Here is a 66,896-nt window from a genome sequence, read left to right as displayed (position 1 = left end):
TGATTCGTGCGCGCGTCGGATTTTGGCGTTTATTAATGTTTTCACTATGTTGCCAAAGCTTAGTTAAAATCTTGTAGAAAAGCATAAAAAGCTAATATGTTCGATGTGTTGAATTATCACGCCGCCCCTCCGGTCTGTTTTTTCTCACCCCCCCCCCCCCCCTTCCCTATCCTCCAATCTCTGTTTTCCACCAACTTCTCCATTTCTTTGCTTCTCATATCTCTTTGTTTCTTCCACTCCAGTTCTCTTTCCATTCTTATCTCCTATCAACTATGGTACAAAACTACATATAACACTTTTTAATCTACGGAATAGAGCACTTTTATCTGATTATTTCGTATCATCTCCATCTAACTTTTATCTTATCGACGTTCTTGATTTTCATTTTGCACATCTCAATTAAATCACGAAAACGAATTTGTTATTCGATCTTAAGCAGAGTGAAACAAATATACACTGCGAGAAAACGTTTCTCCCCATCGGCTGTTTTGTAGTATTTTGTCATTCTCGATTGGATTTCGTTAAAACGTTTTTAGAGGGTACACATTTTTATCCCCCGCCTTCGCATGAGGTGGATGACAGACTACACCCAGCAGGATGGTGGACACCGATCGTAGCAATCGGGATGGTTTAAGGTAAAGCCACACACACAAATCCAGTAAGTTCAACTTGGGATAGTCTCAGACACGGAATACACGATCTTACACAAGTTGCTAGCCCGTCTGTCGCCCGGTCTTTACGAAAGAGAGTGAAGTCGGTTAGAGAGCCTTGAGATTCCGGGATTTCTTCAGTAACCAATGTTTTCTTGGGCCAAGACACACTCAAGTTCATCAATCATGGGCTACAAGGAACGAATATTACAAAACATGAAAAAAGGAATGTGTGGAGATCTCCTCTGTTGTGGTAGTCTACCAGTTGTTTGGCTTGTAGGCGCTCAATGACGTCCGCGACAGATCCAGATGGAGATGCTGTGCATTCCACCACAGGTGGACCGGTTGCTGTGATCCAAGATCTTGTCATATTTCCCTGGAAAGAACCTGTTTCTGCTGCGTCTTGCCTATTGATTTCATGTAGGAGCTGCCGTTAACAAGTCTCTTTGCAGATTGCAGCGTTTGCAGATTCAAAATTGCCGCCGACACGTTTGCCATCGATAGAAATTGGCTGTTGAGTGCCACACCATCAGATGTAACCGATCATCAGCGCTGGGGCACAGTACATGTTTGAGTGCCACATGTTTAGCTTCGGGCCGCAACAAACAATCGGTATACACTTTTAACACGGACGGGAGCACAAAAATACCGTGGCAGCTATTCTTGTCCTATTTATTTACTTGACAATAGTGGACAAGTTGATATGGTATATATGGGCATGTCTAAAACATTTTTAAAAAGTGTGTTATCAACGGCTACTGCAAAAGCGTTGCGCAACGTTGGATTCGAGCCTAATTCAGTGGTTGAATTCTTATTCGACAGGTAGCCAGCAGCGCGTTGCTGTTTCAGGCGCAACATTCGAGTCTCTGCCCATTTGCTCTGGCGTCCCACATGTTGAATCCTACTAAGTCGTGTAACTCTAGTACATAGTACGAGTCCGGATACAACCAGAGCCCAAAGCCATTGAATCCACCCGAATTGTCTCACACAAACGACTAAGCACACTTCACTTGGTGGCCGCCGTATTGGTTTTCTCAGACCTCTGGGAGATCATTCACCACAGCATACCCATAACCTTATTTTTTTCTTCTCGCACAGAGTATGACTTCTGCAGAATCCACAGATTTTTTTACTTTCACATTAACTAACTTCTTAGACTTTGATAATATATCCTTACACTCCCCTTCATATATAACATATTTCTTCCTATCTCTTTCCAAAGCTTTGCTCGCGCCAGTATAGACAAACTCACTCTTTTTCCGCGGGATTGCCTTGTTTGCAATTATTCTCAAAGGGCCCGCAGTAAAAGGCTATGCTGTTGTGGTAACCCTGCCACTTGAGGCAAAGTCAATAAAATAAAATATATTTTAAAAATAAAATATATTTGCCGAGATTTTGTAAGCCCCGGTATTCACTACTCGTCACTGTTAAAATCAGTTCATTTATCAAAAGAGAAAAAAAGAGAAAAAAGATATGACAAGATGGCTGCTGAGGATTGCGGGTTCCATGCATTGGTGACTCTTTTTCCGTACTGTTAGAAAGAAAAAAAGAAGATAATGGACTATTGAGACCAAGTGTCAAGGGGTACGCTTAATTCGTTGGATTGCAGTCCTCGAGACCTATTTTGGTAAGCTATACGTGATTGTCGACAAACTGCAATTTACTATTAACGGTAGTCCGGAGGAGTAGGTGTTTATCATGACAAACTGAAAATAAACGAAAAACGATGCTCATCGCAGTTGGTTGTGGTACCATTCAAAGAAAACCCGGTTTAAATTGGTCAATTTTTATACGATTGGGTCACGTGTCTGCAAACCAAGAATGGTAACCTCTTTCATGATTGGCTTGCGTGTACTTACGCTCCTTCTCCAGCAAACTTGATCTCCGCGAAACCATCCTTCTTAATACCAATTGATAGTGCTTCCTTGTTCGAGGCCGTTGCGTACGAGAGTATCATAGCGGGGTCAATATCGTCATCTACATCCATTTTCAGCCACACTGATACTGAAAAGGTAGCAAACCAACCAAACGGCTGGTCGAGTTGGATATAGTTGGATGTACTTTTGGTTGTGAAGTGTAATACGCATCCAACACCAGACACCACTGGAAAACAAAAGCAATATAGAGATTAGTGCAGTAAAAAGCTGCGTGATCCAAAAATTATTTTCAGGGAACACGAGGCTGACAATGGATTTTGTGGAACAAAATACTTTCAACGTATTGCTCTGTTTTGCGTGACTTTCCTATTCATCAATGGGAAACAAAGGGGTGAATTGTGTAATAGACTTGGGATCAGAAATTGATTTTTTCGAACCTGAGTAGTATGAGGCGCAAAAGAAACTCTCAACTGAGATAGTGCATAAGACACTGAACAAGGCATAGAAACCCCCCCCCCCTCCCCCCTGCCAAAGCTAAAAGAGGGGGCAAATGATCAAATTACAAAATTGGAAATCTTTCAGGAATGCAAAAATTATAGAATTGGCAAATTGTTAAAAGCACGTACAATTATTTGACAAGAAATAGGACATATTTCTGCAGTCTCGCAAGAGTCGCCGGTGTTTTCTTTAAAACAAAAGCATTTGACTTCGCCACTTCTCTCGTCATACCTGCCCCCCTCGCCACAAGGGTTAGAGCTACAAAGCGATTGCGGAGTTGTTGTAGTGGTACTCACCTGTCGGTGTCGTAACTCCCGTCAGTGTCGTATCCTTAGTCGGTGTCGTTTCACCCGTCGGTGTCGTTTCTCCCGTCGGTGTCGTTTCTCCCGTCGGTGTCGTTTCTCCAGTCGGTGTCGTTTCTCCAGTCGGTGTCGTATCTTCAGTCGGTGTCGTTTCACCCGTCGGTGTCGTTTCTCCCGTCGGTGTCGTTTCTCCCGTCGGTGTCGTTTCTCCAGTCGGTGTCGTTTCTCCAGTCGGTGTCGTTTCTCCAGTCGGTGTCGTTTCTCCTGTCGGTGTCGTTTCTCCAGTCGATGTCGTTTCTCCCGTCGGTGTCGTTTCTCCCGTCGGTGTCGTTTCCCCAGTCGGTGTCGTTTCTCCCGTCGGTGTCGTTTCTCCAGTCGGTGTCGTTTCTCCAGTCGGTGTCGTTTCTCCCGTCGGTGTCGTTTCTCCAGTCGGTGTCGTTTCTCCAGTGGGTGTCATATCTGTCGTAGGCGTAGTTTCTGCTGTAGTTTCGGCAGTCGTTGGTGTTATTTCTGTCGTTGGTGCTGGAGTGGTTCGCGTCGCTTCTGATAAAAAAAAACAATTAAAAGATCACTATCATCACATCAGGATCGAATCGAATTCCCAGTCTCAGGGGATAATAAAATGAAAGACATCTGTGACTTTAAAGACGTAAGTACTATGTTGGGTGGTGATGATCACTCCCGTACCCAGGGCTTATTCTTTGGGGGGGGGGGGGGGGGGGTGGAGGGATACGAAAAAGTGGACCTAATTGTTCCGATAGGGGGAGGGGGGTGAACGGGGAAATTTTCTGATAAAAATCTGACCACCCCCGAGAGAACAAAAAGGATTTTTTATGACATTGCATTATCGGATTTGGCTAGAAAAAAGTTTGACTTTAAGATTTTCGCTGATGCTTTATAGTTCTGCATCCCCCTTGGGTACAGGCCGGATAATGATGATGTAAATACTAAGGTGTATGATAATTAAGATTTTTTACTCAAGTTATGTGATGATAATATAGATAGATTTATAGCATTGTGTAGTGATAATGATGTATCGTAAAATCATCCGAATCTTGCTGCTAATTTAATGGTGATTAGCAATGGATGATTAGCAATGTTTAAAATCAATCGACGATAATGGTCATGACGATATCGTAATGATCATGATGAAAGTAATGATAAAGATGACGATGATAAAAAGGTTAAGCTGCATCGCCTTCATAGAGTTGTTTAAGACATGTCTTAGCTCGCTCTGCAGAGGCCCTCTTTGGTCTTAGGATTTAGGTGTCTTCGTTCAGTTCTCCATCATTGACTTCTTCAGGGTCACTGTCTTCTGCTATTTCAAGTAAATATAGTTTTTCAAAAGGTCTTCTTAATCGGTGCCCATTGCCAGCTCGTACTAGGACTGATCTTATTAGTCCGTCCTTTCCAGGGAATAGAATTTCAATAACTGCCGTCTTCCACTGATTTTTCGCACAGTTTCGCACAGCACCAGCAGCACGTCTTTCCCTGTGGGACCCTTTGGCTCTTTTGATCTTTTGTGGTAAAAGTATTCGCGCAAGCTGGTGAGGTATTCGTGAGTTGAATCTCCTGAGATTTTAAGAGTTTGTCAACTTTGTCAACATTACCTTTTTCACAGTTCATGGCGGTGTACCCTGTAGGACACATGCATGAGTAGGACCCATCACCGGTCTCTAAACAGGCTCCACCGTTCTGACAGGGATTTGACTGGCAACCTACCGAAAGATAACAAAGTGAATCATCAATACAGGGTATTATATGAAATAGTAGAGTTCAGTCATCTGAACCAAGTGCCAAATCACCGGGAATGTACAGCGGAATTGCAAACGAACAGCTCCGACGAAGGGCTAACGCTCGAAACGTCAGCGCAACCACTCTGTTTCACAGAGGCATTTTTAACATACCTTCTCAACATTGTGTTGATTCATACCTTGTCTATATTCTACTTATACCATTCGTCTGTATGTTTGGAATGGGGGGCGAGGTCGTTTGTGAGGAGGAGGGGAGGGGTAACCTCGGTGTTACATAAATAAAATGTTTCCTTTTATTCCTTTTGGGTAGTTTATTAGTAAAACCGGTAAAACCATATCCCTGGATCTAGCCAGGGTCACCTGCTCATAGTGTAGCGTACCTTCCATTTCGCAGTTGACACCGGCAAAACCTGGTGCACACGCGCACGTGTATCTTGACGAGTCACCAGGTACAGCGCTACAAGTGCCCTGGTTCTTGCATGGGCCATGAAAACAGACAGCTAACAAGATAACAAAATTAATCTCAAATAAACAAACAGAAAGTGAATCAGAAGTACACAGATAACAATAAATATATCTACAAATAAATTGATAAATTACAACTAACAAATGAACAGATAACATGGCGGTAGCAGGCCTCGAAAAATTGGGGGTTGGGGGGGGGCACAAAACAGAAACATTAAGACGGCCACGCCCCTACTGGTAATTTCCTTATACTTTTTCAAAATATTGGGGTGGGGAGGAGGTGGGGAGGGGGTGGGGGGGACACGTGTCCAAACCCCCTGCTACGGCACTGGATACATTAATAAACAAGTTGATAAATTAAAAAAAGGCATCACATACAGATAATATCGGCTATTTTTTTCCCTTTTTAGTCGAATAACTTATTCTCCGTTCTAAACAGAATCAGAGAAAATGAATAATGCTTGTAAACACCCTCACAGTTTAGAGGTCTCTTTAAAAAAGGTCGTAAGCGGAAAAGTCGTAGTGTGTAATTCAGGACTACGACACGTCGACGTTGACGTCTTAGGCAAAAAATCGTGCTGTCCAAAGGCTGATTTAGAAGAGCAAGTTTTAGTTGTATGCGGCAATTCTACAAACTCGAGTCGTAGAGTGTAAATCAGCCTACGACTTCGCTACTGTGCTCAACTACAAAAGTCGTAGTGTGTAATTCATGGCTATGACATGTAAGGCAGATCGCATAAGACTAAATCTTGCTGTCTGAATCGGCCTTTAAGTCAGCCTGTACACAGATGCGTGATGTAGGACGGCAACACTTTTGATTGTAGGAAGACTATTCAACTTCGAGACTTGAGGTGCTGGCTGCGTGGTAACATAAAATACAAACAGTTACAGATAGCCCCCTCCGCACGCAACTCATAATGAAAAGGACAGAAAGAATGGGTTTCCTGTGGCGAAATTGCGGATGAGGGAGTCTAAGGAGTTTCCGGTTTGTCACTTGCGTTTTTTTTGCCACAGGGAACCCAATCCTTTTTTTCTTTTTCTGCTCTTTGAGATGCCTGCAGAGAGTCTAATTTACAGAAATGATTGGAGTATTTTTCATTCTTACCATCGATACACGTGAAGTTTTCAGCCTCGAAATTAGCTTTGCATTTTTTGCCAGGAGGACACCTTATATCATCACATTGATTCTGAAAGAATAAGTAAACGCGAAAACTAGGGAAATTTTGTGATAAAAACACCCTGTTATGGTCTAAGGAAACATCCTAGATTTTGCAAATATTCACCTGATCAAAATGGACATCCATAAATTAGGACAAGTTTATCATACAGTTTCCTCAGAAGTGAGACAATGAGTTGGCTCAGCATTGAATTTAATAATTCCTTTATTTTTTTATTAAGCTGTGCCGCTCATCCATAGGCAGAAGGAGGCAGTCGGTCGTAGAACTGCAATTTGTCATTCGCTAATAGCCGCTTTGTCTAACAACCTTTTTTTTAAAATAGTTGTATATTGTATGCCTTAAAAACACCCTGTTATGGTCTAAGGAAACATCCTAGATTTTGCAAATATTCACCTGCTCAAAATGGACATCCATAAATTAGGATTAATTAATTAATTAATTTTTTTTTGGCAGAGTCGATTTCCAGTTTTTGGAGTATTATTATTGTATGCCTTAAAGGTATTCAGTGGAAAGGGGCTTATTGAAAACGACCATCTAAAAAACATTAAATGAATCCACCTCGAATCCCACGTATATGCTGTTCGTCTTATTGATGACATCATCCGGGTTCTGAACACGAGTTGACGTACTGGTCTGACAGGTCTGTGATGAGTTGTCGTAGTTGTATGATTGACAGGTGTCACTTATAAAACATTTGATGCGACACAGTACTTCCGTGACCCCTGTAAAGTTTGCCTCCACGTGATTCGTCAACTCTTTGCCTGGCTGTTCGTCCGTTATTAGCACCTTCTTGCATCCACTCGCTGGGAATAAAATGGTAATCGCCACCATTTTTTTTACGCTCAAATACACAGTCGCACAAATAAAAATAAAAATAGTTATTTTTATGTTTCTTGTAAATAGGCTCTGAATCACCCCGCCGTATTTGCTGTGCTCTGCGTTTTTTCCTGTGCTCGGAGTTAAACCGCGAGGCAGCCTGGGGCCTTGGAATGCACCCTGTGACGGACAGTGCTGAATAACGTATGCGCATGCGCGTGTTCTGGCAAAAACAAACAAAATCTCAGTGTTGAATCGTTTGAGTAAAGGTACGAAAGGCTGACTTCGGTCGCTGTTTTGACTTACTGTACAGCATTAAAACCATACTGCACAAAAGATGACAGATTTGTTTGATAATGAGGGAGTCATAAAGGAAATTATAGCCTTAGGTTTGGTCTAGTTTTCTTAGCATTCGTTGAAATGTGACAGTTCGCAGTTAAAACTCCGCCATTTCAAAACAAAAAGGCTAGTTTAACCGCGCGGTACTGGAACTAGTCTTGCGTTTTTTAGCACTGTCCCTGTGACGTCACTCAAAACCGACCACAGGAAGTTCGATAAAAAAACCCGCGTGTTAGGACACCAATAAAAACGCTGATGAAAACCTTTATTTTTTTAGCGGTCACGGTAACGAATCCTGCATCCTAATAGAGGCTAAAAGAGCGGTCCAGAGATTCCTATATCTGCCCTAGGTCCGAGAATCGGTATTTTGCGTGCCGTGCCCTGCAGCTGGCGCTGAAAAAAAAAATAATAAGTAAGAGGCCTTATTATATAAGAGGCCTCGGTCAGTATTTCAAGACCTCGGTCACGGTATTTCACGATACGGACCTACCTCAACCCGGTAAATAACCCCTATACATTCTTCATAATTTTTGTAAATTTGCTAGAAAAATCTCCTGCATAGAAAAGTGAATTGAAGCACTTTGCTAGACCACACGGCTCCTCCAAACAATGAGAAAAATTTAAACAGGTGCACGATCGGCCACGAAAAGCGAAAAACAGACTTCTTATCCAGTACCGGAAAGCAATGTCATCAACGATATCAATTCCATTCTCGGCCTTCGGCCTTGGTCAGTATTTTCAAGACCTCGGTCACGGTATTTTACGATACGGACCTACCTTAACCCGGTAAATAACCCATATATATTCTTCATAATTTTTGTAAAAGTTCTAGAAAAATCTTCGGCATAGAAAAGTGAATTAAACCACTTTGCTAGACCACACGGCTCCTCCAAACAATGAGAAAAATTTAAACAGGTGCACGATCGGCCACGAAAAGCGAAAAACAGACTTTTTATCCAGTACCGGAAAGCAACGCATCAACGATATCAATTCCATTCTCTATGATTTTTAGACAACTCATCTTTTTAAAGAGACTGATAACTAGGTCGATTATTTATGTTGAATTATTCGCCCTAACGTTGGCGACTGCCTAATTATGTGATTGCCAAATGAAATTTGTCAATTCTGACACCCTCTGAAATATTTTACTAGCCCATGAAATTCTAATTGATAATTTGATATGAAGAAAGCAGGAAGCTTTAGGATTTGAGGAAACAATAACAGGGGTGGCTAGGAAATTCGATGGTCTCACCAAACGTCCACGAATTCTTAGATTAAAGAGATTCGGCTTCTCGTTCTCGGATCGTTTGAAAAGCAAGATCCCGTTATTTTCCGAATTTTCAAAACGGCCTCCACGCCATCTCGGATTGACCATTCTCCAGCCCTTTAAACAAGCACAAACTTTAACAAAAAGTCGTTTACAAATCGTTCAAAAAAGTATTGGAAGTGCTGAATGTGATCAAAACTAAATGCAAATGTACTTTGTTTGCGAAGTTTTTCTAAAGGATCATTTTTCAAGTTAATCTACGCTCAAATAAAATAATAAAATAATGCCTTGTCTGCTAAGAAAGTTTGTAGAAAAGCATTCTAGTTTGTTTTTTGACTTAAAAAAATAAACGCACCTCTTATATAATTTGAAATAATTTAAAACTTTTTTTCGCTTACCTCCAGCTAGTAGAACTGTGTTCATGACAAGTAGAAAAAGAAGAATCCAAAATGTCGTCCATTTGTGTCTTTCCAGCTCCATTCTGAAGCTGAACTGATAAAAATTCTGATAAGAAGTGATATGATATGAAAATAAACCGTCAAGTTCATTAATTATTAACCTAAAACGTAGCATCATCCAACCAGAGAACGGGACTCCCTAGTAGGAACAGCGCTCGAAAAAGAAAAACACAGCTACTCGGAATTCCTCAATTTTTCTAAAAGAAAACAAAACTTGAATTTAAAAAATTATATTGAGATATTCAGAGATGTAGTTCCCAAAACTAGACTTTTACTGGGCGGCGGAAGGGGAGGGGCAGGGAGGGGGGGGGGGGGGGGGGGCGCCAATCCCCCACTTTTGAAAGGGGGGGGGGGTGGCGGCGCCCACTCTCTTTTCTGAGCGGATGTTTCTTTGTACATGAACGTTTTTTTAATCAAGGGGTTTCAAGCGGTACATATGCAACTAACAACAAATTCGTTGAACAGTTTAAAATCCCGTGAATAAAACCAAGGTTTTCCCCCGAGTTCTTATAAATAGCGCTTCAGAAACCAACACCCCAGCTCCTCCCCCCTGAAACCACCAACCACCATTCCCTCCAACTCCCCCCCCCCCCCTCCCCAACACACACACACACTTATGGCACTACTCCGCCGCCCCGGTTTTAGAACAAAGGAAAGCTTTGAACTTTATGGAAAAGTTCTTGGAGCGTACAATATACTTTTTTTATAAGAACGTCCAGCCTGAGATTTCACCAAATGCCGTTGATCGTTAGTGTAATTCTCTTCCTAATAATTCATTGGATATTATATTCTAATATACACTCTAATTTAAGAACTTATTCAGCCTTAAGGAGATACGGTTTTCCGAATTTGCAACCATCCTGTCAATCACAACTTGTATCTTCTGCTACAGGAATCGATCATCAAACTATTTAGACATGCCATGCCATATAAAAATTCATTTTTCGCGAAGTTCGCTACATGGAAATTAAAAAAAAAAGCTATAGGATATTGTACATCATACCTTGGTTAGCCTACGTGCAGCCGGAAAACCTTGGTCAACACTAGAGAGGAAGTTTTATTTAAATCTATAGGAGGAATTCTGAGATAGTGCCGCATTATTATTTTCAGTCACTATGTTATTTACCTACTTTGAAGTTCGCCCCTGATATTCTTATACCTCGTATTTCTAATAACATACCAAAAATGAAAGCAACAGTACAACAACATACCAAAAACTGAAAGCGACAGTATAGGCAGTAAAGAGCAGCAAAACAAGAGAAGAGCTACAATCGAACCACAGCCTAGAGAGGTACTGGAGTAACAGGAGCTGAGGGAGCGGCCACAAGCCTAATTATTTCAAGGACTGTGTTACCTGTAAGAAATCAAGAGACTCCCTGCTGGAATTCATTGCTCTTTAGGATAAAACCTATAGCTTTCAGGCCGATCAAGTGATGATTCATCAAGCAAACAGCCAATATCTTAACAATAATTTGCATTGATACCGTCCTTGCAAACTGGATTCGGGTGACGTTTACAGGGGAAATCATAGGGGGAAAACTCAAGACAAAACCTGACAAGGAATCTTTAGAAGCCAATGATATATGTCCTCCAATGATGTTACTTTGCAATGGTATCATTCACGTCGCGATGATCTGTTTGTTATTTAGGGGTCGTCCACACGGATTCAAAAGCACCCGGATTCGTCGTTTCGCCGAAAACGCATCATTTGATTCGCGTCCACACTATCGTTTTCGCAGCGTGTTCGCCTGGATCCAGCCGTCTACACTAACACGGATTCAAACGTTTGAAAACCCTCAAAGGTACGGGGTAACGTCATTTTTATGATATGCGCATGCTCAAAGCAGCAGACACGCCTGCGATATGACGCCATCGTTTTCATTTTGTCCACACTACGGACCAAAGTATACGGGTTCATTTTGATTCACTTTCGACGGCGTTATCAAAAGTATTCGGATTCGCTGGATCCAGCGCGCGTGTTAGACCCCGTCCCCACGTATCCGTTTAAGTTTGAAAACGCAACCATTTTGTTACGGATACGGGTATCGTCCACACGGAAACGCGAAAACGATGACCGAAAACGGAACGATTTGAAAACGGTATCAAGAGTGGAACAATTTGAAAACGATACCCTTTTGGTGCCGTGTTGGACGGACGAAAACGGAACCTTTCGAAAACGATGGCGTGATAACTCAGGTGCAGTCCATTGGCGCGCGAGTACGCATACGCTGTAGAACTTGTTATCGTTTTCGTATCGTTTCTCCGTTTTCGTGGGGACGGGTCGTATCAAAATGAAAACGCTTCGTGTGGACGCGGACATTTTTGAAAACGGAACAAAAATGTTGCGTCTTTTAAAAAACCAAAACGGATACGTGGGGACAGGGCCTTAGTGTGGACGGAAGGTCTAAACGTTTAAAAAATTTTGAGGTTCCAAACGAACCAAAACGAATATGAATGAAGTAACAAAGCTTTCCAAACTGGTGAGAGTTTCCCAATCAGCTTATCAACTCATAGAGTATGATATTGGCGGGGTCTTGCCAATTGAGCATGTTGGCAGTACACATATGGTGGGGCTGACGGAATGTAAGATTTCTAAGCTTCTTGACACTTAAGGTTGTGTTTTCTTAACACATTTTTCTATTTCCAAAGACACGTATAGTTGTGTTTTGAGCATGTGTTTTATTCCAATAAGTGCGAGCTATCGTGTTCGTGTACATCGAACTCTATGATACTAGCGACAACATGGCTGCTCACGAACGACCGCTCGGGGCCTGGTGCCGAGTGAATAGTGTTACTGGTCACGAATAGCAGAAATACAACAACATTGACCCCTAAACCGGCCTGTACCAGCTTTGAGAAGGACCCACAACCCCAAAAATTTATAAATGCAAAATAAACACAACAATATGAAGATACTCAGGCATCAGTCTAAGGGATAAATGGTCCTAAAGATATGCATAAAACCAAGGTGATCAGTGAACACCCCTCTCCCCAAAGTCAGATGTTTTTTTTATAAGTCTTTTAACCCCAAAGCCAAACAAATCAATTACAGGTCATACAGACCCAGAATAACAGTGTAAACAATTTTGGAATCAATTTTGTTTTACAAAAGACAGCATTTAGGAGAGCTGTGGGGATGCAATGGAAAATTATTGGCAAATCCAAACAAGAAAAAATCACCATAAATCCAACTTTGCTTGCGAATATCCATAAGCACAACACTCAATTATGCCCCAATAGACTTCATGATGTCCCAAGGCACTCTCCCAATATGCTCATAGCTGTATTTAATTATGAAAAATACAAGCAACCATCAATTTGTGCTCGCATTAGCACAGCGACGAGGAAAGCTAGGATACCACTGACTAGGTGCAGCGGTGTTTAACTCTGGATAAACAGGCCCATAGTCAGAATTTTGAGCGAGGGGCTTTTCCTAAACACTCTAGCTACGGGCAGGAATAAAAGGACAGTGTTTGACTATCAATTGATAAGAATTTTTATTTTTTTTCGGGGTCCGGTATCCATCGCGCGCTCTGATTGGCTCTCGTGAGGTCCGGTATACTACGATCCGGACCCCGCGATACCGGACCGCTCACCTCCAAAGCTCGAAATAGTGAGTTGATTTGTAAAATGACCATCGAAAACTGGATTTTTACTCCCGAAACTTTACTTTCGAAACTTTTATAAACGGGAGAAATAAGAAAAAGTTTGTCGAAGCCCGTAGGGGCGAGAAAATTGACAGATTTCTATGGTGTGGCGAAGGCGCTTCTAACTCAAACGCAACGGCGCATTTCTACAAATCAATACAAGAAATGCAATTTCTGATTGTTAATTTATTCCTGGGTTTTGGATATTTTGACTGATTACATTTTTCAATTTTGCATGGAGCCGACAAAAAAAATGGATTTTTTAAGGAACGCTATAGCGCAGTTTTTCACCAAGATATTTTCCTATGCGGTATAGTTTCAATTCTTTCCAAAATTTAATGCTGATAAGTAGAAACGATATATTTGCTTACTGGCGAAAAAAATTCTGGGCAAATGTTTTTTTACCTGTTTCCGAGCGCTTACATTTGGGCGAATTGCGACTAGAAATAGAAACGCACTGAAAATAACGCAATGCTGATTATGCATAGTTGAGTAAACAACAACTCGCGATAAACTGTAAATCTGAATAAAGAAAAACAATAAGAAAATCTTTTTAGTGATAAGCTTCGATTTTGTTGAGATTATCCGTACAAAATAAAAGGAAAACTCATTCGATATAATGTGCCGATATGTTGTCTAAAGTTTATATCGACACTTCTCTTTGTGTAATAAGGAATACAACTAATAGTAGTTTATGTGTATAGAATACCAGCCTTCCTGTGTCTGTGTCCTTTCTTTGCTACTCTGAATAGGAGTTTTCTAATATTTATCATGTGAAAACTTCGCGACCTTTCTTGAGTGCACTGTCACGCAATATACAGATCTACATAGGGGTGTGCGTACGGGGAGGGGGCTCACAGCCACTGTTTGAATGTTCAATTTTTATTTTGAACCTGGAATTGTAAAACAAATTGTGCAAAGTATATTTTCGAGCATATTGCGTATACTATTGCGTGAGTCGTCATTCTTCGTTACCCTTTTCCAATTTTCCTAAAATAAACCACAACTCACACAACATCATATTTTTTTAATTAGCTGAAGTCTGCTCTAAACTATTTTATCCAATGCCCTAGTGTATACGAATAATGAATCATGTTCTCAAAATGTATTTTAAAAGATCCACAATACTATTTGTACTCATAAAAGTCTCAGACCCTTAAAATACAATGAATAATGACTTCACAAAAGGGTTTACAAAGCATTACCCTCCTGCGCAGAGGTTTCTGTATTGCTCGTTTACTTTGCTCCACACAGCAAAGTAAATGAACGACACAGAAAGCTCTGTGTAAAAGGGTAACAAAGCAACCACTCAAAAACTAATTGGTTCTGAAATGAATAAAAAAAGTCCGTTTTTTTAAATGTTACCAAATGTTGGCCCCCAAAGAGAAGGAAGGGAAAAACTGGTACACATAAGCACTTCATTTACCAGATGCAACTGGGACAAATCTTCCTTCATGCTTTTGCTTACACCTCGATCTCCAGTGGCGTCTCTCGCGGGTCATGTTATGCACAGCGATAGGGGCAGGTAAACGGCATTTATATGAGCCTCGTCGCCACCCAATCCCGAGAGTTGACCGGTGATACAGGCATATATCCATCTCCTTGAAAATTTTTTGGTGTCGCAAAAATTGCAGCTCCAAAGGCGTAAGCGCGCAAATGCTCGTTAACACTGCGTGAACATGATGTCAGGGGTGTTGTTGCAACAGTTGTTGCAACGTTTTTTGTATAAAATCTGACCTCCACAAAAACGGAATGGATTTTTTTTTTCTATCTCCACTGGAAGTCTATTATAGCATTTGTCTACAAAAAAGTTTTACTTATTCGCTTATGCTTTATAGTTTTGCAATTTTTTGGCTAACCGAAAGTGGACTTTCGGAACGTGCATTTAAACATTTTCCCAAGCTCTCAGGATATAATGCTTTTTTTCTGGCACTGCTAACGGTCTAAGTAGTCTATGGTAGGCCCTTGCGAGCTTTTTATTAGGGTAATGTAGGGAAAAAGGGGCTGGGATACTTTTAAAACATTGGTATTCTAATCCTAATTTGATTATACTTTATCCACACACTTTCATTTGAGTTGTTTTTGACACGAATCTCATCAAAAGACAATTTGCTGCTATGTCGCTATATCACGTGCGTGACTCGAATAGTTAGTTGTTGTTTCAGAGCGTTGCGTGACTCCGACACGAGCCGCTGCAAGGAGAGTGGCATTGAACTGGCCTCCTTTACCACTTTTCGTCTTTTACGTAATCTCTCATGGTATTCTATGGATTCGACTTTCAAAATTCAGCGCTCAACAAAAATATATGATAAAAAAATGGATGTGGCACGAATGTAATGATGATTCTGGCGTCGCAATAGAACTCACAATATGTTAAACCCCAAATCGAACTGACATGCAGAAAGCGAACAACGAACTTTGCAGTCTTAAATCTTGGACAAAAGCCGATGTACAATTTCATCACTTTGAAGGGTAACGATTGTCCGCGGTCTGAATCTACAAGGCTAAAGAATGCTGTAAACAAATGTCGAAACGCGATTCCCACGCTACAGATTCCCAAAGGATATAATATAGATTTAGGCACTGCCTAAAAGCGGAGCCAGCATTGAACACCTGTGTTGACTGATTGAGGTATTTTTGGGGGATCTAGGATCCTGCTCTTTACTGAGATTTATTTATTGTACCAACCAAATGGATCCAGGCCTTATTCAATAATTTAAATTATGCAGTACATCAAAGTTAACAAACACAATTCCTGGTGTGAATATTGCTGTCAAAGTTGTCAAGAGTCTAATGGTAAATTCTTATGTCCCATCATAGAAGTTTATAAATATATTTTTTTTAATCAAAACAATACTCCGACAAGCTTTGCCCTTGTGCAGAATAGGTCATGGATGTAACAGCATTCCACAGATTTGAAATAATATATTTAGACTGTTTAGATGCCATACTGTAATTTTTATGTATTGATTTAGTGGCGATTCTCTCATTCATTGGACCGAATATTCAGAAAAATGTCTGGAAATTAAAATCCAAAAATATATCTCCTTTCATGCATTACATATTGGTGCACCCACCCTTTACCATATAGTGGCCTTGTTGTTGGTGCCTACTCCAAAATGAATGCAATGAAGAAAAAACAAATTGATTTTGGAAGCAAATCCTAAAAAAACATCTAAGGCATCACTGACAGTGCTAAAATGCTAACTTCTAATTTCAAACCAAACCCTTTCATTGATCTATGTTTGGGGTAGAGAGGAAGGAAAGAATATCAATTGACTAAAAAATAGTTGACGGGGGAGGAGGTATAAAGGGAATTGACTCAACTTGAAAGGTTTGTTGAAAAAAATATAACAGTAATGAAAATAATTTGATTGAGCATTTCTTGACATTTCCCCTTTCCCATTATCTTAACCCTTTCATCACCACAGGCCTCTAAAGAGGCCATGTCTATGCTATCCAAGCTATGTGAACAGAATTCTATTATTGAAAAGGAACAAGGTTGTTGCTAGTGTTATAAAGTTTAAGTATCCTGCCCTAAAAAACCCTTCCCTTAATAAAAGTTTCATTAATGTACATTTGTAAAGCTACATTCTGACAAGCTTTGTCCTTGCAAAGAACAAGTAATGGATGAAACAGGATTTCAAAGATAGAATATAGTGTCAGACACAATTTTAGATAAGATGCAATGCTGAAGATTTAATGTACCATTTGAAGTGATGATTTTCCATCCCCACGGGAATTAATATCTACAAATACACATCCAGTAATGCATTATATTTTGGTGTTTTTAGAAACCCTGGATCCAACCATTCCAATGAAATAAATATAAACCTTTAAAATAAATGTAATGGAAAAGGAAAGGAAATCCTAAAAAGAAGATATAAGTGAAAGTACTAAATAAAAATTTCTAATTTAAAAATCAAATCTGTTTATTAATTTATTTTTGGTGTAGAGAGGAAGTAGCAAAGAGCATCAATTGCATAAAAATAGTCAACATGGAGAAGGAAAGAAAGAAATATGACTCTTCTTTAAATGTTTGAAAAGAAAATATAATAACAATAATGTGATAATTATATTCAGTACTTTCCTAAAATATCCCCTTTCCCATTATCTTTAGGTTAATAGAAAACTGTTTTCGTTACAGATTTATTATTTAAAAAGCAAAATTATGTTTTTAGTGTTATATAATATAAGTATCTTGTTCTAAAAAAAAACCTATTGAGTGTGTACTGCTGAATCACATAGTAATGCCCTAGTCATTTGAGCCCCCTCCCTTATGGTCCTGGGGAAGTCAGGGGTTAATGTGGGGTTTTAGATTACTTTTTAACCAGAATATATCAAGAGGGGTGGTGGTATTGACTGTTTTTGACTCGTAACTTGGAAACAGGCTTTTATTAAAATCTAATCCCCCACCCTTTCCTGGGACCATGTGTGTGGGGGTATCAAATGACTAGTGAATAAGAACTCCCTACTGTCTTTCAGACATGTCTTTCAAGACATGGTTTTCAATTCTCATGTCTTCCAGTCTTTAGCATTCATCTTGGCCCTCAGGTAGTCCCTGGTTCATAAAAGAGTAACATTTCTTTCAAAACAATCTTATCATCAAGACATTTATAATCTGACTAATTTCACAAATATTTGAAAACATAATAATAAACACATGAGATGTAAGATGCAGACAATAACAATACATATTGGCAACAGGGGTTAAATTTTTGTTTTGTTTTTATCCTCGGTAAGGAAAATTTTTCTTGTAAGTTGAAAAAGCTGCTGTATCTTCTAAGGATATGTATCTTCTTAGGACTAAGAGCACAGGATATAAAGACAAGAACGGTCTTCTTTAGCAGTATTTGACAAATGCAACACGATATTGGTTAGCCTTTATGAAATATCTCAACACAATCAATCTGCCCTGAAGAAGTCTTATTAAAGACGAATTCAAGTATTTGTTGTATTGTATTTTATTCAACACAATCAAGAATATAGATAAAACGAAGAATGTCAAAACAAAACCTGTTATGCTCAAATAATTTGATTACTAAGTTAAGTACTCGCATTCTCAAAGCATACAAAAAGGACAACAAAAAGCCTAATAACTGTCATATCCTCAATAGACAATACAAATTGTCGTCCGAAACTCACCTTGCATTGTTTTTTTGATCGTTTTCTTGTGGTTCTTTTCGCTTTTTAATGTGAACTGTTACTTGCTTAAATTTACTAGCTAAAACCAGATAAATCTTGGCGTGAATGAATGTTAGTAGATCTCCTCTAGTTGACTTTATCCTTAAGTCACAAAATTTGAGGCAAAATAAATAATCATCGCATAATCGACAAGAACTTTTTCTCTTGCTCCGTGCTTGTATTTAGTCGCCATTTCGGGGCCGAGTGGGGCCTGGGAGTCGGGCGGCTGACTGACTGGCTGGCTAGCTGGCTGGCTAGTGACACCACAGGGTACCCGCGCGATGACCACAAAAACCAAGTCGCATACCTATACCATATTTCTATGCCTATGGGGCTACGCGCGCGGCCTGCGGCCGCGCTTAGCTCCGTTATCACCATCAATCGCTATGAAAGCCAGATCTCTCTTTAAGGTATGCTTCATTTGTAATTTAGGTATAAGGTATATCGAGGAAAAGAATAACTTTATTTATTTGAGTTAATATTCGATCTTCTACGCAATTAGCAAAGAGTAGTTTTCTGAGTAGTAGTGCTATTTTTAGTCGCAAATACCCCGGGAAATACTTAAAATATAAGCGCTTGGAAACAAGTTAAAAAAATATTGCCTCAGAAAATATTATGCCAAGAATCAAATATAGTATTTCTTCTTAACGTATGAGGATTTTGGAACGAATTAAATTTATACAACATAGAATAATAAAACCTGTAGCTTTCAGACCGATCAAGTAATGATTCATCAAGCAAAATGGTTGCCTGGAGTTAAAGTCGTTGACGTTGAATCACATCATAGTGCTTCTCAAAACAACGACGATGAACGATGAATAAAGCCAAGGAAAAATTTGGGTTTTCGATTTGTCTTTCTTTAGGCCGATTTAAATTTAATTCTTTTACGTCTTAAAAGCCACTCAGTTCAGCATTTGTTCACTCTATCTTGCACGGTCTTGCTTATTATATATTTTTTTTCGGTTATCAAGTTCTCACATTACCAGTTGGCAGTTTCTTGTTTTCCCGCCTTTATGAAATCGGTAGACAAGTTGAGGTAATTCCCTTGAAATAAAACTTTGCATAAATAATATTGAAGTTAAGGGCTTTCAAAATATTTAATAAAAAAATAGGGGTAAGCGACCTCGTTTCACAACAGAGGGGCGTAGAGATGACGTGTTTTACTGATCGAACGAGGGAAAATCACTCTTAGTTTTCAAAAATAGTGCCTATAGTGTTTAGAAAATTAAGTTCTGTTTGTCGAGCTGCCAAAATCCAATCTCCCAAACAATAACCCGTAGTAGCTAGCGTTCAAAACAAATCACATTTAAGAGATCAAACTAAAAGACACTGTTTTCGCCACTAATTCTACAGTAAAAAGCGCCATTTTGAAGTATTTTTACGGCTTTTAAGAGAAAATAAAAAACTTCTAAAAGCCAACTTTTTTCTTCTTTCAGTATATCATTTTTCCGTATATATTTAACTATTTGAGCAAATAAAAAATGGGGGTAACCGACTTCCTTTTTCTGTCAAAGCGATTTTAAGTAAAAAAACGCGAGTCTTTTGCTTTGTTTTCTTATACAACTGTGGCGCACGCGCACTAAATACCGGAAAATTCGAACAAACAGCGCGCGCCACTATGCGCAGAAGGGGTGCGCAGTGCAATTCGCGCAAAAACGGAAGTAGTTGATTTGTTTTTCTCGTCGCAAATAATAAATAAAAATAATAATAAATAAAAACCAAAGCCCTCGATCTGATATTTCTCCGTACAGACCTCGCACTCGGTTAATAATACTTTAATCCTGCAGTTAAAATATGGTTCAATGCCAAAAATCATTACACAACTTTTGATAGCGTTCCGAATGTTGGACCGGAATCAAACTAAGCGTAGAAAAAGCAAAAGCCAACATTATCTGTACCTTCAGTGACAATTCAACACATATTTTATTTACGACTATTTTAAAAGGAATCTTCGGGATTTATAGTGGCGTGTTATAGAGTAACCAAGAATAAATTTATTTGCATAATTATGTACATCATATAAATCGAGAAATTAAAGCAAAGTATAGAGCTCCAGTTGTTATATCATGTTGTTTGTGTGTGAATAAAAGACAAAAAACAAAAATAATAATAAAATGTAAATGAGATGCTTTTGGGAAAAAAAATGAAAATAGGGCCAACTCATTGTGCAGCTAAGAAAATTCGGCAAATTTGTTTGCCGCGCTTTTGGCCGACTCTCCATAGCAGTGTTCGCAGGAAAAAGAATTTTGACATCATGTGGTTTTTTTTTACCACAAAGTATTTTTCACAAATTTAACTGCAGTTCCAAACATAAAATTTTAGAAGGACACACTTAAGATACATTTTTCTTTCTTCAAGTGTCTAAGTGCTTAGAGATTATAAAACAAAATTGGAACAAATTATGTAAGAAAGTTCACTTAATTTGTACGGATAGATTTGTATATGCATGCATAACGGTATGTTCATAACTTCTTATGCTAATTTTGGTACTTACCAGAAAAGAACTTCGAGAATCGACATTCACTTGAAAACCATGCTACCAATAGAAATTGATAAAAAATTAGCAAACTTACTTTATCACAATTTAAAAAAAAAGCATCAGTTTCGCAAATAGCGGTAGCCTATCAATTCGAAATCGGTTTGCAGATACATTTCTGTATAACTATTACTTACCTTATATTTGAACGATCTTTTCTGCTCCTTTTCGCCTCAGACTGCTAAATCTAACGTTCACTGCGAATGAGCAAATAGACGAAGATTTCACTTCATGAATACCGAAGACCAATAACGTTTTCCTAATAGAAGCAATTAATACCACCTTGACGAGTAAACGCAAACACACCACATTTTGCACTGCTACACATTAATATATATTTTTAAAACGGTACCGAAACGCTCCTAGAAAATTACCATAATATTTGTCGTCCCCATGCAAACTTTAAAAGCACGACTAACCAGAATTACTACCACGAGATAGATAAACAATCAGAAATTGCATTTCTGGTGTTAATTTGTAGAAATCCGCCGTTGCGCTCGGGTTAGAAGCGCTTTTCCCGCACCATCGAAATTAGCCTATTTTCTTGCCTCCGCAGACCTCTTACAAACTTTTCTTAATTTACCTCTTCAAAAAACAAACTTTATCACGATTACTAACTCACATTAGGGTATCAATCGGCAGGGGTCTTGTTTCGAATTCTTTTCCTTCATGTACCAGTTCATAAAATTGGAGACATTTCATTAGCAAGCATGTTAGTTTCACTTGGAGTATAATTTTTATTCACTGTATGACATCATTTAAAATACTTAAGATTTAGTGAGAGTAAATATTTCTTTTATTTAAATAGATACGGGCATGGAAGACCATTGGATATTATTATTCTAAATAAAAGATGCCAAGTCTGCAATGCTGTCTCTGCTTTTATATCTCGAGTTTGAAAGCTTCCAAGTAAATACAGTGTATTTCTGGTTTACTTTCTAATTACTATAATTCTCTAATCGTATTGCGGGTGAGTTGGACTCGTCTAGTAACTACGTTGCCATAGTGATGTACGTGAGCTACCTTTGCAACGCTTTTATTTGGCTTTTCCATTTTCCGTTGAGTATCAGACGTGTACCCAGGATTGGCTGTGGGGGGGAGGGGGGGGATCAAATGCATATCAAAATTTGTGTGACCTTCAAACCTGCTCGGTCAATCTCTTAGAGGCCTGGGGCCGATTAGCGATTAGCGCTAACCTAGGGTTAAATTTGCTCTAACCCACGATTACATTTTTACCCCCGGATTAGTTCTGTTCTCGAAACGCTGGTTAGTGCTAAATCTGGGTCAGTTTGGAGGTAAAATCTAACCCTGCTCGCGAGGTGGGTTAACTCGCTAACCTACAGTTTAGTGGTGTAACACAGGCATCCCAAACATTTTAGTAGAACTAAAGTTTCATGAAATAAATTTGCCGACAAAAAAGACAAAAACAATGAAGACAAAAACAATCAAATGTCCTAACATTTCGCTTTGTTATGCGACCTTCGTCGAAAATAGTGCTGGGACAGACAGAAAGTTACATGAAATGCTAATACACATCATTATATCACTGACTAAATCTACTTGATTGCAGTAAATGCAAATAGTTCAAGTTGGCCAAAGAAGGGTAGCTGTACTAACTTTCACACTTGTCTCCAGAAAAGCCTTCCGGACAAAGACATCTTGGGACGAGAGTTTTGCAGTCAATCTCACATGTGCCTCCATTTGAACAAGTAAACGAACCATCTTTACAGGCTTGTAAGCTTAGTGTGAACTGTAATATAAACAGGCAATGATTAGGCATGATGTAGCCAAACTAGACAAAATACTGATCGTCTTTTTATACTGGCACGTATATTCTCAGCAGCAGCTAAATATGATATATTCTTGTATCGTTGTTAGCGCACGCCGCACGACAAGCCTCTTGCTATATAAATCAATAAATCGTGTTGGATTTTTATGGCCACCTTTAATGACGTTTAATTACTTTGTCAATTTAAGGCCTAACAAACTAATTTGCTAATTGTACTGATTCATAACGACTAGGTGGGGGCAAATTTAGCCAAGAGCCAAAACCTGAGGCCAACCCCACCGAGGCCGTGCGCGCGCTTCAACGGCAACAACAACACCAGCAAACTATAATGGTCAATGTCGATAAAAGATTTAATATACTAATGAAATACTAAAGACAACAAACCAGGCCAGTCTCCTAGTCTGACGAGAGTAAATCTATTGACCAATTAGGTGTAATGGTTACCAGCCCCTGAATGACATGCCTTTTTCGGCTGCCAAACTGGCCGCCCCGATGCGAAAAAAGTGCGATTTATAGCTTGAACTATCTAGCCCGCAAAATGTGAGAGCTGTTTGAAAAATTCGGTTTTTACTGGTGAGTGGTTGGTGGAAGAAAAAAGCGGGCCACTATCCGTCCCCCGTAGCTCGCACCAACGAAGGAAAAAAGCGACGGGGCAATATTGTTGTGCGGGCTCGCGTTGAATAATGATCGAAACAGGCCGCCTTTTTATGTTGCGTTTGTAATCAGTGATAACAATTTTCCCTGCCCGCACCTGGTCATTCGATTTAGGAAAGACAGTGTTTGTTGGTGACAACGGAATATCGCAGATCGGGGGTCTTGGCGGTCAATTATCCGACTCAAAAGAAACCATAAAATGTTACCATAAACATTGTTTGGCACAGTAGGCGTTAGTAAGCTGAAGTGATTGTCTCATTTAGTCAAGAGCACACCACGAGCCCCCCTTCCCTAAACACGTTAAAATGGCATATTTCGTCGTTTGAATATGTTCTGATGCCAAAAATATCAATTTTAAAAATTTCTTGGAAGAAATGATCTATTCCTTTTTCCCAGGAGGGATTCTATCGCTCTATCCAGAATGGTTGTTTTGAACATTGTCACGTTTATATGCTATTTACTAGGACTATCACGGTAATAACCCGTGGAAATATTGGGTAATTAACTTAGTCAGCTTAAATAGAACCTTTTTTCATTGGCAAATTTAAGTCCATAGGGACTTTATATTAAAGTACGAAAAATCCAGAATGGTCCTTTTAAGTGCTGGCTCCAGTCGCGATAGGGCGATACAGGGACCAATTCTTTTTTTCCGGCCAGCAGTGGTTAGGCATTTTAGCAAATGAATAATTTTCCGTATAAATGATCGGGACGATCTTTTTTCCAACGCTCCAGCGCCCCTTAAAATATTCCCAGTACAACTAGTTTGACCCAGCAACCGATGGGTCTAACATCTTCCCAGCCAGCAGAAAAAGGGCTGCGGAACAGATATTTTGCGGAACAGATCCGTTTTGTGCCCTTGTTTAGTGCCGCGATCAAAACAAACCTCATTTTAAACTTTTCATTTTAAACTCATCTTAAACGAGTAATCAATGCTTATCTACAAATCGCATAAAACGTACCTGAGCGGATCTTAACTGTGAGTATATCCATCCTTTTTTCCTTTTAAACTCTGGGTTTTTGGGATTTGCGTCGGCCAACATCTCGACTCCGTATGTGTTCAATTCGCAGGCCCCTCCTTCCGGTCGAGACACTTCGTAGTTCACCGATATACACCAGTCTTGCTGCAGACACCGCTGACTACATGACATCTGACTTTGGCCCTGAAGACGCTTTTTCACATGCTTGCTCTGTAGGGCAAGGTCAACTTGAGTTATGCGCGCGCCTGCTGAATGGATGGATGCTGGACAGTAGGATTCGTGGCTTGATGCTGCTACGGCAACAAGACAGTTGAAGTAAAACACGAGGCTTCTGACCTTCATTTTGCTGTAAAAGAATCGTATAGTCTTTTAGAAGAATGGCATAAGACAATGATTTGATGATATTAACCACCAGACATAGCATAGATTTTAACTTACTATTTTTGTGGTCAAGACGGATAATCCTACAATAAACTGCTCATGTTGATAAGAATTGTGTGCAGAACGCAGTCACGCAGTCGCGAAGGCACAAACATTTTGCTCGGAAGAATAAATCCAGTACACGCTTTTATTTAATGAGAACCTTTTTATAAGAACATCCAGCTATTTAAAGAGCATTGTATATAGGTGGTCCGAGGACATGCTCCTCTGTAAAACCAATTTCAAACATCTAAAATGCTAGAAATTGTTCAACCTAAATACATTAATCCATGGCAACCCGGTCAATGCTGTATGAGTACGATAACCAACAGCTAGCAACAATGACCAAGCTGAAACTAAATGGATGGAATAACCCTAATCTAACATTGGAGACAAAGACGTAGGTCTGTCTATGAGAGATATTCTGCGAGTGTCGTTAACCCAACTCTCTATCATGAAGACAGTACAAGGGAGACTTGCCTGGATACCGGTTAACGCCTGATGATTCTCAATTTAGAAGCGTAGTGGGGGAGCTGTGTGACGGATGAGGGGTTCGTATTCGCGCAATTACTTAGAGAGCCATGCAATAGAATCGACGTAGTCACCAGAAACAGATGCGTTTATAGAAGGGTTGAGAAGGTTTATAGCGGAGCCAGCGGCCGCGCGCGGAGCCCCATAGGCATAGAAAAATGGTCTATAACTAGGCGACTGAGTTTTTGTGGTCAATGACGTCATTGTCGCAAGCTGCCAGCCAGCCAGCCGCGATCTGCCCCGGCCCAGGTCTCTGAGGCGCGCAAAACAATATGGCGGCCGCTAGAGTATTTCTAACCTAAAAAACACAAAAACTGACTGCAAATAAGTCAAGAGTTGTTTTGTTTTCAAACTTTTCACACCTTTTTTATTGTTTCAAATTTATATATTAAGTACTTACCTCAGGGACTAAAACTTAAATTCTAGGCTGTATTAATCAAATTCGATCTCTAAAATCTGCCATTCACCATCTATCATAGGAAAATAATAACTATTCACGAGATTGTGGACCTCATCACTAGCCTGATTGTTTTTAATATTCATACATTCTCTGTATTCACCCGCATTGGCTCTCTTGTTTTGTTTGTTTTTTCTTCACATATTTACTCAATTTCACCCGTTTTTACAAGACGTCTGTCCAAGTTGGGTTGACAGCTATGAAATACTAGAAATAAAACCAAAAGTGATTTTTAATTCATTTCCATGAATGATTGGTCAAATTCTCACAAAGATGAACAATGCTAAAATAAATTGAGAGCTTTTTTCCTAAAACCCTATTTATTAATAATTTGTGAAAAACAACATATATTTGAAAAACACTTGAAATTTAAATCGACTATTCTGGAATTCTGGTTTGATTCTAAAAAAGCTAAACATGCAGTTACTAGGACCTTGTGGATCCGTTATTACCTAAAAAATATGCCTTGTTTTTATACCACCTGACAATATTTTGAATAGCCCTGGGTACCTCAATGTTTCTTACAAAACCTAAAAACTTTTTGTTTTCTCATTTCTCACATATCTTTATAATTGTACCCCAAAGTGGTCCCAAAGCAAAATTTAGGTTTCAAAGGAAGCCAAGACAGCTTTTCTGTAGAGGAGCAATTTGCTTGAAAGCTATAGTTTTTTCCCTCTACAGTTCTCCTATTAAAGCTCTTTCAGCCTCATAAAATCATATATATATCTCATTTTAGTTGAGACTATTGAGACAGTTTTAGGTATTATGAATTAGGTTTTTGTAGTATAATATTTGTATTGTTTGTAAGAAAATTTTAAGTTTTCTCTTAAATGCTTTTCTCCAAATTTTTTAAGTTGAATTTAAGCCAGAGATTCTTAAAACAAGCTGAGACACTGAAAACATGCTGCTGGCTCAGAGGCATGACTCATGGCAGGATGTACATATTAGGCATTGGTATTTAATATAGGTCACCAAAAATAAACACATTTAACGGACTTAAAAGTAAGATACTTTTTACAAATAGAAATATTGTTCTAAATAATGAATCAACGTTAAAAAGTAAAACCTAGTTTTTTTTCGCAAGTTAGTCTGACAGGTTCTTGTATAATGTGCGTTTAATGAAATTTAGGCTATTTAGGTTCATAAATAGTCTCTCGCCTTTTTTATAAATATATGATTACAAAGAGTTATGGTCAAGCAATTGATGTAGATAAGTTAATAATAAAAAACAGGTCTTCTATGTGATCCCTTAAGATCATGTTTAAAACTATTTAGAAATCAATTTTCATATGTTAAGCCAGTAAATTCATATTTTATAAAGCAAATTAATACAATTAACAATTGTAGGCTAAATAGATGCTCTAATTTGACAATTTTAGGCTAACAGGATCATTCTAGGTTCTTATATGTGGTTCTTAACTTTATAATAAAATAAGGTACCGGTTGTCAGAATTGTTTTGATAAATTAGAGTGGTTTTGATCCACACTTAGCAAAGTTACATTCTAAAGCAAGAAAGAGAAGGTTAATAAAGATATTTTTCCAATATTTGCATTTTTTAAACCTTACAAAAGAAAAAGAAAATTATAAATCCCTATTCTGGAAAATTAATTAAGGTAATTTAAAAAAATAAAAGGAATTGGGACAGTACAGGCAGGGACTTTTACGTCAAATCCACTACGATAGTGTGATTTGCTGATATACTTATTAATGTATAGGAATGTGATATGTATTTGTTTATTGTTTTTAATATTGAAGATAACAAAATAGCACCCATTCTTCTAGGAGGAATTTTAATTGATCCTCATTTTTATAATAAATATTACCTACTTACCTGATAATCAAAGTATCAATTAATTTTAATAATTTTGCTGTATCAGTTGTCTATCAAGTATTATTATTATACTAAGAGCTCAACCCCTTCGGTTTTCCTTTATAGTTCTTTGTAATTTCAATAAAATCTTAAATAACATTTTTGTTCTAGGTATTCCCTAGGAGGATTGGGAGGACACAACTTTAAATAATAATTGCAGTTTTGGAAAACATGCAATCTTTATATGTTTCACATAGGTTGCTTTTTTGTGGGTGATGGAACATGATGCATAATGAAAGTGGAGTGGAGGGGGTTCTAATTTAAGTGTATGCTAAAAAATCATACTGGCTCCGCTTTTAGGCAGTGCCTAAATCTAAATATTAAGAAAAAGAGGAATCACTACTGTGAGCGGATGAAATGAAAGTAGTGTGCGAGCCGAGCCATTCAGCATCACGACGAATTAGCTGGGTATCTGAAGAGCCAGGAAGAAATAGTTAGAAGGTTTTAAAGAAGTTGAGTACTTTGAGATAAGAAAGATCAAAGAAAAGTGAGAGCAATGAAGATTTTTGTAAGATAAGAAAGAAACAGAAATAGAGAGACTATAACGAGAAACCTAACAGAATCGACACCATTCAAGGATGATTGAAGAAAAAAAAACTAAACAATCATTTCCTACCGAAGAAAAATAAACATATGCTTTTAACAAACAAAGATAGAGAAGAATGATAGTATTGTCGCATATACAGCCAGAATGCGATACCAAGCACCTAATTCAGACGATTATTACAGATGGAGATAAAAAGAGCTGATAAAAAGAGCCATAGAGAAGAGATGGAGCATAACGGAATTCGTGGGGAACGCCGGGCAAAAGGAGGAAATGAATAAGCAGGTGAGAGATATGAAAGTGGAGCTCAAAGTGAACAAGATTCAACCACAAAAGAAATAGCCTCGTTGCAGGCGGTACTCGGTGTTATTATCGCGGAAAACCCTCTCCGTTCGGTGATCGGGCGCCATCTTGTATTAACGCGGCTTATAATACACGATGGCGCCATGATTGAAGAAAAAAAAACTGAACAATCATTTCCTACCGAAGAAAAATAAACATATGCTTTTAACAAACAAAGATAGAGAAGAATGATAGTATTGTCGCATATACAGCCAGAATGCGATACCAAGCACCTAATTCAGACGATTATTACAGATGGAGATAAAAAGAGCTGATAAAAAGAGCCATAGAGAAGAGATGGAGCATAACGGAATTCGTGGGGAACGCCGGGCAAAAGGAGGAAATGAATAAGCAGGTGAGAGATATGAAAGTGGAGCTCAAAGTGAACAAGATTCAACCACAAAAGAAATAGCCTCGTTGCAGGCGGTACTCGGTGTTATTATCGCGGAAAACCCTCTCCGTTCGGTGATCGGGCGCCATCTTGTATTAACGCGGCTTATAATACACGATGGCGCCAGATCACCGAACGGAGAGGGTTTTCCGCGATAATAACACCCGCCTGCAAGCAGGCTACAAAAGAAACCCTTACCATAATAGAAAGGTGCAGAGGTGAGGAAAAACTAGAGAAACAAGTGTGACTACTTTTGGAAAACTGTTGCGCACAAGCTTGGAAAGTACTATAGCCTATGGCAAACGATGCCCAAATTGTGGCTAAAACAACCATTTTGCAGCCTTAACTGCAAGTCAGAAAGCGGGACAGAAGACAAACGTACAAGAACATTTAAGCTTATCCATCAAGTCAGCCTTGAACCAAAGCATGGTGATTCTAGCATTGGATCGGATAGTGAATCTGGTGTTATCTTCCAAGCACCTTTCCACCTGTTCCATGTAAAGAAAGTAATATCAGGCGAGCCCAAGGGTACTGTATCAGTGAGACCCGGGGACGTGAATGCACATGTTCAACCCGATAGTGGAGTGTCAACCTAATGGACGAGTACAAAACAAGGCGCTTTTCCACCGCTTTGAAGAGATTTAAGATTTGAGAGAATGCAAAAAGACCTTGAAGACCATCCAGACCAACTTTCAAGTGTGAGTGGAAATTCAAGTCACCATTTGGAACAAGAACCGTGGGGTGAAGACTCGCTCCGTGGTGATAAGAGAAAAAAATGGATTCGCCACTACTCATAGGAAAAAAACTGAACGAGCTTGGAATGTAGAAGATTGATCCAGATGGGGGCATCAGAGAAACCAATAATCTAATGATTAATACGGTGAAGCAAGCAACATAGAGTGAAGAAATTGCTGGACAGCTCAAGCTGAAAATGGATTCAAAAGCAAACCCGGAAGCACAGCGGCCAAGGAACTTTGACTACTACTTTATTTGCAACAACTCCTCAAGAAATGTCTCAACCAGGGAATACAACAGGGCATTTTTGAACCGGTTCCAACTGGCGAACCTTATTACCAACATCGGACAAGGATGCGGGGATGCCCCCGCGAATAGAGAAATGTGTAATAGAAAAGCAAGATGATGACACCGAGCTGATTATCGAGTCAGGGAAAGACGATGAAGACCCAGTAGATTACATTTCCGACAGTCCCGGAGACTTGGGGTGCCAGCACAGAGAAGATCATTAAATGGACCGTAGATGGAGAGCACGCTGTAGTGCTAGCAAGAATTAGAGACACTAGAAGATAAAAACAGAAACTGGCAGAGAGAATAGCAAGAGGTAACTGGGAGAAGTTCAGAAGGACATACAACCATACTGCTATGTGAGCCATGAACACTTCAGAAGGACATACAGCCATACTGCTATGTGAGCCATGAACACTAAGTCGCAGAAGGATTGGTATTCCGTAAAGAAAGAATCGTACTTCCAGAAGTACTACAGGGAACGATTGTCAAAGTCGGGCACAAAATGGCAAGACGAATACCATGCAAATGCTGAGAGAGAAGTATTGGTTCACAAACATGAACAGCATGATAGATACAGCAGCCGACCAGTGCCAAGTAGCAACCAAAAGCTACAAGAAAGAACCTATTAAGCCAACACAAATCCATACTAAACGTTGGAGACCGTCAACAGATTTCTTCGAACCAGACGGACAATACAACCTTGTGGTTATAGACAAAAGGAGCAGATACCCAGTAGTGGAGAAAGTGTCGAGCGAAAGCCTGGACGAGTCCGAAAAGGAAAGAACATCTTTGCAGCATTCGTGACACCCAAGAAGAGGGTAGAAAGCGATAATTGACCACCATTTAATTAAAGGACTACGAGGATTTTGGAAAGGAGGAAGGGTTCGATCCCCATAGGATAACACCAGGGCATCCAAGAAGAAATGGAGAAAGCGAGAAGTTCGTGCAAACACTAAACAAATACGAACGGATAGCAAGCCTTGAAGGCAAGGACAAGTACGGGAGGCAAGGCCATCCTCAACATGCTAGTAGCATACAGAACAACACCCCACCCTGCTACGGGAGTACACCTTATGAACCATGCGAGTTGTAAGTGTTTGAACCAAGCCAGATTACACACCAACAAGGAGAACGACGGAGGAGGAAGCGATAGACGCCAAAGACGAAAAATACAAGCAGAATATGAAGGCAAACAGAAAGAACAGAAAATACGAAGGGTCACAGTTCATTGGCCTCAAAGCTAATTATCTCAAGGATTGTATTACCTAAATCAAGAGACTTTCTGTTGGTATTCATTGCACCTTTAGGATAAAACCTGTAGCTTTCAGACCGATCAAGTAATGATTCATCAAGCAAAATGGTTGCCTGGACTTAAAGTCGTTGAAGTTGAATCACATCATTGTGCTTCTCAAAACAACGACGATGAACGATGAATAAAGCCAAGGAAAAATTTAGGTTTTCGATTTGTCTTTCTTTAGGCCTATTTAAATTTAATTCTCTTTCGTCTTAAAAGCAACTCAGTTCAGCATTTGTTCACTCTATCTTGCACGGTCTTGCTTATTATATTTTTTTTTTCGGTAAGAAAGCAGTTTCTTGTTTTCCCGCCTTTATGAAATCGGTAGACAAGTTGAGGTAATTCCCTTGAAATAAAACTTTGCATAAACAATATTGAAGTTAAGGGCTTTCAAAATATTCAATAAAAAAATAGGGGTAACCGACCTCGTTTCACATCCGAGGGGCGTAGAGATGACGCGTTTTTACTGATCGAGCGAGGGAAAATCACTCTTAGTTTTCAAAAATAGTGCCTATAGTGTTTAGAAAATTAAGTTCTGTTTGTCGAGCTGCCACAATCCAATCTCCCAAACAATAACCCGTAGTAGCTAGCGTTCAAAACAAATCACGTTTAAGAGATCAAACTAAAAGACACTGTTTTCGCCACTAATTATACAGTAAAAAGCGCCATTTTGAAGTATTTTTACGGCTTTTAAAAGAAAATAAACAAACTTCTACAAGCCAACTTTTTTCTTCTTTCAGTATATCATTTTTCCGTATATATTTAACTATTTGAGCAAATAAAAAATGGGGGTAACCGACTTCCTTTTTCTGTCAAAGCGATTTTAAGTAAAAAAACGCGAGTCTTTTGCTTTGTTTTCTTATTCAACTGTGGCGCACGCGCACTAAATACCGGAAAATTCGAACAAACGGCGCGCGCCACTATGCGCAGAAGGGGTGCGCAGTGCAATTCGCGCAAAAACGGAAGTAGTTGATTTCTTTTTCTCGTCGCAAATAATAAATAAAAATAATAATAAATAAAAACCAAAGCCCTCGATCTGATATTTCTCCGTACAGACCTCGCACTCGGTTAATAATACTTTAATCCTGCAGTTAAAATATGGTTCAATGCCAAAAATCATTACACAACTTTTGATAGCGTTCCGAATGTTGGACCGGAATCAAACTAAGCGTAGAAAAAGCAAAAGCCAACATTATCTGTACCTTCAGTGACAATTCAACACATATTTTATTTACGACTATTTTAAAAGGAATCTTCGGGATTTATAGTGGCGTGTTATAGAGTAACCAAGAATAAATTTATTTGCATAATTATGTACATCATATAAATCGAGAAATTAAAGCAAAGTATAGAGCTCCAGTTGTTATATCATGTTGTTTGTGTGTGAATGAAAGACAAAAAACAAAAATAATAATAAAATGTAAATGAGATGCTTTTGGGAAAAAAAATGAAAATAGGGCCAACTCATTGTGCAGCTAAGAAAATTCGGCAAATTTGTTTGCCGCGCTTTTGGCCGACTCTCCATAGCAGTGTTCGCAGGAAAAAGAATTTTGACATCATGTGGTTTTTTTTTACCATAAAGTATTTTTCACAAATTTAACTGCAGTTCCAAACATAAAATTTTAGAAGGACACACTTAAGATACATTTTTCTTTCTTCAAGTGTCTAAGTGCTTAGAGATTATAAAACAAAATTGGAACAAATTATGTAAGAAAGTTCACTTAATTTGTACGGATAGATTTGTATATGCATGCATAACGGTATGTTCATAACTTCTTATGCTAATTTTGTACTTACCAGAAAAGAACTTCGAGAATCGACATTCACTTGAAAACCATGCTACCAATAGAAATTGATAAAAAATTAGCAAACTTACTTTATCACAATTTAAAAAAAAGCATCAGTTTCGCAAATAGCGGTAGCCTATCAATTCGAAATCGGTTTGCAGATACATTTCTGTATAACTATTACTTACCTTATATTTGAACGATCTTTTCTGCTCCTTTTCGCCTCAGACTGCTAAATCTAACGTTCACTGCGAATGAGCAAATAGACGAAGATTTCACTTCATGAATACCGAAGACCAATAACGTTTTCCTAATAGAAGCAATTAATACCACCTTGACGAGTAAACGCAAACACACCACATTTTGCACTGCTACACATTTACACATTTGATTTATCGGATTGTTTCGTATAGACAACTATGCCTTATTTTAAACTAAGCACCGTGAATAATTTGTATTTCAAAGTGTACACCGTTTTCAAAATTCCTTATTTTTACCAATATGGCATAAATTGATGAGTTGCTCATATCGGAGGGGATTCGCACCATCTGAAAATGGGATACAATGAATTTTAATAATTGCTCCGTTGGATCATCGACTGATGAGGCTGGAAACGCAACACAAACAAAATCAAGATTCGCACTTAATTCGGATGGATTGTGCAACTCAAGTAACTCATCCACATATAAAATCGTTTAGGTACCCCCTACTTCACCTTCGGTTGGAACTAAACGGCTAGCTTTGTTTATTGGAATTGCAGAATTTGTTAACTACCAGCTATTTCGCTTTTCCGATGTAGCATTTAAATCGCGCCCATCTTTCTTAGGAGCCCGTCAACCACGCAATTCCAGATTTAAAAATAAAGCTTTTATTGATCAAAATGTTATTGTCCAAATAGGATTTACCATACTGTCAAGGCACATTTACTGCTACGAATACATTAATGTTGTTTTCTTTTCGTTTTCGCTTTTTTGTAGAAGTTGATGTCTTTTTAAGACAATCGAGAATTGACATGAAATTTTACTCAATCACTAACTTTTTTTTCCTTTTTCGCGAAAGGGATGGATTATAGATGACTTACAAATGAAATTTTTTGTCACATCCGTGAGCAATTGACCATATTCTGATCACATTGCAATAAATATAATTAGTAAAATGCCTCAAACTCTTCTGCAATAAAACTGAGGTTTCTGTATGGATACTTCAAAAAGCACTTGTTCAACTGTGCTAGGAGAATCTGAAATGCTTGAATGATAACACATTTTTGTTTGCTTGTTTGTTCAAAAAGCTTTTTTTGCCTGCAAAGGCCACCTATTCACTTTTTTCAAAACTAAATTTACTCAAAATCAAGTCGTGTTTATCTAGCAGCCCGAAAGTTGTTATTCGGGGGTGTGTTCATAACTTCTTAGTAAATTTACGCTAATTTTATACTTACGCAAAAAGAACTTTGAGAATTGAGATTTCCTTATAAAGCAATAGAATCTGATGAAAAATTAGCAAACTTACTTTAAAAACATGTTTCGCGAATAGAGGTAGCCTATCGATCCGAAATCGCGGTGCAATCCATTTCTGTAAGACAGTTACTTACCTAATGTACCAACGATCTTTCCTGTTCAATTTTCGCCTCTGACTGTTGAATCTAACGTTCACTGCAAATGAGCAAATAGACAAGGATTTCATTTCATTAATACCGAAGACCAATAAAGTTTTCCTAATAGAAGCAATTAATACCACCTTGCAGAGTAACGCAAACACACCAAATTTTGCACTCTGCTACAACTTTTTTACATTTGATTTATCGGATTGTTTCGTGTAGACAACTGTACCTTATTTTATACTAAGCACTGTGAATTATTTTTTATTCCGAAGTGTGCACTGTTTTTCAACATCCCTTATTTCGACCAATATAGCATAAAATGAGTTCCCATATCGGGAGGAGAGGTGATCTTCACCATCTGGGAATGGGATACAATGAATTTCAATCATTGCTCAGTTGGATTTGGACATCGCCTCGTGAGGTTGGAAACGCAATTACAAACAAAATCAAGGTTCGCACAATAATTCGGATGGATTGTGCAATTCAAGTAACTCATCCACAGATGAAATCGTATAGGTACCCCTTACTTCACCTTCAGTTGGAACTAAACCGCTAGATTTGTTTATTGGAATTGCAGAATTTGTTAACTACCCGCTATTTCGCTTTTCCGATGAAGCACTAATCGCGCCAATCTTTCTTAGGAGCTCGTCAACAACGCAATTCCAGATTTAAAAATAAAGCTTTTATTGATCAAAATGATATTGGCCGAATATGATTTACCATACTGTCAAGGCACATTTACTGCTACGAATACATTAATGTTGTTATGTTTTCGTTTTCGCTTTTTTTGGTAGTTGATGTCTTTTTAAGTCAATCGAGAATTGACCTGAAGTTTTACTCAATCACTAACTTTTTTTTTTCTTTTTTTCGCGAAAGGGATGGATTATAGATTACTTACAAATGGAATTTTTTGTCACATCCGTGAGCAATTGACAATACTCTTATCACATTGCAATAAATGATATAATTAGTAAAATGCCTCAAACTCTTCTGCAATAAAAATGAGGTTTCTGTATGGATACTTCAAAAAGCACTTGCTTAGTTGTGCTAGGATAATCTGAAATGCTTGAATTATCACACATTTGTGTTTGCTTGTTTGTTCAAAAAGCTTTTTTGCCTGCAAAGGCCACCTATTCACTTTTTTCAAAACTAAATTTACTCAAAAGCAACTCGTGTTTATCTAGCAGCCCGAAAGTTATTATTGGGGGTGTGTTCATAACGTCTTAGGAAATTTACGCTAATTTTGTACTTACGCAAAAAGAACTTCGAGAATTGAGATTCCCTTGTAAAGCAATAGAATCTGATGAAAAATTAGCAAACTTACTTTAAAACATGTTTCGCGGATAGTGGTAGCCTATTGATTCAAAATCGGTTGCAATCCATTTCTGTAAAACGATAACTTACCTAATGTGTCAACGATCTTTCCTGCTCCATTTTCGCCTCAGACTGTTGAATCTAACGTTCACTGCGAATAAGCAAATAGACGAGGATTTTATTTCATTAATACCGAAGACCAATAACGTTTTCCTAATAGAGGCAATTAATACCACCTTGACGAATAAACGCAAACACACCACATTTTGCAGTCTTCTACAACTCAGATACATTTGATTTATCGGATTGTTTCGTGTAGAAAACTGTACCTTATTTTAAACTAAGCACTGTGAATTATTTTTTTATTCCGAAGTGGGCACTGTTTTTCAACATCCCTTAAATTTCGACCAATATAGCATAAAATAAGTTCCCCATATCAGGAGGAGACGGTGATCGTCACCATCTGGAAATGGGATACAATGAATTTCAATCATTGCTCAGTTGGATTCGGACATCGCCTCGTGAGGTTGGAAACGCAATTACAAACAAAATCAAGGTTTGCATTTAATTCGGATGGATTGTGTAATTCAAGTAACTCATCCACAGATGAAATCGTTTAGGTACCCTCTACTTCACCTTCGGTTAGAACAAAACGGCTAGCTTTGTTTATTGGAATTTCAGAATTTGTTAACAACCCGCTATTTCGCTTTTCCGATGTAGCATTTAAATCGCGCCCATATTTCTTAGGAGCTCGTCAACCACGCATTTCTAGATTTAAAAATAAAGCTTTTATTGATCAAAATGTTATTGGCCAAATAGGATTTACCAGACTGTCAAGGCACATTTACTGCTACGAATACATTAATGTTGTTATCTTTTCGTTTTCGCTTTTTTGTAGAAGTTGATGTCTTTTTAAGTCAATCGAGAATTGACCTGAAATTTTACTCAATCACTAACTTTTTTTTCTTTTTTCGCGAAAGGGATGGATTATAGTTGACTTACAAATGGAATTTTTTGTCACATCCGTGAGCAATTGAGCATATTCTGATCACATTGCAATAAATAATATAATTCGTAGAATGCCTCAAACTCTTCTGCAATAAAACTGAGGTTTCTGTGTGGATACTTCAAAAAGCACTTGTTTAGTTGTGCTAGGAGAATCTGAACTGCTTGAATTATCACACATTTGTGTTTGCTTGTTTGTTCAAAAAGCTTTTCTACCTGACAAGGCCACATATTCACTTTTTTCAAAACTAAATTTACTCAAAAGCAACTCGTGTTTATCTAGCAGCCCAAAAGTTGTTATTGGGGGTGTGTTCATTACGTCTTAGTAAATTTACGCTAATTTTGTACTTACTCGAAAATAACTTCGAGAATTGAGATTCCCTGATAAAAAATCTGATGAAAAATTTGCAAACTAACTTCAAAAACATGTTTCGCGAATAGTGGTAGCCTATCGATTCGAAATCGGTTTGCAGTTACATTTCTGTATAATTATTACTTACCTTATGTTTCAACGATCTTTTCTGCTCCTTTTCGCCTCAGACTGCTAAATCTAACGTTCACTGCGAATGAGCAAATAGACGAAGATTTCACTTCATGAATACCGAAGACCAGTAACGTTTTACTAATAGAAGCAATTAATACCACATTGACGAGTAAACGCAAACACACCACATTTTGCACTGCTACACCTACACACATTTGATTTATCGGATTGTTTCGTGTAGACAACTATGCCTTATTTTAAACTAAGCACTGTGAATAATTTGTATTTCAAAGTGTACACCGTTTTCAAAATTCCTTATTTTGACCAATATGGCATAAATTGATGAGTTGCTCATATCGGAGGGGATTCGCACCATCTGGAAATGGGATACAATGGATTATTATCATTGCTCAGTTGGATCATCGCCTGATGAGGTTGGAAACGCAATTACAAACAAAATCAAGGTTCGCACTTAATTCGGATGGATTGTGCAACTCAAGTAACTCATCCACGTATGAAATCGTTTAGGTACCCCCTACTTCACCTTCGGTTGGAACTAAACGGCTAGCTTTGTTTATTGGAATTGCAGAATTTGTTAACTACCAGCTATTTCGCTTTTCCGATGTAGCATTTAAATCGCGCCCATCTTTCTTAGGGGCTCGTTAACCACGCAATTCCAGATTTAAAAATAAAGCTTTTATTGATCAAAATGTTATTGTCCAAATAGGATTTACCAGACTGGCAAGGCACATTTACTGCTACGAATACATTAATGTTGTTATCTTTTCGTTTTTTCGCTTTTTTGTAGAAGTTGATGTCTTTTTAAGTCAATCGAGAATTGACCTGAAATTTTACTCAATCACTAACTTTTATGTTTTCCTTTTTCGCGAAAGGGATGGATTATAGATGACTTACAAATGGAATTTTTTGTCACATCCGTGAGCAATTGACCATATCCTGATCACATTGCAATAAATATAATTAGTAAAATGCCTCAAACTCTTCTGCAATAGAACTGAGGTTTCTGTATGGATACTTAAAAAAGCACTTGTTTAGTTGTGCTAGGAGAATCTGAAATGCTTGAATTATCACACATTTGTGTTTGCTTGTTTGTTCAAAAAGCTTTTTTGCCTGCAAAGGCCACCTATTCACTATTTTCAAAACTAAATTTACTGAAAAGCAACTCGTGTTTATCTAGCAGCCCGACAGTTGTTATTCGGGGGTGTGTTCATAACTTCTTAGTAAATTTACGCTAATTTTGTACATACGCGGAAATAACTTCGAGAATTGAGATTCCCTTGTAAAGCAATAGAATCTGATGAAAAATTAGCAAACTTACTTTAAAAACATGTTTCGGGAATAGAGGTAGCCTATCGATCCGAAATCGCGGTGCAACCCATTTCTGTAAAACAGTTACTTACCTAATGTACCAACGATCTTTCCCGCTCAATTTTCGCCACTGACTGTTGAATCTAACGTTCACTGCGAATGAGCAAATAGACAAGAATTTCATTTTATTAATACCGAAGACCAATAACGTTTTCCTAATAGAGGCAATTAATACCACCTTGCCGAGTAACGCCAAATTTTGCACTCTGCTACAACTTTTTTACATTTGATTTATCGGATTGTTTCGTGTAGTGTACAACTGTACCTTATTTTAAATTAAGCACTGTGAATTATTTTTTATTCCGAAGTGTGCACTGTTTTTCAACATCCCTTATTTCGACCAATATAGCATAAAATGAGTTCCCCATATCGGGAGGAGAAGTGATCGTCACCATCTGGGAATGGGATACAATGTATTTCAACCATTGCTCAGTTGGATTTGGACATCGCCTCGTGAGGTTGGAAACGCACTTACCAACAAAATCAAGGTTCGCACAATAATTCAGATGGATTGTGCAACTCAAGTAACTCATCCACAGATGAAATCGTTTAGGTACCTCCTACTTCACCTTCAGTTGGAACTAAACGGCTAGATTTGTTTATTGGAATTGCAGAATTTGTTAACTACCCGCTATTTCGCTTTTCCGATGAAGCAATAATCGTGCCAATCTTTCTTAGGAGCTCGTCAACAACGCAATTCCAGATTTAAAAATAAAGCTTTTATTGATCAAAATGATATTGGCCAAATATGATTTACCATACTGTCAAGGCACATTTACTGCTACGAATACATTAATGTTGTTATGTTTTCGTTTTCGCTTTTTTTTTGGTAGTTGATGTCTTTTTAAGTCAATCGAGAATTGACCTGAAGTTTTACTCAATCACTAACTTTTTTTTTCTTTTTTCGCGAAAGGGATGGATTATAGATTACTTACAAATGGAATTTTTGTCACATCCGTAAGCAATTGAGCATATTCTGATCGCTTGGCAATAAATAATATAATTAGTAAAATGCCTCAAACTCTTCTGCTATAAAACTGAGGTTTCTGTATGGATACTTAAAAAAGCACTTGTTTAGCTGTGCTAGGATAATCTGAAATGCTTGAATTATCACACATTTGTGTTTGCTTGTTTGATTCTTACAGAAAATGTGTTCTTTTTTATTTTCTTCAACATTTATACCATTTGTGAATAAATTGCATGAGAGGAAAAAAGGTACATACTATATACTCATTTAATATGTGGGATTAATAATGAGAGTACAGCTAGATACAGCACAGTACAGCATGATATTTGCAAATATCATGGGAGGTGTGGCAAGGGGTGGGGGTTTGGACAGTTAAACTGGCCTGTAGGATCTGGTCTTTCTTGGCAAGTTCAAATCAAGAAAGTTTTAAAACAGAACAAAGATCGTTTCGCTAAAAAGTAGCTTAAGCTTAAAGACTAAATAGAACTTAAATAAGCTTACAACGTGAAATCTTCACATTTTAAAGCAAAACAAAATTCTTTTTGATTGAGAAAACAGACAATCAATCGGAAAATATTAACACATGCTTTTTCTATCCTTTTTTATGGGATAAAGGATGATTACCTAGCTGAATTACAACTGAGGTAGGTCGGTGAAGCATCCCCTCATGGCTTTAAATGTTTGAAGTTCATAAAAATTAGCTTACTTGAGGTCTAGAAAATATCAACACAAGGAGTAGTTTTCAGACCAGCTCCGACGAAAAGCTAATGAAATTAAAGTCCTACTTACCTTCTTTTTTCAAACCCATCGTTTGTCCTCTTCCGTCAATCGTTTGAACCTCTTTATATTATTAAAAAGTGTATCGATTTTCTTTCTTGATTTTAAAAATGATGCAAAACACGGCCAACAATATATTCTCTGTGTCGGCCGCGAGTTGGAAGAGCGAAAACGCGCGAAAAATTAGACGCGCGTGTCCCGTGTTGTTTTGACAACTAAGAAGCTGAGGCTGTGCTATCATATCGCATGGATGATGGGAGTGACCGGGTCATTGCTTTTGTTTCCAGGACCCTAAACACAGCTGTAATGAAGTATTTACAGCTAGATAAAGAAGGCTCAAGGAGTAAGTACGCAGCTGTTTTGTCTCCTATTATCTTTGTTCTACGAAGGAGTTCTTTTGTCTCTATTCTTCTCGTTCTTTGTGTCGAGGTGCGGATATTGTTCATTTGCCCAGTCAAATTGCAGCTTGTAAGAGCTGCGTACCGACCCGACTCAAGTGTGATGTTCGTCTTAAAGAAGGTCCATAAGTACCTGAATAGACGTCACCTCACTCACAATACTGACCATAAACCACTTTTTTAGCGAAATAAAAAAGTGCCGAACACTGCATTACCAAGTGTACTTAGTTGGCCAGTGACCTTATTAGGTTATGGATATGACATCGTATACAAGTCAGGTAGTAGCCATGGTAATTCTGGCACATTAAGCCGGCTCTTCTACCCGTGCTTACCAAGGTGTCTGCAGAAGAAATCGTGTTTCTGCTGGACGAAGTCGATGCTTCGCCTGTTACCACAGCTGAGGTTCGTACTGGACACATGAAGACCCGGTCCTTACAAATGGTAATGAGTATTTGTTGCGAGCGCGGGTGGTCAACAAGCTTAAAGACACTGAAGTCCTGAAGTGTACAAACCAAGGTAAGAAGAACGAAGTGTTCAAGATGGCCGCATACTTAAGTGCGCGGGTGATCAATAAGCTTAAAAACACTGAATAGTGTACAAATCAAGGTAAGAAGAGCTAAATTGTTCAAGATGGCTGCATACTACGAGGAGCTAAAAGTGTTACCCCCATCTTCCCCGCCCCTACCAGGTTCGGCAACGCGTACTGGAAGAGTCTCATGAAACACACATCCTGTAAAACGTCGCATGAAGGCGCCAGCGATGTCTGGTTGCCCTCTATCGACAAAGAGAGTTCATGGTGAAAAGCCAGATCAAGCAGAAAGCCCCTGCATCAGCCACCTACCACCCCTGGGAGTGGCCGCACAAGCCCTGGGTGAGAGTCCACATAGATTACTGTGGGCCTTTCATGTGAAAGATACTACCAAAGGGATTGAATCTCACATAATGGCAAGTATCACCACGGGCAGTACTATCGAGTTTTTTATCTTTATGAGACAAAATGATATACACAAAACCACTGCTTCTTATCATCCTGCTTCCGATGGTCTAACTAAGGCAAGCAGTTGATCGGAAGTTGTTAATTGAATGTGATTAGACATACAATGGAAACTTTTTGCTTCCGTTATCGGGTGACACCCCACACAACCACAGGGAAGTCAAAAGATGGAATGTTTAAGCGGCGCAAATCGAGCCCTCAATTTGATTTGCTACACCCCAAATTACAAAGGTGAATAAAAGAGCAACACAATGCTCTTTGCAATGTTGGACTTTTTAAGGTGGTGATCCTGGTCATTTCAGGAACTTTTGGTATGGTCCCAAGAGGTTGGCTTGAATAATCAAAATCATTACCAGCACAGAATCATGGGATGGAAGGGATCATGGGTAAAGAAGACCTTGGATGGAGGGCATAATGGATGGAGGGATAATGGATTAAGAAGACCTTGGATGGAGGGGATCATGGATCCTGAAATAAAAAATCATGACTGAGTTTACACAGTCAATACTATAGCAGATAGTGCATAACTTAAGGTATTTAAGCAAGGGGGAATGTTAGGCTATAGTGGTATGGGCCGGGGTGTGCTATGGGTGGCTGGTTGTACTTGGTAATAGACGAAGAAGTATGGTTGGTTGTCTGGTTGCTGGCTGGTAATAGACGAAGTAGTATAGCTGGTTGGCTGGTTGCTAGCAGGTAATAGATAAAGTAGTATGACTATAGATTTACAAAGAGTGGGATATTATAGACAACTTCATATTCCTTTTTGCACTAGTTACAAATCTATAATCAAACTAAAGGGCCCAAATCTATAATCAAACTAGAGAGCCCAAAATTACATACCCCATAACACCAAGGTTGAAAACTTTCAAACTATACCTGATCCTCAATTCCTAATCCTTTTTATACATTTTTACCCTTTCCCCTCTGTCATTACTACATATGAGTAGCTCTCTTGAACCATGCTCATGAATAAGTAAAAGCTAATCAGCCATGAATAGGGCCAAGCCATTGAACAAATCCATAGAACAATTTACAAGAAAAAAAAAACATCCTTTTATTTACCCCTAAGCTTACATACATTCTTTTTTTTAAAGATACAGAATAAATATTTAAAAGGGTACTGGCATCTAAAAAAAGTTAAGGGAAAACAAGGACAGATGCCAGAAAAATAGGTACAATAGGCAGTAAGTCAGGACATACACACACATTAAGACTATCTACATTTGCTGATGACAGTTCATGCCAGCAATGTGTTGTTACCTATGCAAATCAATGCACATGAGAATAATACAATCAGTTTACTGGTTCATTTGCAATAACAGTAAGTAACTTTTAGGACCTCTGGTCTTCAAGCATTAGAAATCAGAATGTGTAGTTCCAGAAAATATCCAAACCCCCCCATTGGGGGGATTGGAAATTATGAGGGGGGGGGGGGGGGGGGGCTCAAACGCCCAGGAATTTCCAGAGGGGGGGGGGGGGGTGGAGGATGAAATGCCCTTTTCCTTAACAGTTACTGTATTTAGTTTTTTTCCAGGGGGTTGGAAATTCCAGAGGGGTAGGGGGTCATACCTCCGACCCCCTCAATAGGGGGGTATGGATATTATCTGGAACTACACAATATGAATTTTTAATCTAATAATAAATCCTAAAGCTAATATAGCAGGGATGGCTGCAAAATTGGTATACGGCTGCTTCTTACTATGGGAAAATACGACAAAATAAGGTTGTATCTTCTCTATGTTCTTTTGTCTGTATATATGTATTTTTGAGAATTTGAATGGCTTATCATGTTAAATATATTGGATTCACACTAATGTAAAAGTCTTTAAATGGTACCAATAAACTAATCTGTCTGTCTGTCAATAATTTTGTTAATAATTTTTTTATTCATTCAGATTTTAGAGGAATTATCAACACCAAAAGAGAATAGGAAAGGAATGCGGGTTGATTGAATATAATTATACTAAACAATAAAAGAATATGAAAAAAACATTAATTTACATTTGCTTTCAGCCAGCCTACATGATGAATCTGGCTTAATTCCTTGCCCTTATTCACCTGAGGAAAAAAGGTACCAAATAGATAGTAAACAGCCGGATAGATTTATCAATGGATTATGCCAAACAGTACATCATTTCTCCAATGCAACTGGGCATTTTTAGCCGCTAAACTCCTCCTTACCTTAGCAATATAAGGCTTTATTTGAAAAAGGAAGACTTTTGAGAAGTGTTTCACGATTCACACAGACATTCACACACATAGAAAGCCAATAAACTGCTTGCAACCAATCAGCGTTCGAAGATTCTATTTTTTAGCTAATCAAAATCACGGTGGAAGTGGGTGATAAATCAATGACAAGCGGCAAAATCAAAAGTTGTGTTCACAATGTGATGCTACGGTCATAAAACGTTTTGTTTTGGTGACAGCTTTCACATAAATATTAAAGCGAAAAACTTGACAAATATAAGAAAATATAACGGAAACTGCTGATTAATTAATTTATACGGTCTCTTACATTGAATTCAAATTATCGTGCGGAACAAACTTGTGTTTTCTTCTTGCTGATGAGGTATTCTCTTGTGAAATAATAATGTAATAACATTACCTTTCTGTTTTGAATTTGCTTCGTGACATCTTGATGAGAATAGTAATTCGCCCTATGACAGGTAATCCGGAATCCGGAATCCATGAAAACATGAGACTTGGAATCCGGAATCCATGAAAAAATGAGACTTGGAATCCGGAATCCATGCTACTGGAATCCGGAATCCACACACTAGGATCCGGAATCCAAGACTTAAGCTGGAATCCGGAATACAAGAATAAGTATAAAAATTATTTTAATATTTGGCTTCTTTTTCCAAAATTCATTTTGATTTATCTGTTTATATGTACGTGATTTTCATTTCAACCTTTTGGCGGTTGACGAAGAAGCCATTCCATGGTTATTATTTTATTAGCCAATGAGACGCGGGTAGGTTTGAACATGCGATCAATCACCTCCAAGTTCTCGCTTTCTAGCTTCACACAAGCAAGAACCAACAACAAAGGAGGGTAAGGGCAGATTTATTCTTTCGAATTCTTATTGATAATGACATTCAATTATTTAAATATTTATTGTATTGTAAAAAAAACACCCATAAGAAATCGCCTCGCCATATCTGTGAGAACAGGAAGTTCTGATCTCGACGAAGTAATCGGTCAAAAGAGTTTTTATTCAAAACAAGTGTAAGTTGGGTGTCTACAAAACGAAGACCTAAAACCTGTGACCCCAAAAGCTACGACCCCAAAAATATTGCCTTGTTTCCCAAAATGGCTACACAGCGTTTTCATGTGGAATCAGTGATCTTTATGAGATAGTTAGCTAGTTCAATTTGTTTTCTTTTAATTGGGAAGGGAAAAGCACTACTTGTGCTTCCAGGTGGTCGTTTCTTAAAACGCTGATAAACTCAGAAACCCGGAAAGTCATACGGTAAACTTTTCGGGTTTTTCTTAAAAAATTTTAATTGCCCGCCAAAGAGCTAACTCACGGGAAATCGCTTCATGTTCTAGTTGTGTCGAGTTGTAGAAAGCTTTCATCACAGAAAAAAACACATTCCACCGCCCGGTATAAAGTGGGCCAATCAAGGCTAACATCAATAAGGTTTCATCTCAGTCAAATGATTTGACATTTAGCTGTCACAGTGTATGTTTTGATACTCGTATAAGAAACAAAGCCATAGCAGGCAAAATCACAAGATAATCTAAAATCATGTTTGAAAAAATAAGATAAACATGTTGACAAAAAAGGCAACAGAAGAAAATAAGATGAAAAAAGGATTTGATTTGAACAGGGAAGTGCACTTTCCTGATTTGAACAAGTGTTAAATTCTTTTATTGGGAATGAGCTTGTACTGTGATCACTGCTTTTTTGTTGGTTATCATGCAACTTGAAAAATAAGGCCATTGCCTATAGCTTTCACATACTTTTTGGTGGACTGATATTTGGTTGAGATTATAATCACGGGCGTACGCAGGTTATCGGCCTGCAGTCACTGGACTGCAAAAAAATTGGTGATCTTATTTGCATAACGAGGGAAAAATCAAATGTTTGCTTATTCATTTTTATGTACGTAGTTTAATATATATAATGAGGAAAAAATATAGAATTTTCTTAAGCATGGTAGTTCACAGATTATTTCCAACACATTGTTATGTCGTTCAGTGCCATGCGACGAGGATGACAGAGAATCAAGTAATATTCTAAAAAATCTGACGCATTGCTGCCAATTTCCAACACAAAAGTGGGCGCTATGAGCTTTTCACGGGGATGAGGGGCCACGCCCTTATCCAGTTTCTGAATGCTATAACTGCAACTTGTTAAAAATCGTGCATACGCCCCTGATAATCAAAAAGTTTTTTTTAGCAGAGGCATTTTTTCAGGTGTAGGGGAGGCATAGTGTTATTTCACTGAATAGTGGGCTTATATTATGGTTGGAATTATTTCACAGTAATTGCTTATGAAACAGTAATAGTGGAGTGAAATATTACTTTTGTTTTTCTCTTATGCAACAGATGGGAAAGCACAAGAAAGAAAGAAAACACAGGAAATTCAAGAAGAGAGAGTATGAGGAATATGCTAAAAAATGGTAGGGTGAGCTCTGATGTGGTATGGTGAATTGATTTGGGTTACTTATATTTTTTATGACAGGGAAAGAAAAAGAAAACAAGAAAGGAGTTGTCCTCTTTCGCCAATGTCTAGGTAAACAAGAGCGTATGTTGATTTGCATGCTAGTATATTTTTATTGACAGTACTTTTAGGGAATATAGTCAACAAGACAATATAACTTTTTTTCAGGTTTGAATGTTGTAAAATCTTATGTTGAAAGATATCTAATATTATGGTATAAAAGCATAGCCAAAGCTCAGTGTGGCAGGGAGCATTTTTAGCTGAAAATGACCTAATGCTTTTTAACCCATTGACTCCTGGCCATTTTTTAGCTGAATTTAAAAAAAAAACAGACTGAAAACAGATACCTCCCCCCTATTCTGAGTTTTATACAGCCCGTCAAAGTCAAACACAGCTGCACCTAGTCAGCGCTATCCAAGCTTTCCAACAGTGCTTTGCGGTCCCCACTTTTAATCCCTCGTCGTTGTGCTGAAGCCAGCACAAGTTGATAGTTGCTTGTATTTTTCAGCAAAAATACAGCTATGAGCATATTAGGAGAGTGTCTCAGGACATCATGAAGTCTTTTGGGGCATAATTGATTGCTTTGCTTATGGATATTTGCAAGCAAAGGTGGATTCATGATGATTTTTTCTTGTTTGGCTTTGCCTGGATGAGAAAATAATTTTCTAATGAATCACCACAGCTCTCCTAAGTGCTGTCTTTTCTGAAACCAAATTCATTCCAAAATTGTTTACACTGCTATTCTGGGTCTGTATGACCTGGAATTGATTTGTTTGGCTTCGGGGTGAAAAGACTTATAAAAAAACATCTGACTTTGGGGAGAGGATTGTTGACTGGCCCTCCCCTCGTGAATTTTCCCCTGGATCTCCCAGAATGCTTTGCAATACGTAAAGACATCTTCGTGGTTGTACAAGCCTTCAAGGAGTAGACATTGTGTTTTGAGGCCATGGAAATGTACCTGGAGGATCAGAATAAAGGTATCTATTTGTGTCTTGAGCTGTGTTTGCTTATCTCTCTCCCTTGTGTGGTATTTTGAGCTTTTTATTGAGAGGGGTACTTCTTCTTTTCTCTCCTTGTTCCATTTGAGATTTGTCAAAGAACCTGTGCTATTATTTGGCTTAAGAGCAGATGCCAACACCTTGGTTGGATGCATATCTGCAAGACCATTTATCCCTTAGACTGATGCCTGAGTATCTTCATCTTGTTGTGTTTATTTTGCATTTATGAATTTTTTGGGTTGTGGGTACTTCCCAAAGCCGGTACAGGCCGGTTGAGGGGTCAATGTGAATGTTGTTTTTTTTGGATATAGCAAAAAAAGGAGGCGAGTTCTGCGATCGCCCTCTTCAAGTTCTGATTCATCCATTCAGCCAAGGTATATACAGTTGTACTTTTTTCCGGGTTAAAGGGAGGGAGGCGGAAATCCCGCTAAAAAATATTTACATATGCTTGTTATGAAAATATTGTCTAATCCTAAGGGATAGCGAAGTGGGTGTGGCCAACAGAAATTTCCATAGCTTAGAGATGGCAAAACAAGGCGGAGATGCAGAAGTTTCAACCCTACTTTAGCCTTTAGCTTTCTTTGGATTTTTTGGCTGTTTTCCAGAATTAGTTGTACTTTGTTGCACCTATTCCATTGTATTTTTAATGCACAAATGATATTCACTTAGTGTATCAATCTACTCCGGGAAAGCGGACCTATGGAAAGGCTAAATATGAAAAGGTGTAGCTTTTTTGAGGTGTAGCTTTACACCCAAAAGGCTAGATAGGTGACTATTTTACAGCAAGTCACGACACCCAGATTTTTTTATTGCTTAACATTCTATCTATCAAATATGTTTTGTATTATTTGTTTCTTATCAGCCCAGAAAGGAAGGCAGAATCGCAATCACCATTTTCAACCCAGAACCAACAGGAAGAGCTGAGGTACATAACTAAATTAACATCTAACTGTAAAATCCTACCGTGAAAAATAATCAGGATTTCCCCATTATCAACAGCCTGCCAATTACTTCAGCATCACACCCCAGCCATCCTGAGCAGCGCCCAATAGATACTTTTCTCCGTAAAGGTAAATTGTTGAGCAATTGGCAGTTTATAACGCTTTGATCAATACAAATATATACATTTAATATCATATTAGCTGGTTTATTATTGGGTAGGATTTACATTATATGCTGGCAGGCACATTGAATAAGCAGACTCTGGTGGTTTTATCTATCGGAAGTACTGCAAATCCTACTAGTATCCCCAAAATTTTTAATGCATCAGGATGATTTGCAATATCAACTTAGTGTTACGTGTACTTTTTACACAGCGCCACCATCTTCTTCTTCAAAAGTGGAAACTTTAGAACCTTGTTTCAAACCTCTTGCTCCCAAATACCGCTCAGAGCCAGGTAAAACTACTAAACTGTTGCTTTTACAAAAATATATATGTAGTAGATCAGCCCTAATGCGTATGAAAGGACGGGTTGACTGGGGTTTATGTTTGGAGCAGGATTATGAATGACATGAAGAGCAAGCATTCTTGACTATCTTTTTTCTATTCCAGGCTCAGTGTTAGGGTGTTCGTACAGGTCTTTTTTTATTTTCTAAAAACTCTTGAGGTTAGAATTTGTTGAATGGGCAGTAAGTGATGGTAATTTTTATTTTCCTTCATATAGCATTCACCGCTATTCAGCCAACAACGTTGAAAATAAAAGTTTTCAAGAACCCCCCTGATGCCAGTGGTCGCTATGCGCTGGAAAATAAGCGCCTTTGGCATGTCAATGCCTCAAATATTGGAGAACTCACTCTGGCAAAAACAACTAAGCAGTTTAAAGAGTACTTCAACACAAAAAATGAGCTGAAGTTGTCGTACTTTGACGGAGAAGAAGAAATGTTAATTTTGAAGAACGAATATTTGATTGAAACATGTTCTTTCTTTCTACAATGCTTTCAGAAGTATGAAAACCATACCGAATTTCTGAAAATATCTGCTACCGAAACGATGGCGGATACGCTTAGTACAACCTCAGTAAAATTTGCAGTACAAAACAAAGCCTCTGTTCTCAGCATGTACAACGCCGCTACGAGATCGGCACCACAGCAAAAAACCAACACCAACGGGCCGACAGGCGAAACAGAATCGAGAGACTACAAGAAAATGCAGAAGATGAAGGTCAAGGTCAGCAATGAATTCAATTGCAAAGAAGAGCAGGCAGATATGATCAGCAAATCAGAAATCAAATGCACTGCCTGCAAGTGTGTAATAAAACTCGGAAAGCCTTTTAACATCCATAACTTTAGGAGACACACCAGACGCTGCAAAAAGATAGACGGGCAAGCTTCGAAGTCCATATCAAGCCTATTTATGGCAATGACTGCAATCGCCCAGCGCGTCTCTGACAAAGCGAAGGAAATGGTGGAATATGTCCTTAAACTTCGGAACAAAGGAGAATCATCGAATGATTCAATTGATGTCCTTTTAACCGTGTTAGATGGTGTGGCGGACAGGCCCTGTACTCTTGAGGCTGCTACAGACGACATCAAACGCCTTTGTCTGAAAGTTGTGGGTTCTTCCGCACATCCCCTCCTCGTCCACTTATCAGAGCTGTGTGAGGAAGGCAACATCAGTGAGCCAAATGGTAGTGACGAGGAACGGAGCTCAACTAGTGAAGGCGACGATGAGGAAGAACATCAAGACAATTCTCCGTTATGACTAGAACCGCCGAAAAAGGCGGATCTCTTACTTGACCTAGAGAAGATGGATGAGGCTGCAGCAATGCTTGCTTTTTTAACATCATCTGGGATACTCCCAAAGAACCACGTGTTTTACGAACAGGTTCATTCCTTTTGTTCGCGTGCACTAGGCGTTGTAGAGGCCGAGGCGTTCACGGAGCTTTATCCCGCATTAACACGATTCCAGCGTGCAATACAGTTCAATTGCAAGCCTGTCGCTTCTTACCTTCTTTGCGGTCGAGGAAACCACGGCCAAGGGCGACATGCGGCTCAGACACCTCAAGGCTTCGTTCAGACACATAATCTGAGCTTCTTACACCCAAGGACGGTGATAAGACATGCCCCGCCTCCACATCTTGAAGGGCGTGTTTATGGTGAAGACGTTCTATTTTGCATTGAAACATGTGCAGAGAAAGACGTTGTCGCCATCAAGAGCAACGAAGTGAATGGCTACCTGTGTTGTATCTCCACAGATGAGATGGCAATTAAGCCAGCCTTAGAATATTCTCCATATCTGAAGTCGGTAGTCGGTCTGGTAGACCCCGACCGTCTTTCGTATGATGAAATTCTACGTATTATGACGTCAAGTGAAAGTGTCACCAGCTTCCTAAAGACGCGACAGTTTGTCACTCAAGCAAGAAAAGTAAGAGTGAGCTCTCTTGATGACAAAATTAACTTCCCAGTTGGAGTTTTTTACTGCGGGAGCAAGGGAGGTGCGGACACAATAGAACATATGTACCAAGACATATTTAGCGCTGTGAATAGATATGAACGTTGTGTTCAAGACGATCTGGATTGTATTTGCCATTGTGGCATTTGCTTCGAAAATAAATCGGTGTGCGCACAGTGCCTCCTGCTTGGACATAGCGAGTGGCATCCTCTCCGTCGTCCTTGTCTCGAGTGCCTAAAGGAAAAGGAAATCCCTTGTAAACGGCTTCTCCCCTTAGTTTGGTCAAAAGATTGTGACCCCAAACAGAAGTCCTTTATGAACAGAATGCTACAGGATAAAGCTTCATACCCTTACCAAGTTCCTTTCCCAGACCCACCTCATAATATCAAAAGCGTACGGTCAGCGGAATTTTGGTACTGGGTCGACATCAATGGCTATCTTGTGAATGTGCGACCTCTTCTGCTTCTCCGAAGAGAGATGGAAGAAATGAAAAGAAATGTCTCAAAGAAGGCTGTCCGCAACAACGACGTTGAGACAGCCATTGAGATCCATAGACATGGAGTCCAGGCGTCCATCCCGGACAAACGGGTAACAACCACCTTAGTACCAGAGCTAGAATTCAAACAGTGGCGAAGAAATGGCAAAATTTTCAAGCATCCAGTTGGAGTGTGTTTTTCACCTTGCCATAGTAAGCTTTTCGTTAGCGATCGAAATCAGCATGCCGTTTATATGCTCGATATGCACTGTCCGGTAAACGTAACATTAATTGCAGGGGGCAATGGACCAGGTCACGCAAACGGACAAGGAAAGGGAGTGAAAATGAAAGATCCTGCTGATCTAGATATCGATGATAAAGTTATCTACGTTTGTGATCAGGAAATGGCCGAATAAGAGTTATAGACTGCACCTCCCTTTTTTGTCATTCGTCTAGGCTTAATCTAGGTCCTGACACGTCTGAGAATGGAGATGAGGATAGAAATGGGGACGAGGAATGCGCAACTCGGCGTATTCGCCAGGTGACAGTAGGGGACCTTACTTTGACATCTGACTCAGAAGAATGTAATTTGAAGTCTCCATTTGGCATTTGCAGATCACACAAGGATCCTTTTACACTCTATGTATCGGACATTCGCGAGCAAATGTTATTCTCTATCACAAATATTAATTCTGATGCAAATGGGAACTATTCTGGATATCTGAATGCCATATTATCTTTTGGCCGGACAAGTATCCTAACGTCGATAGCGGTTACCAGGGATGACGATCACATTCTTGTTGGAGACTGCAAAGAGAACGCTCCTTGTGTCTACGTGTGCTATCTTGTACACAAAACAATCACGCGGACAGTATCAGGTGTTGTGGCTCCTACAGGAATAGCAGTGACCGAGGAAGGAACTGTGTTCGTCTCATCAAGTAAGATCAACACGTTGCTGACCATGACAGAGGTGGATCTTATAACCAGTGATAACACCCCAACAGCAATCTCTAGTTCAACGGATGCAGGCCATTGTGATGGTTTATATGCTCAGTGGAATGCTCCATCAGGGCTATGTAGCTACCGTAATACGATCTTTGCTTGCGACACTGGTAACAAGGCCGTTAGAATGGTTACATCGACTGGTGCCTCTCCAGCAGAATATGTAGATGTATGCCAATGTGTTCCGCCTGGATAAGAAGTGTGAGAAAGAGAATTTCCCCGGGAGGTTTGACGAACACAAAAGACAGATAAAACATCTGGTCGCGTTTTTATTAGATCATGAAGAAAAGGCAAAGGAGAGGACAGGGAAGCTGAGCACGAATAGCCCTGACATGACAATTCCACGTTGCACCCGACAGTCATTCCAAATCGCGCTTGACTCACTGACCAGCCTCGCAAACACCTTAACAGAGATCGGCGGAGCGAGTCCTGGAGGAGATTAGATTTGCGAGTCTGACAACTCTTTCTGTCGAGTGCTTCTTCAAAGCCATGCGTGCCGATCATGACATGCCAACTATGGTGGAGTATGCTTATAGACGAGCGCGCTGTGTGGAAGATGACATGCTCCGAGTTTACCAGAAGCATTTTACATACTTCACAGGGCCGAACTCGTTTTATCCGGAGAGGATTATCTCGGGCGATCCACCAAGTCTGATGCAGGCCATCCAAGAAAACGCAGACGAAAGAGGGGACTGGTGATGAGCTAGAAGACCGCAGACGTGCAGAGACCATGCGGGAATTTACACGGAAGTATGGGAGAGGAGTGCGACAAGCAAATGTCCGAGCTAAGACAAAAGAGCTGACAGGAACCCTTCCATACTCACTGAGTATGCTGCCTGACCGAATCGAAACGGGCTCAAACGACGTGCTAGACTTTGTAAGTGAAGCTCGATCAACGGTCACAGTAAATGACACCGGTGGAAGTACCAGGGTTCAGGTCTTGTACTACAAAGACGACGTCGTCGCCGATAGACACGATCGCCGATCGCCGAAGACGTTTTGGTCATCGATCCAACTGGACGATTCCAGAAGAACAGCGTAACTTTCAGATGGCTCGATCAGACTGATGACCATCTGAAATATACCTTCCACGAGGTATGCAACGGCAATTTCCCTAGATGTCTGCTGGCAAAAGTAGAAAGCCTCACCATTGATGACCAGATCGTAACCATAACTCCCGAAGAAGACATCAGACTTTCGAGAATTGCGAACGGTGATGATCAGACGGTGGAGACACGGGAAGATGAGAACGAAGAAAGAAAGTGGCTGACAAATGGAGAGTCTTCTTCTACCCCCACAGAAGCAACAGAAGAGTCGTTTCCGGCGAGAGTGAAAGGGGTTAGTTTATCAGGACGCAAAACAACGCGTTTCATTTTACGATAGTCGACATCGTCGCCGTCAGACACGATTGCCGACGGAAAGAATCTCCATATCGTAGCGTAACTTTCAGATGGCTCGATCAGACTGATGACAATCTGAAATATACCTTCGACGAGGTATGCAACGGCAATTCCCCAGATCTCTGCTGGCAAAAGTAGAAAGCCTCACCATTGATGACCAGACCGCAACCATAACTCCCGAAGAAAACATAATAATAATTCAAGTTTATTCACATATGACCTCTCGCAGTGTTTCGACTGAATTACAGGTAGAGACACAAAGCTATACTAGCAGCATTACATTACATTAAAGCACTTGTGCGTGACAAAGTCTCTTAGTCTGTTGGTGCGCGAAGACTGCAAGCTGGCCGAGCCCCTGCCTGATCTTAAAGCGTAGGTTATTGCCCTAGTAATCGTTCCACATCAGACACGGAAAGACACGGAAAGATAGTCATGTCTAATTTAGCTATTGTTATAGGCTCGTGTCAAAATACTTACCACGGCTCTCCTAAACTCGCCCTGATATTCCACCAAAGCGGGCCACAATGGCACGGTCAAACAAAATACCAGAGCCTGATAATGTGTTTTGATATACTAAGAAGTAGGCATATTCTCAGCAACATTTATTGCCCGATGAGTTAATAAGGTTTCCTTGATCTATTAAATTTGCAATTTTTCGACTTATATCGAAGCATAGTTATCCACGTAACGCACAGACAAAAGATACAGTATGCTTTGATATGCAGTTTTGTTTTTTGACAGTAATAAAAAAACTGTTTCTTTTAAAATTTCTTGATGTGGTCTACACAACGAGCGACACAACGCAAAACGTTTATAAATGGAATCGAAAGGTAAAAACAAAACTTTACAGGCATTAGAAAGATTTAGAACATATAGGCACTGGAGGTATTTAAAGTTTTGTAAAAAACCTGGAACACAAAAATGGAATCCGGAATCCACGGGAAAAACCCACATGGAATCCGGAATCCACACACTAGGATCCGGAATCCACACACTAGGATCCGGAATCCAGAACCCTATTGGAGAACCTGTCATGGGGCGAAGTAATGTACAGCATCTTTATAGTCCTTGCTGCTACAATTGAAGAAGAACTCGACGGGAGGCATTCACTCCCGGAACACTTGCGGTTATAATTATTTTACTTTCGATTCGTACGCAGGCTTCTCAGTTTCTTCAGACAAAACGGTTCCCTCGACCACAATCAGCCCATTTAAATCCGTATATTCTCTCATTCAATATTATTTTCTATCTGCCTTTTTTTCTGTGTGAACATACGAACTTTGAAGCACTAAAGTGAGACGGTAAAAAAACACATAAAAGCCGTGAGACCGGGTGGGGCCTGAGAGTTGCATGATTTAACTGGATGGATTGTGACACCACAGGGTACCCGCGCGATGACCACAAAACCAAGTCACATAGCTTTACCATATTTCTATACCTATGGGGCTCCGCGCTGGCTCCGCTACAAAGAAAACGAGCACATCGTGTTGAGTTTGGTGAGTTTTAATATCTTCATGCGTTTCTGTGCTAGTATTGGCAATTATAATAAAAAATACAACATAAAGCGTCAAATACAACCCATGTGTCGTCATTCCAACACCTTTTTTTTTACAAATCCTTCATTTATCGCATGCATTCGATGATGAGTTGATTCCCTTTCTACAGCACGAAATAAGACATAATTCGAAGCATGCACATAATTTACATGTATTCGGCATTCTAGGTTGTTTGTCCTTAAAGCCTCCCCCTCTCCTTAAAGCCCGTCGACCTAACTTGCGTGGCACATGACTTCCATGACACATGGCTTGCGTTACACGTGACTTGCGTGACACTTGGTTACGTAGGCTATGAATCCCATGCAAATGAGCTGTTCCTTTCTGTTATGAAATAAATCGGCTTGAATTATGGTGAAAATCAAAACATGTTACGATAAAATGCCTGGATTCTAGTTAATAAATAAAACAATGCAATCTTAAAGTCATAAAAGTATTCAAAGCAAAATTTAAACACACTAGTGACATAATGACATAGGCGCGTGCACCCTTATGTTCATATGTTCTAGTGTGAATGGTTCGACATTTTGCCAAAACCCCAACATAACGACATGAAACTAACGACATAAGAAAAAAAACTTGTTTTTTCTTTTATGTCATAATGTCCATGTCGTTATGTCGGGCTTAAAAGAGTGCGCGCGCCTATGTTGTTATGTCACTGGTGTGCAATAGGCATAACTTTAAACACGAACTCGCACTATAAAAGGGACTTGCCTTAGGCAAGCTGTCTTTCGTCATTTGACGTCAGATAATCAAATGTTTGGTTCCTAGAAGAGGAAATCGTGAACGCCCATTTCTCGTATTGAGAACAGTGCATTGTCAATCAAATCGTCTTGACGTTTAAGGGCATGTTAGTGCGCATTGTGGTTGTATGTTGCCCAATAGCGTTTTACCGGTAATTGTCCCCCATGACAAGGCTGGGTTGCTGTAAACTGAGCCTGTACACCCTTGCTCGTACACTTTGCCCCTATTCGAATCATCAAGATCATATGTCCAGATATTTAGGTTTGCCATGTAGCCGTAGAACAGCTTCGAAGGGTCAAAGTCTCTCCCTACAGATCCCTGATGTTGGCCAATCACTAAAATACTACCATCCGGGCGTAAGGAAGAGATACCTAAAACTACTTTCTCCTCTTGTAAGACTTTGTTCTTGTAAACTTGGAACCTTTCATTTCCATACAAAAACACTAGATGCTGCCAAGTGTTGTCACGGGTAAAGCCCGATGCGAGTGACCTGAAAACAATTAAAAGAATATGGACATTTAACTGGTGGGCAGGGTTGGTAGTAAAAAGCGGAAATGTATTAGGCAGAACGTATTCCAAAAATTACATCCTGCACTTTTATCGCCATTCTAGTTGCAAAATGATTAATTACCAACTAATTAATCATTATTTCTAGCGAGTCATCACAAAACGCAGCCGGTAGTTGTTTTGGTGATACATACTGTTCCACGCTGCAAGTTGACAAAATAGCTTAGAAAACACATAGTACCTACTGAGCAGAGCACTGCTATCTGCCGGGTTTAAGGAAGCGATAACTGAAGCTACTTTTCACCCATGTAAGACATTGTTCTTGTAAACTTGGAACTTTTCATTTTCATACAAAAACACTAGATGCTGCCAAATGTTGTCTCGGGTAAAGCCCGATGCGAGTGACCTGAAGGGGGGGACTGGGGGGTTTCAGAGGAACTGGTGGGAGGCGTGGATCGCCCCTCCGGGCCTCCCAGCCCCGTCTCCCGTCTTAGGCTTGGGAGACGCGAATCTTCCCTCCGAGCCCCCTTAGCTCCGTCTCTAAATATCGAGCGTATAATGTTTCACGTACATGAACAATCGGCAAAAGCTAATGTGGGCCAAATCGATTTCACGTACATGGATGATTTTGGCCAAATCGATTTCAGATAATGTTTCACGTACATAAACAATCGGCAAAAGCTAATGTAGGCCAAATCGATTTCACGTACATAAACAATCGGCAAAAGTAAATGTAGGCAAAATAGATTTCGCGAACACGAATAATCAATTAGGGGCAGGTGTTTCGCGTGCATGAATAATCAATTAGGGCCGGTGTTTCGCGTGCATGAATAATTAATTAGGCGTTGGGTTTGCAATTAGACATTCGTATGTCCTGTGGTATACCGAGCGTTCGAAGGATGGGGCGCGGAAAAGATTACTGCGGGTGGCTAAGGATCGGCCACGCAAACACGTGCGGCCGGAGGTGCTTGGACACCTACTGCAAGGTGCACCTCCAAAGGCTCCGTAAGGGCAGCCCCCTCCCCGTGCCGTACAGGGTCTGCGGCATAGGGACTCAGTCGGAGACGCGGCTGTGTCGCCCCTGCGGAGCGAATCGTAAAGGGCAGAGGATGCTCGGCATCGAGAGGCGCGCTCGGAAGCGGTTCGCACTCGTCCTATCTGACATCGCAGCCCGCGGTGCGGTCAATTAGAGATTGGGTGGCGCAGGGCATACCCCAACTCCCAGTTAGAGACTGGGTGGCTCAAGGTGTGCCCGAGCATGGACGCCTACATAGAGGAGATTCTCGATAGCATGCGCGACAAAGAGGCGCCCGCCGTACTGGCAGGGCTGGTCCAAAACATCCTGGACGAGGACATCGCCGACGATGTCAAACACAGGCTGCTTAAGCCGCTCGTACCGAAGAAGGTGTGGACGGAGGAGGTCTGGCGCGAGTTCGACCCTCTGCTGCCGTCCCGGCAGCAGGAAGGCCCGGAGAGCTTAGACCCCGAGACGTACTACTCTCTCTTCGTCGGCGGCGCCCATCTTCGGTTCCCAAGCGTGGATGCCACTCTACGGGGCCGAGACATAAGCGGCAGTGTTTACCAGGAGATGCAAGATCTTGGTGGGACAGGTGTGATTGCTCTAAAGCCGGTTGTGCGGGGGCCTGATATTAATGACGACGGCTCGGTGTGGTGGGTCTCGCACGAGCGAGAGTCTATGCGGGCGAACGCAGTGCTTCCGCTGGTGCTCGAGATGGTAGACCCCGACCGGCGTTACAGACTCTTCAAGGTCGTTGGTAAGGCCCCCGCAGAGCCATTGGCGCCAATCACAGAGGAGGAAGGGCGCTCGGAGCACAAGATCGGTGGGTTGTTAGTCAAAAGGGGGGGGGGGCAAATCGCAGTCGGCGCCCTGGAAGGCATCGATGTGGGTATTTGGGAGAAGGGGCGAGAGTACCTCGTCTACGAGAGATACGAGCTTAGCCCTTTACCTGAGCAAAATGGTGAGCCTGGGCCAATGTTTGTGCGAGAGGGGGGTGACGCCTTCGTTAACTGTGTTTTGAGCTATGTTGCCGACTTCTTGAGGAATCGCGGCACCTCGCGCTCCCTTGGTCTAACCAAGACACGAGGCAAGATCCTCGAGCGATTTGACAAGAAGCTGGCCACCACGGGGTGCACCAAAGAGGACCTCTTTGAGATGGAAAGGAAGCTCGAGGTAAAGCTAGTAGCCGTGGACGCCCTGGGTAACGTCCTGTGGGACTCGGGGAAGTACGGGACTAAGACGAGGATCCGCATCCCTTGCCACAATAACCACGCCTGGGCGGCGCTTCCGACTGAACCACCTGCGATCGCGAGCGTCCACGGCCTAGACTTCGAGGCTGAGAGGGAGCTCCGTTCGCTATGTCAGGGAGCGGCCGCAAAAACTCACGAGGCGAAGGTGCGCGAGGTGCTCATCCGCTTCATAAACAGGGCGATCCCCAGAAGCACGAGGGTCTGGCTGTGTGGGCGTGTTATAGTCACGCACGAAGGCAAACTGTACCGATCGGGACAAGACGGAAGGGCTATCGACAGGGCGTTTACAGACGAGACTGGACATGATCCTCAATGGCTCCCTGATGATCACCCAGCCTACCAAGAGTACATCGAAGCTACGCACTCGATGGGCGGCGCAATAGGGTATCGCTTCAAGAAGTGGACCCAAAGAGAAAACATCAGGCCAACGCCTCCTAACTACAGGGACGTTTGGCGAGCGGCGCAGGTTGAGTCCAAAGTGTGGAATAGCAGGGAAAACTTAGGGGCGCATCCTCATGCTCACATCGACATGCGTGCGGCGTACCTAGGATGCGAGGACAGTGTCTTCGGCGGCGCCTCGGACGCCATTGATCTGGCACGGAAATACGGCTTCCCTACGAACGTGTATCGTATCGCGGATGTTGCGGGACGGCCATTGAGCGAGGTTCTTCAACTGACCGGGGCCATTCAGTTGACCGAGTGGGGGTTCTCTGAGGCCTGCCACCCCTACTCTTCCGGGAGGGTAGGGCGGCACTTGGAACAAAACGAGGGCTGGATCACCACGCCAGAGCTCAAGGACCTGCTAGACTCGGGTGACCTCGCCATGGCCGCGGCGAGGGAGGTGTTGTATAGCGTCGGAAAAAAGGACTCCATCAAGTTCCCCCACTCCGGCCCCTGCGGCGAAGACTCGCAGGGTCGAGATCTCGCTGTGCGTTTCGTAGGCAAGTGCGCTGGCCATGGCGACGAGTCCTCGATCGTAGTCCGCGACCGTGAAGAAGCCGCGTATCTGACAAACCTCCTTGCGGGCACCGACCACTTACTTAACTTCGAGCATGCCGACGGGGCTCATCTGATCCAATACAAAGACGGAGTCCGGCGCTCACAATGGTACCACATCAGGGCCCTCGTCTTGGCGTACACAAACATAGCGTTGCGACGCATGTTGAGGCGGTTCCCTCGCGAAGACGTCCTCCGTGTGTGCACAGATGCCATATACGCAAAGGCGGTGCCCAGTGGTGTGAAGCTCGTGGAGAGAAATCCGAGGTATGGAGAGTGGCGCCACAAGAGGCCTGGGTACGAGTGGCAGCCCGAGGCGGCTTGGGTCCGAAGAGGTCGGGGTGCTTGGCTAGGGAGCCAAGCACTGCGCCGAGTCTGCCGTGCGATCTGGTGGCCGCGACCTCTGCGAGGATGTATCTAGCCGGCCAGGGAGGATCGGGGAAGACCGAGTGGGCGGTGAGCATGTTCCGTGGCCGTAACGCTGTGGTGCTCACCCCCGAGAACGACCTCGCCCACGACCATCGCAACAACCCGCGCCTCGCGGTGAAGGCTCAAACCTACCACCACTACCTCTGTATACCAGCGGAGAAGCCGATAGAGGAGTGGAGACCTTCCGAGCTGGGGCACAAACTCGACCGTCTCGCAGAAGTAATCATCATTGACGAGTGCTGTAAGGTGCAGACTAAATTGCTACGCGTCATCCTAGGGTATCTCGCCACGCGGCCGTGTCAGGTAGTGTGTTGTGGCGACTATGGACAGGTCCCGCCCTGGGGAGATAAAGAGGGGCCTCACGATATGCTCAAGGAGTGGGCACAAGGGAACATCCGCTGGTTCGAGTCCAACTACCGCTGCCTGTGTGAAGACTGCGGAAATCCGTACAGTACATGCGACTGCGGCTCTGCCGCCCCCTCCTGCAGGCTCCACGACATAAAGGGCCGGATTTGGTGTCAGCCAGACTCCCAACAGCTTGAGGTGTTTCGAGAGGATCGGGATGGGGTGGCGTTCGACTCGGCGATCGAGCGGGCCCACCCAAGCGATATGTGGGTGTGCTCGACCAACAAGATGGGGGCCCTTGTCCAGCAGCGATTGGTAGAGCACCACAGGAAAAACTACCCCCGACTGCCAGCAACCATCCGCTTTGACTCCGATCCTAGCGTCGCGCATCGTTATCGCAAGCAAGGACGGCCGGTGCCCGTGCCAGGCAAAAGGGGCAAGAAGGTCGACGCGTACAAAGGCACGGTAGTCGAGGTCCCTCTCGGCGTGGTCCTTAACGGGCTTCCCCTCGAGTGGAAATACGCGGGCTAGGGGACAGTCCACCGGGTGCAGGGCAAGACCATCCAGAACCCAAGACGTCTGTTTATCATAGACCACAGCTTAGAGGGCTGGATCACAAATGCTGTGTACACCGGCATCTCCCGCGTGCGGCTCGCCGATCAGATAGTCCGCGTGATCCCCCCCGATGACACCCCAGGTGCCTTGGTTCCCACAGGACTGCAGGCTACGCCCAGTGAAGAGCTCATTATAGCGCGAATCAAGCGATACGCTATAGACGACAGGCAAAAGGGTCGCACAAAGTACACGGGACCCGACCACGTTCTGACGGTAGACCACGTACTCGGCATGATTGCTGACGCGGGAAAGAAGTGCACGGTCTGTGGCACTCAGCTTCTGCTTCAGGGGTACACCAAGAGCCATCCCCAATGCTTCAGTATCGACCGGCTGGACGACAGTCAGGGTCACTACAAGTGGAATGTCAGAATCACGTGCCTTAGCTGCAATAGAAGGCACAAGCGCTGATCACGCAACGCGCAACTGCGATCGCGTGAAGCCGGGCTTAGAGTACGCCGTGTAATACAACACAGGCTGTCCGGGCTCCATGACCCTCTTTAGTATTGGGTACGCCTTGCTTGTCCACCACGGGTCCGTCGCTCGCCGTCGGCCCTTGTCCTGAAGGTCTTCCTCGTTTACGGCGATGTACACCTCCGTTCCGACCTCTAAGGGGACCTATAGGGGAGGCTTTTCGGCTTTGAGAGGCACGCGCCTCAGCTTTATGGCGTCCTCAGGCGCAAGGCCAGTCATGCGAGTCTTCGTTGCGTTCACGTCCGAGATGACGATTGGCAAAGCAGTAACCCACTCGCGGTTTGTCTTGCCGGACGCAAGCTCCCTCGAGTACTGCGCACGAAATAGGCGCTGCGCCAGCCAGCGATGGAAAGACTTGGCGAAAGCTTGGCTCCTGTGGTGCCCTGGTTCAGCCCGTCGGACCTCCACCCCGTGGTCTGTTAGGAGCTTCGTGGTAGCACCCTTGAACTCCGTGCCTTCATCAACCATGAGGACTTTAGGCCATGTGAGGGGTCCCTCTGCGTAGATGACAGCGAGTTCGCGGGAGACGACGGCCGCGCTCTTAGTCCTCAGTGGGCGGGCGGCTTTATATCGTGAAGCAACGTCAACGACAGTCAGGGCATACTTGTACCCGCGGTCGGTTGGCAAGAATAGCAGGTCCGACTGGTGGATACGGTTTGGTATCTGCTCCGAGAAGTGGGCGTAGGTAGTCGGAGGAGGGGGCGTCTGTGTGTAGCCTCCGACGGGCTGAGAGCTTACCCACTTGCGCACTCAATCTATGGAGGCTGAGCCCTTGGGAAGTTTGGTGTGCAGAGCGGTGACTCACTGGAAACCACCTCTGGCGTAGTATATAGGACGAAGGAACGCATCGAGTTCTTCGTCGGACATGCGCTTACCGTTCCGGCGGGCCATTACGTGCGTATCGCGACGGGGGAGTCAGTCTCCAACAGGCGGATGCCGTCTGCTACGCCTTCGGCGTACGTATACGTACACGTACACGTATACGCGCAGCATGGAGAAAGGCCGCCTAGACGCAAACGTGCGTATACGCGTTTCGACGGCAGCTGCATCACAGCAAGCGGCTGGCTGCGTAGCCGATGGCGAGAGCGCCGGCGCCTATGTACGCCAACTCGGCGTTCTTCTGCGTTTTGCTGGGTACGTAGTAGTCGGACAGCTCGGGGGCCCGCATCGACTCCAGGGAGGTATGGTTGTAGAGTTTGAGCGCGTAGTCGGTGTCGGTGAAGTTCTGTTTTGCTAGGGACCCTCTCTCGCGACTTTGAGCTTGCCAATCGAGGATTTTTTGTCGCCGCTGTTGGTAGCGTCCATAGTCTTGTTGGTATTTCTCTAGGGCCTTGTCGTGCCTCTCCTTCTCGGCTAAGGCGGGGCTCTCATCGTTCGACAGGAACTTTGCGAGGTAGTTGCCACCAACGAATGCAGTCGCATTTAGTACGGCGCCGCCAATCAAAATCGCGACAGAGGCCATGTTTATGCGAAGCACACTCCACGTGCTGTGTGTATGCGCAAGGCGCGCACGAGTTATCGGCAGCGCCATGCCTACTAGCTTGGTCGTTAGCTTCAGAAAGCTGTCTGCCAGGGCGTCTGTAGTCCGGCTGGCTAGAGCGGTCTCGTATCGCCTCTCGTACTTCCTCACCTCCTCGGCGCTCATGCGTTTGACGTCGCCGTGGTTCAAACAGATTGAGGTGGCTCGGGTACTCGTCCGCCGCCGTGTCGTAGCCACGGATCACGTGCACGTTGCGATACCCCTCCCCCGGGTAGAACACAAACACATCGCCTAGCCCGTGGTTCCACCCGCCTTTCCATCGGAAGTCCGGCTTACGCGGCAAACCGAACTCTATGCATAGACGCTCGAAAGCGGCCTTCTTGTAGGGGTTACCTTTTTGCGTTAACGGGCTGTCGCCAGGCAGGGGGACGCCGAGCTCGTAGAGTATCCTCCGGGTGGTAAAGTAGACGTGAAACCTTAGAAATCCCCTGATGACAGAGGGGAGCGTGGCGAAAGTGGGGTCAGTTAGGGACACCCCACATCCGGCGGTTGCGCACCAGACCGCAAAGTTGAGTTGCTGTGGCCAGTACCCATAGGAAGGCTCCGATAGCCACCGGCGAGACTCCTTGGCGGACTTGTGCGTGACTACTGTCCCTTTGAATATGTCTCGGACCCTAGTCGTGAATGATTTGTCCTCAGCCACGTGTATCTCCAGCTGCGTGAGTAGTGGGGTGATGTCTGAGGCCGTGCTCTCCACGGGGGTCGCGGGCACGGCGTAGAGCAGCTTTTGCGCGAGGGTCAGAGACCTAGGGAAATCTAGGGAAACCGGTTTTTTGGCTTGTTCGGCTATAGCGTGTTCGATATGTTCGGCTATAGAGGCTCCCGCCGTAACTGCCGCCATCTTCGTCTCCTCCTCCTTCCTTCGGGGGACCTCGTTCAGCATCTGCCAGCCTTCCCAATCCATGCTCAACCCTATTAAACCCGAAGGCGGGCTATGTTCAACCCACAATGGTGGTCCTACACGCTGTGTTCACCGGAGGTGAACTGACGCTCTTCTTCGGGCAGCCGATAAGGCGCCCGCACTTTGTGGCGCTCCGGCAGTGCTCGCTGTTTAACAGCTGGTATAATCTCGAGCGGGAGCAGCAGATAACGACTACAGACTCCCTCCCGACCATCGCTACTCTGCCAGCAGGGCACCACACGGCCGAGTCCATCATGGAAACGATCAACCACGCTAAAAGCCAAATTCTGACCGCGAAGCTGGATCCCCTTACCGGGAAGATCGTGCTCGTGTCCACAGGCATTGTGTTCCTGAACGCCGAGCTTTGCGCACTATTTGACCTAGAGGCTAAAGACGATCAGATGGGGGGGCGGGGCCTCGTACTGCCCGTGGGGGATCCCCCACTTGAGGTGACTTTGTCGAAAATAGAGGCCATCTACATCTTCTGCGATATCGTAGACCGCACGAAATGCTTCGCCTTAGACGAGCCTTCAAACGTTCTCGCTTGCCTAGAAACCCGCGGGAGGCCGCACGAGAAAGTCGTCTATGGGCCCGACACCCCCATTTGTGTCGCAGCGTCTTCCTCTGAGTTTGTCTCGAGTATCCGAATATGGGTCAGGGATGACCGTGGTAGACGGGTGGACTTTAAGGGCAGGCCTGTTCGCCTCGTATTAGAGCTAACCTAGGCCCGACATAACAGGCATGGCGAACAGCGACGTTAGCAGCGGTGGCATATCCATATATCCCCCGCTCCCCAGTGCCCGCCCCCCGCAAACGCCTACTGCTCCGGCAAGCATCGGCGGCGACGCGCAGAGTTTCCGACTCCAGGTAATACGTGACACTCAGGCGGTTCTAGACAATGAGATAACGCATTATCGACAGGTGCGGAAGAAGTATAAGCGCGCCTTCGCCGTTACCCATGCTGTGTCTGTGGCATCCGGCATCGCTGCAGGGGCGCTTTTCAGCGCAGGGCTGGAAGTCTCTTTGAGTGGGATAGGGGTTCTGATCGGCGCTCCGCTGGCAGGGGTCGCTGGGCTGGTCGGTGTCGTGGGCGCGGGCGCGGGGGTGGTCTCTAGGGGTCTTACGGGCAAGGTGGCTAAACACGAAGACACGATGGTTTTAGCGGAGAGTAAGAAAAACTCGATCAGCGAGCTGGTCTCTAAGGCTCTGCAAGACGGGCGTATCTCAGACGAAGAGTTTCGGCTAATACTTCAGGAACAAGAGAGATACAACACGCTCAAGGACGCTATCAGAGCTCGACACGGCCTCGCACCGCGTGATAAAAAAAGCGGGAAAGGGCCCTCCCTGGTGGCACGCGAAAGGATGAAAAAGAGACTGCGAAAAATTCGCAAGGAGTTCGGGAGCGAGGTGTTCGAGTAGAACTCAAATTTAAACGCCACGCCGGCGGCTTTGAATTTACGGCCGAAAAACGGCTATTTCGCACTCCGTAGGTTGGCGGCCCTCCTCGTTTTCGCGGCCCCATCGCTATTTGCCCCAAAAAGTCGTGTACGCGCAAGTCCTTGGGCTTGCACGCGCCCGGCCTACACCCTAATTATTCATGCACGCGAAACACCGGCCCTAATTGATTATTCATGCACGCGAAACACCTGCCCCTAATTGATTATTCGTGTTCGCGAAATCTATTTTGCCTACATTAACTTTTGCCGATTGTTTATGTACGTGAAATCGATTTGGCCTACATTAGCTTTTGCCGATTGTTTATGTACGTGAAACATTATCTGAAATCGATTTGGCCAAAATCATCCATGTACGTGAAATCGATTTGGCCCACATTAGCTTTTGCCGATTGTTTATGTACGTGAAACATTATCTGAAATCGATTTGGCCAAAATCATCCATGTACGTGAAATCGATGTGGCCCACATTAGCCTTTGCCGATTGTTCATGTACGTGAAACATTATACGCTCGATATTTAGAGACGGAGCTGGGGGGCTCGGAGGGACGATTCGCGTCTCCCAAGCCTAAGACGGGAGACGGGGCTGGGAGGCCCGGAGGGGCGATCCACGCCTCCCACCAGTTCCTCTGAAACCCCCCAGTCCCCCCCTGAAAGTAACTTTTTTTACTTTTTTGCTAATATAATTATCTGTATGCCCTAATGAAGAGAAGCGACCAGTTGGTATGCACAAGTTTCTTTTTTAGGGTATCAATTTTTGGTCGTTCGGGGAGTATGAACAATGGACACGGAGATGTATGGAGGAATTGGAACAATAAGCTCGGAGGTGTATGGAGGAGTAAGAACAATAGACTCGGAGGTGTATGGAGGAGTAAGAACAATAGACTCCGAGGTGTATGGAGGAGTAAGAACAATAGACTCGGAGGTGTATGGAGGAGTTAGAACAATAGACTCGGAGGTGTATGGAGGAGTAAGAACAATAGACTCGGAGGTGTATGGAGGAGTAAGAACAATAGACTCGGAGGTGTATGGAGGAGTAAGAACAATAGACTCGGAGGTGTATGGAGGAGTAAGAACAATAGACTCGGAGGTGTATGGAGGAGTAAGAACAATAGACTCGGAGTTGTATGGAGGAGTAAGAATAATAGACTCGGAGGTG

The 66,896-nt window shown here is 41.7% G+C and overlaps 1 protein-coding gene and 1 non-coding gene across 2 annotated transcripts; one reads left to right on the top strand and one right to left on the bottom strand.

Annotated features, from left to right (window-relative positions):
- The first annotated feature begins 48,169 nt into the window (after window positions 1-48,169).
- Window positions 48,170-50,347, top strand: LOC125573792. The gene is made up of 5 exons (XM_048734567.1): window positions 48,170-48,196; window positions 48,411-48,571; window positions 48,646-48,716; window positions 48,963-49,043; window positions 49,311-50,347. Exons 1-5 carry the CDS (start codon window positions 48,170-48,172, stop codon window positions 50,345-50,347), a joined length of 1,377 nt encoding a protein of 458 aa, XP_048590524.1.
- A 5,718-nt stretch (window positions 50,348-56,065) lies between these two features.
- On the bottom strand, window positions 56,066-57,388 carry LOC5500333. The gene is made up of 2 exons (XR_007314117.1): window positions 56,960-57,388; window positions 56,066-56,701 (listed from the first exon to the last, which is right to left on the bottom strand). It is a non-coding gene; the product is annotated as an uncharacterized LOC5500333 (transcript).
- Window positions 57,389-66,896: the final 9,508 nt, after the last annotated feature.

This window comes from Nematostella vectensis, chromosome 11 (genome assembly GCF_932526225.1).
Source record: "Nematostella vectensis chromosome 11, jaNemVect1.1, whole genome shotgun sequence".
NCBI classification, from domain to species: domain Eukaryota; kingdom Metazoa; phylum Cnidaria; class Anthozoa; order Actiniaria; family Edwardsiidae; genus Nematostella; species Nematostella vectensis.
Note: the sequence above shows the minus strand (reverse complement) of the source record. Positions and strands in the feature narration are given on the sequence as shown.

What these genes read in the sequence shown, in the direction of transcription:
- LOC125573792 (XM_048734567.1), top strand. Translation starts at nt 48,170, where the DNA reads ATGGCAAAACAAGGCGGAGATGCAGAA. An exon ending in AACAAGGCGGAGATGCAGAA is followed by an intron (nt 48,197 to 48,410) that starts GTTTCAACCCTA and finishes CCAAAAGGCTAG; the next exon opens with ATAGGTGACTATTTTACAGC. An exon ending in AGATACTTTTCTCCGTAAAG is followed by an intron (nt 48,717 to 48,962) that starts GTAAATTGTTGA and finishes CTTTTTACACAG; the next exon opens with CGCCACCATCTTCTTCTTCA.